The 71,527-nt window shown below is 42.8% G+C and overlaps 6 protein-coding genes and 1 non-coding gene across 7 annotated transcripts in view; 3 read left to right on the top strand and 4 right to left on the bottom strand.

The window, feature by feature from the left end:
- Nucleotides 1-319, bottom strand: part of LOC131333433 (purine permease 3-like) — a 1,924-nt gene extending 1,605 nt beyond the window's left edge. Inside the window, exon 1 of the mRNA XM_058367953.1 lies at nt 1-319. This exon is cut by the window's left edge and continues 420 nt beyond it. Coding sequence (XP_058223936.1) covers nt 1-288 — 288 coding nt within the window. The 5' untranslated portion in view covers nt 289-319.
- A 13,678-nt stretch (nt 320-13,997) lies between these two features.
- On the bottom strand, nt 13,998-21,198 carry LOC131333964 (purine permease 1-like). The gene is made up of 2 exons (XM_058368814.1): nt 20,228-21,198; nt 13,998-14,561 (listed from the first exon to the last, which is right to left on the bottom strand). Exons 1-2 carry the CDS (start codon nt 20,942-20,944, stop codon nt 14,202-14,204), a joined length of 1,077 nt encoding a protein of 358 aa, XP_058224797.1. The 5' UTR covers nt 20,945-21,198; the 3' UTR covers nt 13,998-14,201.
- Nucleotides 21,199-23,739: 2,541 nt separating this feature from the next.
- LOC131332975 (uncharacterized) lies at nt 23,740-24,477 on the top strand. Its single transcript, XM_058367278.1, has one exon. It carries the CDS (start codon nt 23,740-23,742, stop codon nt 24,475-24,477), a length of 738 nt encoding a protein of 245 aa, XP_058223261.1.
- A 310-nt stretch (nt 24,478-24,787) lies between these two features.
- LOC131332974 (uncharacterized) lies at nt 24,788-26,035 on the top strand. The gene has a single exon (XM_058367277.1). It carries the CDS (start codon nt 24,788-24,790, stop codon nt 26,033-26,035), a length of 1,248 nt encoding a protein of 415 aa, XP_058223260.1.
- Nucleotides 26,036-47,586: 21,551 nt separating this feature from the next.
- On the bottom strand, nt 47,587-51,242 carry LOC131333448 (purine permease 3-like). Its single transcript, XM_058367977.1, has 2 exons — nt 49,755-51,242; nt 47,587-48,389 (listed from the first exon to the last, which is right to left on the bottom strand). Exons 1-2 carry the CDS (start codon nt 50,472-50,474, stop codon nt 48,033-48,035), a joined length of 1,077 nt encoding a protein of 358 aa, XP_058223960.1. The 5' UTR covers nt 50,475-51,242; the 3' UTR covers nt 47,587-48,032.
- A 142-nt stretch (nt 51,243-51,384) lies between these two features.
- Nucleotides 51,385-56,090, bottom strand: LOC131333332 (purine permease 3-like). The gene is made up of 2 exons (XM_058367795.1): nt 55,374-56,090; nt 51,385-52,311 (listed from the first exon to the last, which is right to left on the bottom strand). The coding sequence occupies exons 1-2, from the start codon at nt 56,055-56,057 to the stop codon at nt 51,922-51,924; spliced, it is 1,074 nt and encodes a 357-aa protein (XP_058223778.1). The 5' UTR covers nt 56,058-56,090; the 3' UTR covers nt 51,385-51,921.
- On the top strand, nt 52,678-52,785 carry LOC131334948 (small nucleolar RNA snoR100). Its single transcript, XR_009202349.1, has one exon. It is a non-coding gene; the product is annotated as a small nucleolar RNA snoR100 (small nucleolar RNA).
- Nucleotides 56,091-71,527: the final 15,437 nt, after the last annotated feature.

Below are 71,527 nucleotides of genomic sequence, written 5' to 3'. Positions count from 1 at the left end.
GGTGAGGACGCCAATGACGGTGGAGGCGACAAACACCGGGCCTCCAATGAAGTAGAGCTTGGCCGCGGAGCCCTCTTTGCGGCGACGTTGGAGGTAGTTTATGAGAAGAGGGATGAAATAGATGGGCCAGCCGCCCGTTTCCAACCAGCTCGATAGCCATAAACGGTTGCCGCCGTGGATGAAGTAGAGGCGCATGATCATGGGACCACCGCAGCCTCCGATGGCGAGGAAGATGGTGTTTAGTAGGAGAAGAGCCCTCTTCATTTTCTTGTTTGGGTTTTGGTCCATTTCCTCCTTGTTTGGGCTTTAGTTATTTTGTCTAGGAGAGAGAGAGAGAGAGAGAGAGAGAGAGAGAGAGAGAGAGTTAAGTAGTTGTGTTTTCGGTAACAGAGAGAGAGAAAGTTAAGTAGTTGTGTTTTCGGTAACAAGTCTTAATTACCTGATAGTAATATTTATTGAGTTTGTTTTGTTGATTATATATATAGGGATCGGTTTCCCTCACACAAATTTTAACACAATTTTTTTGGGGAATCCATTTTGAAGTTTCACGCCAATGACCGGAGCCGTTCAATTTATTTAAAATATATTTTTAAGAATTTCTGTAAAACATTAACTCATTTGGATATCTGTAAGTGCTTTATCAGTTTATTGTTGGATCCTATCAAATTTTATTCAAATATCAAAATAAATTGATTTTTTACGGAAATTTTTAAAAATCTAATTTAAATGAATTGAACGACTACGATCATCTGCGTAAAACTCCGATTAGTTTTGTGTAAGGAGAACCGGATCTCACACTGTACACGTGGGTAAGCTCGTAATCACCAAAAAAGTATTGTGAGTTTTTCAATAAGTCATGATCAGTTGTGTCCAAATCTTCTAAAGTCCACCTGTGGAATCTAAACATGTGATGATGCCAGAGGCAGAGAGAATCCCAAAAAGGTTTCTCCAATCTGCTTCCATTTTTTAAGTTTCCTTTTGGTGGGTACGAGGAATTTCGTGATTCACGTTGATTTTGTGTGATACGATCATACTAATAATAATCAAAAGCATTGGAAAAGATATTCAAGGGCCGAAATCTCATTACAGGTCCCTTAAAATAATACTACTAATCAGCCGAGATCTAAATTATTGTGATTTCATTTCGATAATTAACAGTTCAGATTCTACATGAGTACATGATAGAGATGAGATTTGAATCGTTGAATTGCCGAACGAACGGTTCGGATGGTGCACAGCATGGTACGGTACACTCCCTGCACAACACCATCCCCGGTTCCTATTTTTAAAGTCAACATATAATTATCGTTGGTCGAAGGTTAAAAGGTAATCACAACTGTTCAATGCCCCTAAAGCCATTATACAAACAAAAGTGCTACACATATAACGGTTGTATAAAACACAACACACAACCAATCTCTAGCCGTTCATTGTTGTAATAAATTGCCAGGATTTGCTCAAACTTTTTCCCATAAAAGTTAAACCGTTGTGTGTGTAGCACTTTTGTGGACGGTCAGAATTACGCACACAACCAACACAACGGTTGTGCAAGTAGCATTTTTGACAAACAAATGGCCGGCCTTTTCTTTTCTTTTTCTCATTTAATCGTTCAAGCCTTACATGCAAGGCTTTCATTTTCACATTTGATCTTTGGTATCACTTCCAATTTAGTAATGGTGCCCTCCTTCTAGCACCAAAATTGTTTACCTCTTTTCTCCCTCAGCCGATTTTGATAGAGTTTGGGAAACAAAGTCAACAACACAAATACGGGTAATGCGGTTTATCTCTAAAGGTGAATCCATGGTTTCACACCGCATTTCAGGACTTTGTCGGATGAAAAGTGGCAATTGAATCAAATGCAAAATTGGCAAGAACAAAATTGATGACTAATGAAAGAGATTCTTCCATTAACCTTTAATGGTGTATCGTACAAAAAAAAAAAAAAAAGGCGATGCAAGGCAAACACCAATCTTTAAGAACGAAATCGACACATGGGATTCTAGCGTAATCTACTCCTAAAACTGGTAATTGAAAGATAGAAATTTAAATGGCAATAAAAGTAAATGACATGGAAAGTAAATCTAACCCAAAAGTTGGGTTAGAAAGACAAAAAAATTTAGGAAAATAATTTTGCCACTCTATTTTTTTTTAACGCCACTCTCATGCAAGTGTATTTTTCACCAAAAATACATTTGCAGGGGAATGTTGTTAACAAAAAAGGGATTGGCAAATCAACGGCCAAAATTTAAGGACAAAGAAATACAAGTTCTTTGATTTGTTTGAGAGACTTTACAATGAAGTGAGGCTATTTATAGAAAACAAATAAGTGTAGGAAATAACTTTTATTAACTACTTTTGAACTTCAATGTGTAGGATGATGCCATGTGTCTTTTCAACTTCCAGGTGAATAGAGAGCTAAGCCAAGTATCTTGCACATGTAATTAAAATACTAATACTAACTATAATTAATATTAATCCGAATACACAATAATAATAAATAAGTAGCATTTTCATAATTGTCACCTTATCGACAAGCGGTAAAACAGAAAGTCTACACACACATACAATCTGTATACAAATTGTGCACATATTTTATTGTGGGGCCCACCACGGGTCCCACACAAAATCATCTGAGCCGTTCATTAAATATAAAACATTTTTTCAAGGGTCTCCGTAAAAAATAATCTCAATCCGATACCTATAGGTGCTCAATCTAATCATATAACTGTTCATTATCCGAAAATCTGAATGAAAAGTTAGATGGTTGGATGAAGCACCTGTAGGTATTGTATTGAGCTTATTTTTTACGGGGACCATTGAAAAAATGTTTTACATTTAATGAACGGCTCGGATGATTTGTGTGAGACCTGTGGTGGGCCCACAACGAAATCTGTGTAGAATCTGTGCACAGATTGCTGTGTGTAGCAAGATTGGTAAAAATATGGTGTGAACACAGAGAAAAAAAAAAGGTTCTCCAATAAGGGAGTTCTGCTTCCATTTTTAAGTTTCCCTTTGGTGGATACGAGGAATTTTGTGATTCATGTTTGCCATTATTTTGTGTGATATGAATAATCAAAAGCATTGAAAAAGATATTGAAGGGCTGAAATCTCGTCACATGTCCCTTAAAATAATAATACTAACAAGCAGAGATCAAAATTCTCGTGATTAGCTATTTTTAAAGTCTATGAAGATCAGTAATTCGGTATTGAGGATTGGTACTATAACGACCCTGATTTTTGGTAAATAAAAATTTCGTTAAATATTTAAATTTTATCTTAATTACTTGGATTTGCTACTAAAAATTTCTTTTTAATTTTTATAATCCGTCATAATTAGATTTGAAACTTATAAAATTATATCTTTCACGCCGAGCAATCTAGTCATTTTCTAAAGACAAGTATGCTTGTAGAAGCACTTGTATTCTTTTCTAGTGAGTTAAATAAAATCTTTAAATTATATTTCTTGGCTAGAAATCCTACTTGGCAAGTAGAATTAGTTTCCAACCAATTCGTTAGAAAACCCTAATTACCGTTTCAATCTAATTACAATTTCCTAACCCTAGATGGACCTTTTTGACCGTCTTTGAGCCTTATGAAACCCTCCGAACCCTATTGAACCATTAGACTATAGGAGTAATCATTTTATTCTTATGTTTAGTCATTTCACTTTACCTAGCATCATTACTTACCCTACCTATTGGATAATAAAGGCAAGGGAAAACTTTAACCTTTGGTCCATAAATGTTAGGGAAAATATTATCCCTTGGACAATAGATTCCCATGACTAGTCATATCAAATTATTACCAATATTCCTTTACCCATTGGTCCATAATTGTTAGGGGAATTTTTGTCCCTTGGTTATTAGACCTTTGACTTGCCTAAATGCATGACAAGACAAGTCATACAAGAATCCCATCATTTTGCTTCAACCTTAGACTTGCCATAATGAGAACCTAGATTTGACTAGTCATTCAAGCTCATACTTACCTTCTTTAACCAATGGTTAATAAATGCTAGGAGAATTTTTGACCATTGGTTAATAGCAATTAAGTTGTCAATAAAGCCTTGATTTGACAATACAAAATCATGGGCTAAGGAATCTCATCATTTTGCTTCCAAGGAAGCAAGGCTAGCTTTGCCATGCATGCACACCTATGTTCTAGTCTTAAAATCCTAGATTTACTTTCCTAGATTTTCTTGGATGTATATAGACACTCATATATATACTGTACACATATATATATAGACCAAGAGAGAGAGAGAGAGAGAACCGTGAGAGAGAGGGAGAGAGAGGCCGAAAGTGAGAGAGTGAGGTGGAGTGTGTGCATGAGTATTGATTACTTACACAAGCAACATTTATAGCCTTAAGCCTATTTTTTTGACTACATGCCAACCCATTTCTAGTCTTTCAAAGTACAAAGTTAGCAAATGATTTCATTCTTTCTTGCAAGCAACCTCCCCATAGACTTGACAAGTCCAAAACCCTTCATGATGACCTAAAGATTTGGCCAACAAATGGAAGTGACAAGTCATGGAAGACTTTGCATGCTTTCAAGCTTGATTGGACATGACAATGGAGCAAATCCATGGGAGGAAGGAGAGAGAGGGGGGCCGGCCATAGAGGAGGAAGGAGAAGCTCAAGTATTGGCTATAAATAGCACCACATGCCTTCCATTCAATTCACACCATCACTTCTTGCTCTCACTTCTCTCTAGAAACCATTTCTGTTTTTCCAGGCAGCTTACTGCCCTCCACGAATCTCTATTTTTCTCTTGCTTAAAGTAGTTTTTAGAACCAACTCCCTTCGAGAAAGTTGTAGAGCACTTCGAAACCTTCAAGTTAGACCCAAGAACCATCCCAATCGGTGAAGAAATGACAAAGATATTGGCATCCGAAGTTCAGTAAAAATCTCGGATTTCCATTTCCTGACAGCATACTGTCTCTGCCTTTATCACCATTTTTCTCCTACCTAAAGTAGTTTCTAGGATCAACTTCCTTCACGAAAGTCGTAGAGCACTTCGAGAGCTTCAACTTTGACCCAAGAACGATCGTATTCGGCCAAATATTGACCGAGTTACGGCCATCCAAAGTTCGGTCCAGATTTGCAAGTTCACCGCCCGTAGAAAATCTTCCAACTAGCTTATTCGGCCCCGACTAGTTTCGGATCAAGGTAGATAAATCTCTACTCATTTTCCCTAGTATAACTTTAGTTATTTTTGTTTATGATAAGGCAAGTTAAAGTATTAGGAATAATTAGCAAGCTCGTTTTACAAAATCTTGAAATGACATTACGATCATGTAGATTTTCTCTACTCACTTCCCTAAGTATAAGTATAACCCCTTGTTCCCTAAACTCTACGTATAGAATCGTACGTTAGAAAGTAGAATGTTCTTGATTCAAAGTATCAATATCTTTATCGTTTTCCTTAAGTAGATAAGGTTATCTATTGTTTGGTTTCAAGTAGATAAGGTTATCTATCATGATTATCTCGCTAATGGAAGTACGAGCATGTTGGATAAATGACTTTGTCTTAAATAAACATATGTTGTATTGAATTTCTCAAAAAGTAAAATAGAACGATTTTCGAAAGATAAAAGTTTAACGCTTGATTTGAAGTATTCATATTTTGATCTTTTCGAGCATGCTTAGTAATATTGAGTTAAATAATCTTGCTAGTATAGTTTCAATGAATGAGTTATGCTTATTTTTGTGAAAAGTCCTACCGCGGAGTCTATGCATGAAAACGTGACACGGAAATCGAGAAAGTTAGAAACGTGACACCTAGGGTGTGGTTAACAAAAAGACGTGTTTTGAAAAGGTGAAATGTTTTGGAAACCGCAATGTGGCCGGACATGGTAGCCCATTGTGTGGTGTGTGTTTTGTGTGCCAATGGGAACCCGGTGCGGCGGAACCATTGTGAGGATACTCGGGAGACCGGAACGGCGGAACCGAGGTTGGGTGTGTGGCTTGGTTATCCGCGTTACGGAGCCAATGCGATTGTGTGCCAATGGGAACCCGGTGCGGCGGAACCATTGTGAGGATACTCGGGAGACCGGAACGGCGGAACCGAGGTTGGGTGTGTAGCTTGGTTATCCGCGGTACGGAGCCAATGCAAATGATTTTGAAAGGTTGGGTGTGTAGCTTGGTTATCCGCGGTACGGAGCCAATACAAATGATTTTGAAAGGTTGAAATGTTGACACGGTCTACGATGAGTCGCGTAGGAGAAACACAGAAATCTTGGACACCAACGATAGATGATTAACGAATGTGGATGTGTCATTGTTAGCTGTATATACATGTATCATGTGGAAATCGATGATTGTATAACCTGTTGTTTGTAAGTTATGGGTTAGCGGGTATGAGTTTGTTCTATTGAGCGTTGTAGCTCACGGTGTTACCTTTTGGTGACCCTGACATATTATATCGGTGGCGACGCGGGTATAATGTGTCAGACTCCTTAGATGAACAGGATAAGATGTACACCGTGGAAGCTTTTGGAGCAGAGGAGCTTGCTAGGATGGAAGAGCAAGCAGAGTAGTGTTAGGAACCCTAGTTTCCTTTCTTGTTGAATAAATGTACCATTTCCTTATGATGTATTTATGATGTAATAATGAGCCAGACTCTCTTTATTATATAATAAATGCCTCATTTAACGTACCCAAAATTGGGGGCGTTACAGGTACAATAAATATATCCTAAATCATTTTTGTTTTTGTTATTTTATCTATTGATGTTTCCGAATTTGTCAAGAAACCTGGTATTCTTCCTATCTTTGTCCAAGACATTAATGGATTCAATCTCTTGGCTTTCCTCCCAAGGCCGATACTCTTCCTTTGAAGTGTATTCAAATCACAGGCTAATATATTATCTCCATCAAGTGTGAGAAGCAAATGGAATAGAAAATTCTTGGTTCGATTCAACTCATTGGCCGGCGCTCGGCAACATGATCTTTCCCCATTTTTCGGATTTTCCAGATGCCTGTGGTTCAACCAAGGGAGTCTTCCTCTTGGCTCACGATCTTGTTAAGTTCCACCTCTGGAATCCAACAACAAAAGCAACCTACGAGATTCCGCTTGCACTGGCATTTGGTCAAAACTTTTTCCTATGCCTTTTGAGATTGAATTCAAAAGAGAATATCGGTCGACTCGGCAATTCAAAAATTCTGATATTGCCCCCGATGCGATCGAACCCAATCTCAAAAGCATAGGAAAAAGTTTTGACCAAATGCCGGAGCCAACGGGATCTCCTGGGTTGCTTTGGTTGGTCGATTCCAGAGGTGGAACATAACAAGATCGTGAGCCAAGAGGAAGACTCCCCTGGTTGAACCACAGGCATCTAGAAATCTGAAAATCGAGATAGGTCATGCTGTCGAATGCCGGCCAACGAGTTGAATCAAATCGAGAATTTTCTATTCTTGCCCTGAAGGAGAACACAACTGTCTCGAGCACGACTTTCGTGTTTTTCTACATATTCTTTATCTTCTATTGCAGCACAAAATTGATGGCTAATGGCAAAGAATCAGAGAAGTGTGTTCGCCGATAGATGAGAGAAAATAGCCAGCCACAAATCTGTTCGCTTTTAGGGAAGTTGGTTGGGCATTTTGTTTTCCAGAAGGTAGTGTAAAAGATCCGACATCTTGACGGGATTTGAGGGTAATGTCGATGGAAGAGATGAAATGAATGAGACGATTTGGATTTGAGGGGAATGTTGGTGGAAGAGATGAAATACAGAGAAGACGACAAGGGCGGAACCAGGAATTGATTCTGCCCTGGGCTAGTTAATCCAAACAAAATTTTGGTGGACAAAAATTTTTCAATTGTATAAATCATATCGGATACGTATGTATCGCGTATCTTAAAATATGTTCAAGATAGATTTTTGGAAGAAGGAGAATACTAAAGACAAGAGTGGGGAAGGAGAGTATTTGTAATTATATTTGAACTCAAAATTATTATTTTTTGGCTTGGTACAAAATTACTAGAACCTCTCCCCAATTATACTACTTCATGGAAAACTTTAGTACAAAGATATTTCCATACAAGAATTACACATGTGATTAATTCTCACAAAAAAACTCTAAATATTTCACAAAGATATTCTAGAGCTTCCAGAGCTAGATATTTTAGAGTTTCTAAAACCAGGAGCGGAGCTATATTGGGGCCCGGAGGGTCCAGACCCAAAGTTTTAAATTTTTATTTTTTATATACTTGATTTTGAATATTATTGATAATTATTCATGTATAGGTACTTATAATCTTAATATTTTGGTTTGATTTAATAAAAAATCGATTATTTTACATTCTCATTTTTTAAATTTTTAATAAATAAAAAATAAACACTTAACTGTTGAAATAGCCTACAGAAAAAAATAAAATGATTGGTATATTTTAACTACATTACGCTAAAATTATTTGATAAGCACCCAATAATGTATATTCTTGGTGCTTAAATTCTTAGTTTTATCGTATTTACGTTTATAAAGTTTGTGTTTTATTAGATATTGCACGTAAGGTGTTCTTAGTGTTTTCAGGTAATTCGAGTGAATAAAGGCGTTTAAACGCCAATGAATGCTCCGGGTGCAACCAAGTACCCAAGGCCACGTGCCACTCCGTTGTGGTACCCGAAAAGTTATGTATGAAAAGATGATTTGGAGGTTGTTCGGGACGCCCAAGGGTCAAGGGAATTGAAGAAGATATGAAGATTTTATCAAAGCTAATCATTTTCTAACCAACTGAGGGAAGAATCGTCATATCCTTTGATGTACAAATCATCTTGGATCCAAACTACTTGGGTTAGAAAGTAGACTCAATAAGCTTTTTAACGGTCTAAAGAATACTTAAATCCGAATTCGGAAGTGTCCGGTACCATGGCAGAGGAGGTATCGGTACCAAGTGGCTTAGAGGGAGCAGCTTAGTGATCTCAGTACCGATACCATATCAAAGGAGGTATCAATATCGAGGGGCCTTCGTAGCTAAATTCTAGGGCATCTTTGGGATATTCTGTGTGCGAAATGAAAGCTCATATAAAAATCTTATTATGTCACAAGTAGGGCATTGAATAGAGTAATTAGATATTATTGCATTTTTTGATCTAGACTAGGATTTTTTTTCTTGTTGCTTACTCTTGTTCTTCATTGTTCTTCATTGTTCTTCATTTTCTTATTTAAAAACTTGCATTTTCTGCTTTAGTTAATTTGAGTTTGTTATTTTCGTCTTTATTAAAGTTATAGCTACACTCCCGATCTATAGTAATCTCTAGTTTATTTCAAGTTTCGTTGATTAAATATGTTTGCTAGATTTTGCATTGCTTCTATCTCTCTAGATATGATTGAGTAATTTATAAGGCTTAGTCATGGGGTGATTAGCACCTCATGGCTTGAGTTAATATTATTTTTCTCATCCCATAAAATTTTAATCTTTGGTTCGGAAATCGAGATTAGTTTGGATTCTTTTGTCAAATTGCTAAGGTGTTAACCTCCTTAATCATGTGTAGTCAAGAGCATGCCACTTGCCGCACATGATACTTAGAGCTCTGTCGCTCGAGGCGTTTGCCAAATGAATTCTATAACTCGCTCGATATTCGAGCCATATTTCTTCTGGGTTGAGAACCTTAGTTGTGTATCTCAAACCGGATATTTAGATGAGAAAAGTGATTTGACTTGAGTTGTGAGTGTTAGGATCCCCTAGACCTAGACCTAGCCTTCCATTTTATTTTAGTTCAATTTAGCCGTTTATTTTTCACCGCTTAAAGTAAAACAAAGTTGGCTATCTAAAGGCCGAAAACCTTGCTTACATCTACAAATACATCCAAGCCGTAACAAATTTTCCCTTGGGTACAATACCTGGTCTTCCGGATTATTATGCTTATTTCGACGTATTAAACCCTACGCTTGGGGTGTTATTCCATTATATCGGAGACGACGAAGCATTATTTCAATGTATAAATTTAATGTGTTGGAAAACAAACACTTTATGATATAATAAGTATCGGGACGGTTCCGGAGACACCTAATTAAAAAATACCTAAAAAAATGCCCCAAATCTTAATCTCATAGTTTTCGATCAAATTTTTATGATCCGAACCGTTTAATATGTTTAAAACATATTTTTAAGGGTACCCGCGATAAATCAGCTCAAAATATGACCAGAAAGTGCTTGATCCAAATTATTTTTCCATAACGCCTATATATATTGTTTTATGAAAAACTGTTTGGATCGAGCACTTCTCATTCATATTTTGAGCTAATTTCACACGGATACCCTTAAAAATATGTTTTAAACACATTGAATGATTTGGATCATCAAATTTTGATCAAAAACTTAAGGGTGATTTTTTAGGTGTCCCAAAACCGCCCCGAATAAGTATATGTTCCGATAAAAAATATATAACTACTAAGCCAGCCACTTCAGATCAAAATCTTGACTCCACTACTAATAAAAAACTAAAAACTAGATAATAATACTCCCTCCGTCCCTTTTTAAGTGTCCTGCTTCGTAACTCCAACTTATTAAAAAGACATCATCATTACACCTTTCACATCAATTTTTTCCTCCACTTTCCCTACTTACCCATTATCATTACACTTTTACTCACTAACTTTTCAAAATAAAATCTACTTTTAGGGACAAAATAGACAATACACTAACTTTTACCCCCCTAACTTTACAAAATAGACACTTATTAAGGGACAGCCCAAAATAGAATACTGGACACAAAAAAAGGGACGGAGGGAGTAATTTCTTTTGGGTTTTGGTGGGGGGGGGGGGGGGGGGGGGGGGGGGGTTGGGTTTCTAAAGCGGATTTGGGCTACAGTCCAATCCATGGTGGGTGTACTTCCGCCCTTGGGAGACGATTTAGAGTTGAGGTGAATGTCGGTATTGGGGCAGAGTTGGATAAACCGACCAGGATTCCTTCTGTGTGTTGATTGGATGCAGTGCACATTGATCGTGTCGTTTTCGTATCAAAAATAATTAATAAAACAAAATAATTACTACTATCTAAAAGATAGCGGTAAGTACTCCGAGTATCGTCCTCAGGGATTACGAAGGCTAAATTGCAATTGTTTCAATTAATTTCTATATTAATCCGAGCAAAAAAGATTGATTGATTGTTGGTTTCTTAAAACTATTGAACTAAAATTAAAGACGATAGAAAAGTAGGAGAAGAATTGATGGGAAAAAGTTCTAGGGTTTCGAATCCACTATTCCCCTTCGTAACCTAAATATGTTTCGATTGTAGGTCATATATTCGAATCAATCCGGATATTGTAGGATTGCAAGCCCTAGCGATATCTCCTAAAAATAATTTATGAATCACCAATCGGCATGGACTATCTCCACTTAGCACGAATCGTCTTATCAGCACGAACCGTCTCTAATCAAGCACAGATCATCTTACCAGCACGACTCGTCTTACATAGTATAATCCATCTAACCAGTTATCATAAAACAATTAAAACCGTTGTATGAACGTGCATATATAAAACCTAGAAATTCATGCACACGATTTGGTGGAAAGAATAATAGTAATAAATTCTGAATAATCATACAACCGCGATTCGAATAATAAAACCCAAATCAAAACATAGATAGTATTACTCAGAGTTCGAGCTTCATCTACACCCTAGAAAGCGGTTTAGCCGCTCATAGGAAAGAGACAACTTAATCTTGATTTAGCCTCCATGACAACAAGAACTTTGCTTGTTCACTGTTGGCTTTCGTACTTCCGTCGCTCCACGGCAATCCACGCCTACAAGCTGCCGACGCCAAGTCAGTAGGTTTCCATTGCTTATAAAGGATTTCAAGCATTAATTACATTCAGCCCCTTGAACTTCATGCTTTAATAAATTAACCATCCAACTTTGAATCATTCTGCGCTTTAACCCCAAACTTCATTAAACTCTTATTTTTATCCATTATTTTGGGCAATGAACTCGATCAACCTATAAATAAAATAAAAGCAAAATAAATATCAGATAACAAATATAAATAACTAACAAGTGTAATTTGGAAAGTCAAAATATCAATATTTCGGTAATTATCACGCCCCCCAACTTACACTTTGCTAGTCCCTAGCAAAGAAAAGAATAGAAAAACTAATGAAGACAAATTAAAATAGATAGTTCTTTTAAACCCTCGGGCAGCCCCGGTAGGACGAGTGAAGTCTCGTGAGGGTTTTCAGTAGTGATCACCCACAAAACACTGTGAATCCTCTTACACGGAACCCACAACGTGCAAGTAACTCATCAGTCTCTCAAGCCAAGGCACAAAGGCATTGCACAAGTATATTAGGCAACATCAGTTCAAAATGCTATGAAGACATGCATATAAACCATGGCACCTAATTTAGCGTGTGTGAACAGTTGGAGTTAGTCACCAATGACATGTCACTAAAAGTTCTCTCCGGACCGAGCTTCGACTTCAATTCTCACAGTGTCATGCACTCACAAATAAAATCGCTCGAAACAAGATGCATTATGAACTCTCAAGTGTGCGGTTTGAAAGTTATGTAATTGAAAGCAAAACACTTCGCACACTATGACACGAAAAGAACGTTTAATATGGTGGACACACGGTCTCATGGACAGAACACCAAGCATTGGAACTCACTCTCACATCCATCAATCCACTTCCCATCACCCCAAGGATCAAATATGACTTTAATTTCGGTAGTAATGTTAGGTAAAGAAAAAAAAAATATTTCAAGGTTAGGGTAAAATATCAAGTGTCCGAAAATAGGCAAACAACTTAAGGCTAATTTAATAATGTGCGCCTATTTTCTTCTCTTTTTTCAACTCCACCTTATCTCTCCTTCTAACCTTTCAACATTCTTCAACCATAAAGCACAATTCCTCCTTTTCAAATATATTGGTGCCCCTTTCTGCTTCTTCTTTTTTCTTTTGTAGTATTTCTTTTTTTTTTTAAAGAGACACCACCAATTCAGGCACAAAAATTCACAAACTACCCAAAAAATTTACCGTTACATTCTTGCCTTTCTCCAAATACAATATGGAGGGTGGAGCTAACCAAGAAAAGGCTAAGAATGAAAGGCTCAAAGTGGCTTGCAAGGAATAAATGTGAAAATAAAGGAACGAACCGGCTCAAATATCAAGAAAATGCTTATAATCCTCTCACAGGGGTGTAACATCCATGTGGCAAACCAAAACCCAAGAGATTTTTTTAATAAATTCCAATGCTTAGCAATCAAGAATAATGAGACCTTTAACAAGTATATTCTTTCTGTTGACATACTAAGAAGTTACGTGACATCACTCCAATAAAAGATAAGGCTTGAAAGCTCACTAGGGCATAAGTCTCCACTAATCTAGCCATTGAGAACGTTCAAACGACACTCACAAGCAAACTAAGCCCAAATAGACGTGAATTGCAGAGGTGCAAGTGCCATAGTTACATGCATTAACAAGCTAGCATAAAGAACTAACAATCCACAAAATACCCAAACAATGCCAACATGCCTCAATTCAAGCAACTAATAAATACCTCGCAAATTCCAAGTCCCATGCAAGAAAGAACCCACTACATTTTTTACTTTTCAATTTTTTTTTAAGCTCTAACTATGCAAAAAGAACAAAGTGATCCCTCCCCCAACTTGAGCATCAGACAATCCAATACCCTTCCTATTTTAAGGATTACCCATCTTGCAACTGTTGTTCATTTTAAACTTAAGAAACTTAAGAACCCTGATATCCTCAAAATATATGTATTTCCAACGAGAGCAAGATGTCTTGTCATTTGTTGGCTAAACCAATCCTTTTAACTTGGGAATTTTGGTCATCTAATTACCTCGTCATTGGGAGGATAATCTATTCACTTACCATTGAGTCCATCTTACTTTCACAACATATATATCAAGTTGCAGCTCCTTCATTTGCGATCATTGCAAGTCATTCAATATAAACCAAGCAAACCCTTTCTCAACAAGCAAAAGAGAGAAAAATTAATGAAATTTCCAAGCACAAGATCATGTAAACAATGTATGTCAAATACTACTTTCTTTCATTCTGCTTCGCTCATAGCATTTTACTTCCAAATTCGATACTGGCTATTTTCACAGGACCCTCTTTGTAATTTTTGAGGTAATTTTTTTTTAATCGGCAAAACAAATTTCATATAAATACGCTAGGCCAAGTTCTACATTGATTTCAAGCACAACATTCAACAATACAGATCTGAAGTCATTCATGGTGAAGTCGTAATACTGATTGCCTGTGGAATTTCTGCTTCTGGAGTTTGAGGTTGATCACTCTTCTCCTTTTCATTTTTTAGCTCACCATAGAAATAGGAAAGAAATCCCCATAGCGAGAGGACGAGACAAACTCCTTTCTCTGCCGTAAACTTTTCCTTGTAGAAAATAACGGCTAGGATTTCGGTCACCGGGAGTAGAGTTGCGATAATGACAGCACAGAGCAGTGATGAGCCAGCGAAGATGACTCCTATTGCACCTAGGTAGAAACCTTGCCAAACTATGCCACTGCAAACCAGCACCACATAATATGTTGTTTCGCCAAGTTCAAAATCTCTTGCCTCCCTCGGGATTGCCTGCAAAACATTATGGTAAAAGTTAGTCGTATTTGTACTTAAGGGCCTTTTTTGGCTTCAAAATGAATCTGGAAATGTCTTTATCTTTATTTTAGTTTTATCGCGTTTTTTCCTTTTGAGTCAATTTTTTGTGGATTTTTAGTTTGTCTCTACGAGTGAAGACAAAAAAATAAAAAAATTAAACCAAATTAATTTTCTTAAATAAGGACAAATATTTCAAATAATATGTCAGTTTTGAATTATTTTTGTCCTTAGTAAATTTTTTAACAATTTTGATAATATGTTTTTACTTCTTAAATTTCTCTCGTTGAGGCAAACAAATAATCCAAGAAAAAATTAATGCAAAACTAGCAAAGCCAAAACCAATTAAACAAATATACAAAAATATAAAATCCCATGGGATTTAATCATAAGGCAAAATGGGCCTCAGCATTGTTGAGTATATATATGGCCTTGGGTTTGGTCACGGGTTTGAAAACCCAGTTCTTGGTAGATGTTACTCTCTCCTTCTCGTGGTAAGTGATGTCTTTTCAGTTGAAAAAAAGTGAAATCAACTTTTGATTTGGGTCAGGATCAAAAAAAAACTTTTGATTTGGGTCCTAGCTTTGGTCAGACCGACAATTTTATGATATGAAAACTCAACTCCGCGTAAAGTACTATTAAGTTCAGAACCGTTCGATACATGCATATTCATTCTATCGAACGGTTGCAGATATATTTGCATTCGGAGTTGTGTTTAAAAGCTATATGTGGAATCTTCAGTAGAAATATGAATGTGATTAGTAGAAATCAAATTCTTAGGAATTTTATTAAGTGGGATTAGAAATATGATTACTAGGAATTAAATACCTACGAATACAATACCTGAAGTAATATTATTCCAGTGTGGAGATTAATTCAGTAATTTTATGCAGGAATCAATTATTTTGGAAATTTATCAAAGTCAGTAATTTCTTTTTTCTTTTTTTTAGCCAAGAATCTAAGATTCCCATGGGGTAAGGAAGGGATCAGATTCCCACTCAATTTGGTACTGTGATTCTTGGTCGGATGTGTCGTCAGGAATCACAATCGTATTCTTGTCTCTCCCAAACATGGAAATCCTGAGAGTATGGCATCACATTCCTAATCTAATTCCTTCCAATCCAAACGTTGGAATCATGGAAGTATGGTGTCACATTTCCATTCATTCTCAAGATTCTTGTCATCCAAACTAAGTCTAAATTATTCCTAGATATTCAGTATCTAAAGTGATTTTAATTCAATTAGCTTAATCAGAAAAAATGTATTTTGAAATTTACTAGAGTCCCAACTTATTAGTATTATTTTAAGGATTGAGCCAAGAATCTAATATTATTGTTAGATAAGCGTGGTATCAAATTTTCACTTACAAGTGTGATTCCTAGTTGTATAAGTTACCAGAAATCACATTCTTATTTCCGTTTGCTCTAAACATAAGAATTATAGGGCCACATCCCTATTTTTTTCTCAAAATTCCCACCATTCAAACCGAGCAGGGCAATGTGGTCCTAGTAATTTGATGGTACCGACTGGATTGCAACAATATGACCAATCAAATACGGGCTTTGTTATTTGGTGGAATATTAGGTTTTGTTTTTCTTGTTGATAATAAGTAACGTAAGTTGGTCCACACCTGTTCAATAATGGTACCAATTTTCGCCCTGTTTCTCCATTTGAGGGTATCAAAATAATGTATTGTATTGATAAATCTAACTCCAAACCTGTACTCTCAAACTTCACCACTTTCCCTTACAAAATTCAAATTCTCATTTTTCTTGCTTGATAAAAAAATACACAATATTGGTCTTTTTTTTTGAAGATATTATAAATATCTTTAGATTGGTACCAATTTTTTATAAAAAAAAATATATGCATCAAAACTTATTTGATGAATAAAATAGGATGGGGAGAGGGTGAATAGTGGAATGGGAAAGATCCTCCATTTTTTGTCCCATCCTTCAAATTTGGAGTACCAAACCTTTTTTATTTTTTGCTAAGCAAAAGAATTTATTAATCTTTATAAAAGATTACAAAGATTAAAAGGAACAAGGGCATATCGGCATAAAGCCACCCAGAGTACCAAACTTGATCCTCTCAAATGAAGGAGGAAATGAAGGATGGGTTGGAATTGTATTTCCTCCAAAAATGATCCTCTCAAATAGAGAAATGGAGGGTGAATTGGAACCTATACTCTATATCTCTAATTCTCAAAAATTTGGTGGAAAAAAACAATTTTAACCCATCTTCCATTTTTTCTTCTATTTTTTTTTTCTAAGCAAAAGAATTTATTAATCTTTATAAAGGATTACAAAGATTAAAAGGAACAATGACACACTAGCATAAAGCCACCCAAGACCTAAAAGAGGGTAAGACGCCAACTGAAAACAAGAAAAAACCTAAATGAAAATAGCCAAGAACCTCTCGAGCCTCAACCCCAAACAAGCAATCGGAGACAAAAACACCGAAACCAAACCAAAGACATCCGCACACCAAGCCTAAACAAAAGAAACAGCCAAAATTACCTAAATTTGAAGGAGAAAATTGAGCACAAATGCAAACCAAGGGAGCAACCAAAAGACAGCAAGACTCGACGTTAAAACTCCAAGAAAAGAGAGGCGCCTTCCTCGATACTATCAAGATCCTCGAAATCAACATCCTCCTCCAAGTTATCAAGAGCATTAATTCTATCCGCTAATTCATTTTCCTACATTTCAACAAATCGCTTCAACAAAAAATTCCTCCCCCCTCTGGGCTTAATGCCTAACTTGAGACCAAAATCCAGAGTCTTCCGAGCCTCCTAGAAAAGAAGCGAAGAGGAAAGGCCATTTTTTCTTCTATTTGGCAGGATGTTCCATACTCCAAAGATGGAGTGTAAACTTATGGAGTATATCCTCTATTTTATTATTGATTCACCTTCTCCATATTTCATTTAATTTATTCGGCAGATGAGTATGTGTACTTTATTTCTCATTATCGACTTTAGTACCATTATATAAATATTCACTCTTCCTTTAAAATGAGACCACTATTAAGTACTATCAATAAAAATCTAGAAATGATGCTTTAAATTTTGTAAGAAAGTGGTCCGAAATGAGTGTTTAAAAATTATTGGCAAAAATAGAGTATTAAGTTGGAGTTGGCAGGAATAATTGAACCTTCCAAAACCCCTTTCATGAATAAAATAGGAAAGATAGGTCAAATAAAGTATTGGATGAGATGGTCACACAAAAAATTCAATATCAGATCTTATCGATCTTCAGGCTTGACCCAAAATCACATGATGTAACATTAATGTTATGTGATGTGACCTGATATTTAACAACCAATTAGATGCTCAAATTACAAACTCTGGTCGTCCCATTTGACTAGGAGTGGGTTCGGCCACATAGGATGGATTTATTCTTTAACTTTCTCTTGCCTAGTGTTCTAAAGAGTTGGCCGACTAATTCTTGTCTAGGCGTTGTGCAGTGGTCCAATGCCTAAATTATTAGGATGTCAGCTAGTCGGCGTCTCGGCAGCCTAGATTCTAAGAGAGCAATTAGTCAGCGCCTAAGCACTAAGCGTCCCTTTCCGTTCGATTTAGCGCCTAGCGGTTTTTACTACATCACTCTTGAGTCTAAGTACAATATTAATTAATTAGTGTTTGTTCATGCCTACGACACTGTGCATTGTGGTTGAAATTGCTCGTGCCTACGGCACTTGCTAAAAAAAATGTGAAAGAGGATGACAGTTGTGTAATTTAGGTGAAAATCATGGGCACTTAATCAAGAAGTGGGAGAATGCATTACAGCTTTTGGATCAAATGAATCTGAACCGTTCCAACAACTTGTCCCCACACCCTTGTATTTTATTATATAAATTAGCTTTGACACTATATATGTCTTGTTAGATGAAATTAACGGTAGAGTGGAATTGTCATCTCCCTGGATTAGTTATAATATTTAAGTCATGCGCAAGTCTGTATCTATGATTGGTTGATGATAATTGATATCAACAAAGGTAAAAAAAAATATTGAGAAAATGTTGCTTTGTCATGTATTGGTTATGTGTTCAAGTTTTTTTATTGAGAAAATGTTGATGATAATTTTTATTGTTACTCCTCCGAGATATGTGTTCAAGTCTTTTTTCGTTCCCAGTTACTTTACCCATATGTTTAGATCATAACTCCTTCGAGATTAATCTGATTGTGGGTGTGTTGTTAATTATGGCTTGCAGGCTTCTTCAGAGGTAACAACTGTGGAGAAAAGAAGGTGGACTCTCAATAACTGACATCGAAAAGCCTCTCAGAAGGTGGACTCTCAATGACTTTGGCAAGGGAAAAGAGGGTTAGTGATCTTGACTTCTTCTATTTTATGTGTTAGATATGCAAAGTTTTAAGGTTGGACCTTTTTCTCATTTGAGTATGTGTTGCTTTGTCATATATCGGTTGGTACATGTTGCTTATCTCCTGAAATTAATTTTCTCGAAAAAATTGTTTGCTAGCTCCTTAGAAATCCTAACGAAAATTGTGATATTTGAACTCTCTTACTATTTAAGGTGTTCAACATGACTGTGCAATTGTATTTGTGTTAATTTTCAGCTGATGAGCAAATTAATCTATTTCATTCTGGACAGAGCAATCACTAAGGTGTTTTTCAAGAGCCAAGGGGTTGCTAGGGAGTTATTGGGTGAACGTAGGAAACCACAACAATATCATATTGTCAGTTCTAATGTATCTATTTCGATCGTTTAGGCGATGGAACCGGGTTTTTTTTTTGTTGTTCATGTCTGAGGTGGCGGGACCATTTTTTTACTTTGCTGTTGTTTGTCTTTGTCAGGCCCATTTGTAATTTTGGATAGTTGCAAACTCGCTATTATGTCGCGTTGTGGCTTTAAGCACGGGGAATTCCTATGAATATGCTTGGGTTTTTTTTCTTTTTTTGCGTAGCTGGGTTCGTTGGGCAAAGGTTGATATATTGCATGTGAGTCCAATGTCTATTTGTGCGTGCGATCGTTTGGGCCGTGACTTTAGGCACAGGCATGAACCTAATTTAAGAAAACAAATCTTCCCGTATAAATCAGTTTCGTTGGCAGGGGTGGTCAATAAGTTTTGTAATTCATTTTAGTTGTATTCAAAAAATGTTGCGCTGCGCCTTTAGGCACGGGCATTCACTAGTATTCCCATATTTTCATTCCCAGAAACCGAAGAGAATAATAAGTCTAAATGGAATCACGATTCCAAATTCGATCCTGGTGTTTCTTGTGTTTCTAAACTGTTTTTTAAGCTCTAGCAACAAAGAGGAATTTTATCAATACTGGAACGAATCGTTTTCGAGAGACTAAAGGGAACTTGAACATAACAGCATATCCCAATCGAGGAGTTTCTTGTGTTTCTGAACTGTTTTTTAAGCTCTAGCAACGAAGAGGAATTTTATCAATACTGGAACGAATCGTTTTCGAGAGACTAAAGGGAACTTGAGCATAACAGCATATCCCAATCGAGGACAAACTTCTCAACAAGGTTCTCACTCAACACTCAGACAATCACAACAAGGTCTGCCACAATTGTTGCCACAGAGAGAGAGAGAGAGAGGGGTTACCTTGAAGTCCTTGATGATAAGCATGCCAATAGAGAGAGAGAGAGAGAGAGAGAGAGAGAGAGGGGTTACCTTGAAGTCCTTGTTGATAAGCATGCCAATGGTGCAGAACAGAGTAGCAAAGAAACACATAACCAACTGAATCTCCAACACCAGGGTATAAGTAATGGCCTGCTTTGCCTTCTTGTACGTCAGCTCCACCAACGGCAACACAAATCCGTACAAAATCGCGGCCGCCAGCGTCATGAAGAACCCCAGAAAATACTCCTTGTTCGACTCCCCCTCGGGCCGGTCGCCGCTCGAGTGAAGAGCCAGAACCCCCGCTCCGACGATTAGCAAAAACACGGCGTTGATCGAATACGGAGTGAACCTCTGCTTCACCAGAATAAACGCGAAGAGCGCGGTGAAAGCCAGGTGGGAGGCGAGCACCAGAGAGACGGTCGATATGGGGAGGCGGTCCACCCCGTAGGAATAGATGTAGTCGTCGAGCCCGGTGAGGAGGCCGATGACGGCGGCCGCCACAAACACCGGTCCTCCCATGAAGTAGAGCTTCGCGGGGGAGCCCTCTTTCCGGCGGCGGCGGAGGTAGGCTATGAGGAGTGGGATGAAAGTGACGGGCCAGCCGCCGGTTTCCAACCAGCTCTCGAGCCATAGCCGGCTGCCGCCGTGGAGGAAGTAGAGGCGCATGACCATGGGGCCGCCGCAGGCTCCGATGGCGAGGAAGATGACGTTTAGTAGGAGTAGAGCCCTCTTCGATTTTTTGTTGGCGTTTTTTTCCATTTCCACCATTGTAGTAGACTGGTAGTATGGACGGAGGAAGAATTGTGCGTATCTGTAGCTCCAAGAGTAGTTGGGGTAGCGCAAGATGGCCCTAAAACGCAGTGTAGAGAGAAGCCCAATTCAAGATATATAGACTAGACACGAAGTTGAGTGCGTGTGTGTGGTTTTTTTTCCCCGCTAAGCGAAGAGAAGATTTTATTGATCTCTAAAAGGATAACGAAGATTAAAGGAGGAGGAAAAAATGGCATCACAACGAAATCCGACAATCTCATATTTATTGAGTTGTGTTATTCTGGAACCGGGGGATTGCAGCACCGTGCCGTGCATCATTCGAGCTGTCCGTTCGGCAACTCCAACAGCCTCAGCAATGAACGGTTCAAATGCTACATGATAGAGATGAAATTTGAACCGTTAACTTGTCGAATGGATCGACAGCTTGGATGGTGCACAACACATGTTGTGCACCACCTGCACAATACCATTCCTGTTCCGTTATTTTAGATAGTTATGACCGAAATTATTACTTGTCCATGAAACACCACGCGGGGATGGTTTAAGAGCACTACCTATAAAAGCTTGTAAGTGTACAACTTAAGGTGTAGCAAAATTGACTATCAGGGGTTCGGACGAAATCTAGTCCAAATGAGGAGTACTCTGTGACAAGTGATGATGCCAGAGAAAATTCATACCCACACTGTATGGATACAGTTATCACCAGCTTTGACGTCCAAATATATATATATTTTTAAATCCGTACGTAAATCACAAGCTGTAACAATTAAAATTCGCAAATTATTTAAATAAAAAGTCGTGATACGAACCCTGAAGAATAATATTTTTGACGTTTGACGGCATGATCCGTAACCTTAAAAATGACATTAGATGTTTATAATTAATCATTTCACATTGTCCGCAGTTGTACTCATTCCGTCTCTTTTTAAGAGTGTGTACAATGTTTGATTTCAATTTGTCTTTTAATGAGTGTTAATTTTATAAAGTTGATAGGTAAAAGTTGATAAATTTTTAATTTTGCGCTTACAAGTAAATTCCGTTTAAAAAGTTAGGATAAATTTGGCTTTAAAAGTTAAATATTAACTTCTTTTTTTTGCCTTTATTCAAAAAAAAATCGCATTTGTTAGCTTAATTTGCATCAATTTTTTGTAATTATTGATTCGTCTCTTATTATATCTCTTTCTCTTCTCCTAAATTTTAACCTCTACCAAACGAGCCGTTAGGGTCATCGCTTGGGTCGGGTCCAATCGAGCTAGAACATTCCAACCTGTGGTGGCTTCGGTACCAAGCTAGGTGATGGTGCCAAATACCGTTAGCCGAGGTCCCGTGGGGTCCGACCCGTAGGTCAGTGCAAATGGACTGTGGTGTATTGGTTTGGTTAAACGTTCGGCAAAGATCCTTCAGTACCAACCTCGGTAAACTGCCAGCAACACGCAATACAATTGCGTAGACGTTCACACGGAGCTCACGCAAGGAGAGTTTGTTATGCCAGAAGGAATCAAAAGAAGATACGTGGCAGATGCGATCATTGTGGTCAGATCTGATCATGTGCTCCGAACCCTTTCCGCTCCTGTCGTCACATATGACGTCACCCGAGACGGTTACCCGGGCGTATCTTCCACGTGCTAGCTTGGAGGGCAAGCAAACCTAGGTCTATAAATACAAAGGGATACTGGCCTTTTAGAGGCATGCCATTCTACCCTAACCCTAGATCCATATTCTCCCTTGAGATCTGACTTGATCATCGGAGGGTCACTGGGCTACTCCAGCCCTAATGACTTATTGCAGGTCCAGAGACGAGAACGAACCAGCGGAAGGAGAACCCTAACCCAGGCCAAGGTCCTGTCAAATCGAACCCTTACAATTGGCGACTCTGCTGGGAACCTAGCCACTTTCTCATTCATTCATCTCTCTCCCTTCCAAAAGCTCTGTTCAAGCTTCCTGAATGAGATATGGTGGAACTTGAAGAAATGCACCGTAGCGACACTACCCTAGGATTCAGTCCTCTCGGAGGCCATGACCTGACCCCTGGCGGAGCCAGCGCCCAGGGAAAAGCTCATTTGTCCATAGGAATCAGAGCCGGAACCTCAACACCAGATGGCACTCCATCCTCTGAGCTCCACTCCTACATCCGACACCTGGAAAGGAAAATCGACGACCAATCAACGGTTGTGGAACAGGACAAGCACGTCCGAGATGAGCTCGCAGAGATAAAACACCTCTTGCAGATCTCTCCATCTCAATCCTCCGGAAGCCACGGCGGGAGAAAACACCATCACAGCCCTTCCCGCAGCCGCGAAGGAGGCCGCCTGGTGGAACACCGGCCCCGACCCTCGGTCAAAGACCGTTTGGAGCCACCAAATGCAGTCGACGGCCGAACCAACTGGGAAGCAAGACATAGAGAGCGTTCTTGTTCTCCTAATCAAACCCGACGGCGATTATCCGCCTTCGAAAGACTCGGAGTAGGAAGCGTCTCTGCCTCTTCCACTCATTCGGTTCGGATCGGCAGGGAACGGCGTGAATCCATCGCAAGCATCACGAGGCCCACTAAGGAAGCTCGAAACAAAAGCCCAGCCACAGAGCGCCTCAAGTCTTCACCCCTTGATAACCAAAAAAACCACGAGCGTTCCCCCCGTAAGTCATCAAGCATCGTTCCGAAGAGAAAGGAGTATGAGAGGCTGGATCAACTTTCACCGAAAAAGCGCACCGCACCCGAGCATCCAGACGGTTTCGACCGTTCGATCTGACCTTACCGCGATGCCAGAGTCGAAAGACTCACGACCTCTCCCTCCATGAGAGAAATTGACTCGATCACACCCCCGAAAGGATTTACCCAGCCCAAGTTTGCCAAGTACGATGGCAAGACCGAGGCATACACTCATCTAGTACAGTACAAGCTCGTCATGTCCCCTTTTCTCCGGAACGAGCCTTCGGACGATACTTTCTTATGTAAGGTTTTCCCTACAAGTCTCGGCAACCTGGGTCTCACATGGTTCAACCAGCTCCCAGCACGGTCGATTTCCTCTTTCGACTCCCTCTGTGATGCCTTCATGGCTCGGTTCGTTATGAGCAACAAACACGAGAAGGAAATCGATTCTCTCCTCGCTCTCCGGAAACGAGACGCCGAAACACTCCGACAGTACGCCGGTCTCTACTGGGAGTTGTTTAACGAAATAGAAGGCTGTGATGGTCTCATCTCGGCCCGAGGATTCAAACTCGGCCTAACCTCCCAAGACGAACAGGTCTACGACGACCTTGCCCGCCACAAGCCCAGCTCCATGAAGGACCTCATGACCCGTATCGACGTCTGGTGCCAACTCATCGAGTCCAAGGCCGAGAGGGGCATCGGGAAGTCCACAAGTTCAAAAATAGCATCTGCTTCGGTCCCCACCCCTGCTTTCATACCCGTCTCGATCTCGAAGAAACAGGTCAACAACATCAAGCAGTCCCCAAGGAAAGGACCGAAGCCAAACGACTTCAACGCCGAAAAAACCGTCTTTACCATTCTTATCTACCGGATCATAGAATAAGTAAAGGATCAGCCTTTTTTCTCCTTCCCAAATCAGAAGCTTGGAACCGAAAATGGGAAGATCAAAAACCCTATCGTTCGGTGCAGTCACCACAATGAACAAGGTCACTTCACCACCACTTGCAAACCCTTTAAGTCTTACTTAGAGCAGCTTATCGCGGAGGGTCACCTTGATAACCTCATTGACCACGAAAAAACCAGGGCCCGAGCACGGCGCGTAGAAGGCAACGCCGAAAAAAAAGTTCAAACGATCCATGTCATTCACGGTCCTTTCAATTCCGAAGCCGCTCGCGTCCTTCGTGCCGAACTAAATGACGCCACTCCCTCCAAGCATAATGGTTGGTCCCGAGACCAAGCGCCCAAAAACAGACGACGGCTCCAAGTGGACCATCACCTTTACCGAAAAGGATCTCAACCGCGTCCAGCTACCTCATAACGACACCCTCGTGATCACGCTGCGTATCGGAACCTTTAACGTCCGACGCATCCTCATTGATCAAGGTAGCTCTGCCGAGGTCATGTACTACTCTCTATTTAAAGACCTGAAACTCTCGGATACCGACCTCCGTCCCTCTGAAGTCCCCCTCATTGGGTTCAGCGGAGCCCCGGTATGGCCCCTTGGTATGATCACTCTCCCCGTTCGTGCCGGTTCGGTAGTCCTCGACATGAAATTTGTGGTGGTAGATGTTCCTAGCCCATACAACGCAATCATCGGGTGTACCTGGCTACACAAGTTAAAGGCCATCGCCTCCATTTATCACCAGGTGGTCCGTTTCATCGGCGCCAATGGGCGACAGGAAGACCTATACGGAGATCAAACTGCGGCCAAAAGATTCTATGTCAACGCAGTCCGAAGCAATAAACAGACCTCCTGGGTCAACCTCATCGAGGTTCCCGAGGCCCCAGTTCTAGAAGACGTCGGCATCCCGGCCGATGAAAAATTTGAAGAGGACCTCGTCACCTTTCCAATCACCGAAGACGGCTCTCGTTTCTTCCTCATCAGTTCCTCACTCAGCGATTCCGACCAGATCGAGACGTTCGATTTCCTTAAAAGGAACATTGAAGTATTCGCATGGACCTTATATGAAATGCCCGGGGTCGACTCCTCATTTATCTGCCATGAGCTCAACATTGACCAAGCCAAACGCCTCGTTGTGCAAAAAGCATGGCGATCCTCCCCGATCCACTCTGAGGCCGTCATAGACGAAGTCAACCAGCTCTTAAATGCAAAGGTTATCCGAGAAGTGCAATACCCCAGATGGTTAGCAAACACCGTCGTGGTAAAAAAGAAGAACGGTAAGTGGCGAGTCTGCGTTGATTATTCCAACCTCAATGATGTCTGCCCAAAAGACTTCTTCCCCCTCCCGCGGATCGACCAGCTCGTCGACGCCACGGCCGGCCACGACCGACTCAGCTTCCTGGATGCCTACCGGGGCTACCATCAGATTGCCATGAGCGAAGGCGACGTTGAAAATACAGCCTTTATCACCCCTCACGGAATCTTTGGGTATCTCGTTATGCTTTTTGGCCTGAAAAATGCCGGTGCCACCTTTCAGTGAATGATAACTAAGATGTTTGAACGTCTGCTCGGTGACACCATGATGGCCTACATTGACGACATGGTCGTCAAAAGCATGGTTGCCAGCGATCACCTATCCCACCTCGCCGAAACCTTCGAAATTCTCAAAAAACACAAACTCCGTCTCAATGCCGAAAAGTGCGCCTTCAGCGTAAGCTCCGGAAAATTTCTTGGCCACATCGTTTCCCGACGCGGTATCGAGGCGGACCCTGCTTAGCTACTTGCCATCGAAAGACTATCGGCTCCACACAATAAGAAAGATGTTCAGCGTTTAATAGGCATGGTCGCCGCCCTAAATCGATTCATTAGTCGCTCCTCCGACAAATGCCAGCCATTTTTCGCCCTCTTGAAGGGTAGCCGACGGAGCTTCAATTGGACAGAAGATTGTGATCGAGCCCTCCAGCAGTTGAAAACTTACCTATCTACAGCCCCCCTCCTCGTCACGCCTCGGGGTTAGGAAGACCTGTCCCTATACTTAGCTGTCTTTCCGCACGCCATAAGCTCGGTGCTCGTCCGGCAGGATGGACGGGAGCACCAACCCATTTACTACTCAAGCAAAACAATGACTCCCGCCGAGACGCGTTATCTACCATTAGAAAAGCTCGTTCTTGCCCTCGTCTCAGCTTCCAGAAAACTCGCTCCTTACTTCCAGTCACACCGCATCATTGTCCTTACCGAATACCGTCTCAAGTCTTTCATCTGTAAGGCAGATCTCTCCAGCCGAATCTCTCAGTGGGCCGTTGAGCTTGCCAATTTTGAAATCCATTTTTAGCCTCGGACAGCAATAAAAGCCCAGGTGCTCGCCGACTTCATCGCCGAGCTTACGCCGCCCAATACACCCGCTTCGGCTCCCACCCGAACACCGAGGCAGTACTCCAGGCCAACCCTAGCACAGCCTGGCAGCTTTTTTCATGGAGATGTTTGGAAAATGTACGTCGATGGTGCCTCCAACAGCCGAGGCGCAGGTGCAGGCGTCGTTCTCCTCTCCCCCTCCGGTGTCCTGCACGAAAGCTCACTCTCCATCAACTTCCCAGCCTCTAACAACGAGGCCGAATATGAAGCACTAATCTTAGGACTCAAGACTGTCGAAGCCATTGGCATCGAAGAACTTGTGGTTTACAGCGATTCCCAATTGGTGGTTAACCAACTCTCCATCTCTGAGGAATATGAAGCTCGGGATGATTGCATGCGTACCTACCTCAGCGCCGCAGTCCAGCTCATTAAACGCTTCAAAGCAGTCAGAGTCGAGCACATCTCCAGGGAACAAAACGCCCACGCCCACGCCCTTATGGGGCTCGCTTCGGCATGCTCATCTATAGGACACCGTTCCATCTCCTTCAATTCCATTGACAAGCCCAGTTTTGAGCTCGAAGCGCTAGGTAAGGAGGTACTTAACATAGAGCTTGGCTCGAGCTGGATGGACAAAATTGTCGTTTACCTGCGAGATGACTCCCTTCCCACTGACAAAAAGGAGGCTCACCGACTCCGAAACAAGGCCGCTCTCTTTTGGCTCAATCCAAACGGGAAGCTTTACCGAAGATCATTTACCGGCCCATATCTACTGGTTGCACACCCACACCAAGTACAAGGCATCATTGAAGAGCTCCATTCCGGTGACAGCGGTTGCCACTCCAGCGGGCGGTCCCTCGCTCACCGAGCCATTTCCCAAGGGTATTGGTGGCTAACAATGAAGAAGGATTCTGAAGAGTTCGTCAAACGCTGCATGAAATGTCAAATGTTAGCCTCTATCATCCACCAGCCAGCCCGGGATCTTAGCCCTCTCACAAGCCTTTGGCCTTTTTCCCAATGGGGCATGGATATCGTCGGTAAGCTCCCCGTTGCCCCAAGAGGATTTAAGTTCCTCCTAACCGCCATACATTATTTCTCAAAGTGGGTCGAGGCCGAACCCTTGATAACTATTGAAAAAACAGACGTCATTCGTTTCGTTTGGCGAAATATCATTTCGCGCTTCGGTGTCCCTTTCGCCATTATTACAGACAACGGACGGCAGTTTATCGAACATAAATACCGAGCCCTATTAGAAGAGTACGGCATCAAATGGGACACATCCACTCCGGCTTACCCCCAGGGCAACGGATAGGCCGAGGCTGCAAACAAGGCAATTTCATCCGGACTTAAGCGACGACTCGAGTCACGCCGAGGCAAGTGGATCGAAGAGCTACCCAGGGTACTCTGGGGCTACCGTACTACACCTCGGCGATCCACTGGTCGCACTCCTTTCTCATTGGCATTTGGAATGAAGGCGGTCATCCCTCTCCAAGTCGGACTCCCGACAATGCGTACAGAAAACTTTGATGAGTCGGTGAACAACGACTGCATTGCTTCGGACCTCGACTTAGCCGAAGAGGAACGTGACAACGCAAGGATCAAGCTCGCGTCGTACCAACAGGAGGTTGCAAAAGGCTACAACCGAAGCGTCCACCTTAGGTCATTTAAGCCTGACGATCTCGTCTGGAAAAAAGTGGTAGAGAAATTCAAAAATCGAAAGCTAATGCCTAACTAGGAGGGCCCCTACCGAGTCCTCAAGCACCTCGGCTCAGGAAACTATAAATTGGAGAAGCTGGATGGTTCTCCCATCGCTAAAACATGGAACGCAAACAACCTAAAGCAGTTCTATGGATAGTACTCGGTTACCGAAGCCCAATTCATTTCTTTTATGTTGCATTTTCTTTAAGTTTCAAAGGCAACTTGCTTATGTAATGACAGCACCCCAACAAGTATGAATGAGAATTTTCTTTTCTTAGCACTACTTGTACTTTTTGCTGTTTAAATTACTTGCACTCGGTCCGTTCTTGCCCGGATCATTTTACACCGACTTCAGGGATATTGTTCTCTCATAGGTGATACCCTCGGACAAAATTCCCACTAAGTTGCCCCGGCCTCTTTGTAGGGGGATGAAAACAATTGATGCTTCGGATCAGCTGGATTGCAACGGCTTATTCGTGCCTCTTCACCGGAACCCTAGCTCGACGTCTGAACCCTAATCTGCAAAATAGATAGGGGGTGAGTGCACCTTTGCCTCTCGTGGCAAAGGCCCTCCGATGCCTTTGTTAGTATCCCGTACTAGCAGTTAAACCCTAATTATCAGTAGGAAAGCAATAAGAATGCAATGTATTGCGTACCTTTTACCTTTAGGTTTACCTCATATTTATAGATTTATGGATGCTTGCTGTCTAAGCATCCTTGTTGCCATAGGATTCCTAACTCGTATAGGAAACCCAGGATATCAAGGAGTCTCGTTTCCTTTATCAGTTTATGGAAAAGAGTCCTTTTTAGGATTCTTTTCCATTAAGAGTCGAACATCCCATACTCGTTGGGTATCTTTATCAGATCCTATATTCTTGGGATCTTTATCCCTTTATGGGACATGACTACTCTGGAACCTTCCAGAGTATTCCCTCTGCTCCTACTCTCGATTGGAGCTCCTTCTTTGTTCGGCTGTCTCATGGCCGAACAGACTATCTGGACCAGGGACTTCACATGTAACTTGGTCTAAACGTAATCAAAATGTCTCCTATCTGCCGAACAGATAGTTTACACCAGTGACTTGTCATGTCATTGGCCTTTATTCAGCCGAACAGATTACATAGACCAAGGACTTCACATGTCATTGTGCCATATCGCTGTTCTTCATACTGCCCAGCGATAAGTCCAGTCGTATTTACCACGTGTTCCCAAACATCACGTGTTCGGTAACTAAATGTATCTGCTCGGGAATACCTCCCTACAATTGCTCCCCAGCTTCATGTATTTACCACTGTTCGGGGGCAATATATGATGCTTAGAAACAGAATTCTATCTAGACCAAACTCTTTTGATCCCGTGCAGTCATAATCTCAATATCTTATTGATGCCTTTTGGCGCCTCTGTCATTATACCATCTTGAGGTAATGACTCCACGTGGCACGTTTCATATGCCTAGCATTAACTTCGAACTGACGTTCTATGAAACGGCATCAGAATGGTTTCTGCTTTCCGTTACTTTTACTTGTAACGGCGTGAGAGGAGACGTTTCATCTCCGTCTCTCACCTTTAAACCGCTGAAAGGGCTCGTTTTGGTTTTTTATCCAAAACATTCGAACTTTCAGTCCTAAGCTTTCCGCCATCGCTGCCACCTGCAAATTCGATTACATTCCAAGAAATCGTCACGGTATCGTTGTAAGACTCTCGTTCTAACTCCATTTCTTCTGCTTAGGTTCTTTATCTGAGATCTCTATTCTCGATTTCGTGAGTCATTTTCTAGGGTTTCAGTTGCACCCTTTTTCAGTCTTTCTTCTTTCCTGAGTATACCCATGGCTGACGATGGTGAGAATCCCTTGAGACCCAGTAAATTTAGGAAATTATGTGAAACCCCTACTGCCATGGCGGCATTTAGGAAGGAATATAACGTTCCAGAGAACGTTGGTCTCGAACTCGCCCCCCTGGGCGCAGATAGAGACGGAGGTTCCTGGGATCGAATGTGTATCCGCATTGTTGCTATCGTCGAAGGCGGAGTTCGATTTCCCCTTCACCCATTACTCCGCCAAATCCTAAACTGGTATCGTCTTACCCCCATGCAAATATCAACAAACGTTTTTAGGTTGATAATGGGTGTAATAGCTTTGAATAGGATTCTGGGGACCCAGTTAGGAATTTGGGATATTCAGTGGTGGTACAGCATTGTACTAAACCCTGAATACAACACCTATTACTTCAAAGTTAGAAGGGCAGACAAGCGTCTCGTGCTAAACCTGCCAGACTCTGCTCGGGATCATGAAATCGATTTCCTTTACGTCACTGGAGCCTTTGAGCCACTAGGAGAGGATGGACAGGTGGTGGGTCTCCACTGCCCCCATATATGGGGATACCCACGTATGCTCCTTATTTTTCATCTTTGCTATTTGTTTATTTGCTGCTTTCTCGTAGCTTTCCATTGTGTCTAATGTTTGATTTAATAACTCTGATTGTGCAGCTGAAAACGTCAACAAACGTCCAAGACGAGAGCCTAGTTACGTCCGAACAGAGGACATCAACAAAATCCTTAAATATAAAGGCGAACCTGGTACCCGAACAGCTGGTCGGGGTCGAGACGCTGATATACTGCTTGGATACGACCCTTCATACAGAGGGGTCATTGACAGAAGACTTGCCCACCCCAGCACTAGTGCCGCGTCTACATCCACTGCTCCCCAACCACACAGTTCAAGGCTTCAAGCTGGTGTAACTCTTGCTGGTCAGTCAGACGATATTGTTATCCCTGACGGTATTCCTCAAACGCGTGTGGTACTTAGGAGATCAGGTCGCAGGCAACTCATTGCCGAACAACAACTCGTTCCTCACCAAATTACCAGTCAGTCGTCCTCATCCGGTTATTCTCGATCACCCCCAACCTCAGGTACGATGACGCACCAACCTATTAACCTCAGTTCTTTACTCACTGTCTCCTCTCGGGGACGTGGTGCTACCAATAGGGTAGCATCAACTGGCGCCCCTCCTCCACGATCTCGTCGTAATAGGGGGGATCTGCACGGTCATCATCTTCTCCTCGGGATGTTGATACCGCTACAGAGGCCATTGACCTTCATCGGGACAAACGCCCAAGAGTGGATAATCAAGATGGTTCTGCCACACAAGCAGATACCGAAACTCAACTCCCTGTGTCACCAACTGCTCAAGTGCTGCCCCAAACATGGACTCCTTCATTCCCTAGGGGTGACCGTCCTGTTCACGTTGGGGACAGTGCTGGTTCATCAGAAACAACACTTGCCCTAGCTCAAGGGTTGCTGCTCCCTGTGGATATGCAGAAGGAATCTGGATCTACACCTGACCGGCTAGTATCCACTGGTCTCGTCAGTGGAATTAAGGTAATGTGACTCAATCTTTTCATATAAGTCTTAATGTATATTTCGTATACCACATATCAAATACTGCTACACTTGTCACTTACCACTCGGTGTTATTGCTAGTTCATTCAAAAAATGGTAACCTTGGGGCAAAAGTACCAAGAAGCTGAGACCGAACAAATCAGATTGCTAAATGACAACACTCGACTTCTTCGGACAGTTGCTCGTCTTGAAAGAGAAAGAGACAAAGCCAAGGCGGATTTTAATGGTGCTAAGGGCAAGCTGCAAATTGCCGAAGAGAGCCTAAACCAGGCCTTATCTGAGATTGACAGCACCAAGAAAGCATCATATGAAGACGGCTACCAGAAGGGCTATGACGCCACAACTGCTAGTTATGTGGAACAGATGCCAGCTATACAGGACCAGGTTTGGATTGCCTGCTGGGAAACCTGTCTGACAAAACTAGGAGTTGCTGAGGATTCACCCTTCTGGGTTGACAACGAGCTGCCTAGCACCCGTATTCAGAACATCGAAGACATTCCAGAGCCAGAAGGACATCCAGAGGAAGACTTTGAACGGCAAATTGAAGAATTTGCCAATGCTGAGGAAGATATCCCCACGGATGTGGACCCCACTGAAGCTCCTGCTCGGGATGTACCTATTGAGCCCATTAACTTGGAAGAGAATGTAGTCGAGGGTGGTGCTGACACTGAGATCAACACTGATACTTCAGAGGTCCAGAATGTGCATTGATTTGGTAAGTACATGAACTGTTTTGATTGCTGGTCCTGCGTGACCATAAGCATATTTTGGCCCTGTGAGGCACCAGTACAGTTAAATACTTTGTTAACACAGGTATTCGGCCCTTCGTGGCATAACTTTAATGTTTTGCTCGACTTCCCTGTTTGCTGCATCTGTTCGGATGCAATTAAGTATTTCGTATTGTTAACCATCATTCGTTTTGCATAAGTATTTCGTACTTACACATGATTTCCTGTTTTGAAGTTTAAGTTTCACGTACTTTAAAAACATTTGTTTCCCAGTATCTCGTACTGTCTTTTTAGTACATACAAGTGTATTCATACTTGTATTCGTTATGTTTCACGTACTCACACAAAAACCTTTAAGTATCACGTACTTAGAACTACTCGTGTGTTGGATAACGTTTAAGTTTTCTCGTACTTTAAAAATCCATACAAGTGTTTCATACTTGTTAAGTATCACGTACTCACATAAAAACGCCTAAGTATCACGTACTTAGAACATCACACAAGTGTTTGTGTTTAAGTTTCACGTACTTAAAGCTTTGAAAATCTTTTACAAGTTTACAAGTGTTTCATACTTGTGCTCAAAATGTATACCCAAGTTTCACATACTTGAAATTCTATACAAGTGTTTCGTACTTGTATTCGTTAAGTATCACGTACTTAAAAATGTATAAAACTTTTAAGTTTCACATACTCAAAAGGTATACCCTGCTCCCCAATACGAATGAGGGAAATTAAATTCGCAGTTCGTATTAAAAACAAATACCACAACAGTTATACTAAGAAGCGATTGTATTCATAATCTGCAAAACTCAAGAGGGCGTTTATTCGTACCCCTTGCAACTAAAATAGTCAAAACTAGAACAAGAGAATTATATTCGTAATTCCCACACAATCACGTAATGCAAATCTAAAACAGATTTTAATACTTCTAAACAAAGAACTTTCGTAGATTATGAATATTCCAAGGCCTTGGAATTAGATCACCATCCAAATCTGCCAATCGATAGGCTCCTATGCCTACAATCTCAGTTACTCTATATGGGCCATCCCAGTTGGCCCCCAGCTTGCCTTCGTTGGCCACCTTGGTGTTGCCAAGCACTTTTCGTAGCACGAGGTCCCCAACACCAAATTCTCGAGGATGAACATGCTTGTTGTAGCTTTTCATCAGCTGTTCTTGGTAGGAAGCAAGATGAACCAAGGCTTTTTCTCTCCTCTCCTCGGCGAGGTCAAGCTCGATTTCAAGAGCCCTATCATTGCCTCCACTTTCAACCAAAACTGTCCTGTTGGTCGGCAGGCCTACCTCCAGAGGTATGACAGCCTCTGTTCCATAAGCCAATGAATAGGGGGTCTTTCCCGTAGACCTCTTAGGCGTTGTTTGATGAGCCCACAAGACCAATGACAACTCGTCTGGCCATTTTCCTTTAGCTTTGTCAAGTCTTTTCTTGATTCCATCAAGGATAGTTTTATTAGACGCCTCTGCTTGCCCATTACTCTGAGGGTAGGCTGGGGTGGAATAAAAATTTTTCTTATTCCGTATTGGGCACAAAAAGCCTTGAATTTCTTCTGGAATTGGGATCCATTGTCTGTAATCAATGAATAAGGGACCCCAAAACGAGTGATGATGCTTTTCCACACGAACCTTTCTATCATAGGTTCAGTGATTTTGGCCAATGGTTCTGTCTCAATCCACTTTGTAAAATAATCAGTTGCTACAAGCAGGAATTTTCGATTCCCAGTTGCTTTGTGCAATGGACCCACGATATCCATCCCCCATTGAGCAAAAGGCCAGGGACTTGTTAAAGGTACCAGATCTTCGGCGGGCGTTCGAATCATTGGTGAGAATTTTTGACACTTCTCACAAATCTTTACATACACTTTTGCATCTTCTTGCATGTGTGGCCACCAGTAGCCTTGAGTAATTGCTCGGTGGGCAATGGATCTCCCTCCAGCATGGCTCCCACATGTTCCCTCATGGATCTCATGAAGGAACTTCTGTACCATCTTAGGATGTACGCATAGCAAATAGGGACCTGTAAAGGATTTTTTATACAACTTACCCTCTGGGGACAGCCAAAACCTAGCAGATTTGACTCTTATTTTGTGGGCCTCCTTTTTATCAGAAGGGAGTATCTCGTCTCGTAAGAACTCCATTATTGGGTCCATCCAACTTGGTCCTTGGTTCACGTCCAAGACCAGGTCTACATTCCTCCCAATGCTCGGCTCATTTAGGTATTCTACTGCCACCCTTCTTTTGAACTCTGTTGGTACTGCTGCAGCTAACCATGCTAAAGAATCTGCATGAGCATTCTGTCCAGAACTTATTTGCTCAATATTTACCCTCTCGAAGGTATCAAGCAAGTCTTTTGCTGCCTGCACGTAGGCTACCATCTTTTCATTCCGAGTCTCGTACTCGCCGGACAGTTGATTCACAACAAGCTGGGAATCACAATACACCCTGACCCGTTCTGCTTTAAGGGTCTTTGCACTTCTTAACCCAGCCAAGAGTGCTTCATATTCAGCCACATTATTCGATGCACTGAATCCAAGCCGAACTGAGAGTTCAATTAGAACTCCTTGAGGAGGAAAGAGGACAACTCCAATTCCGGAACCAGTATTACATGCTGATCCATCAACGAATAACTTCCATTCTTTGGGATCCTGTTCGGCTACGGGTTGATCCTTCAAGGATGATGTTTTAGCTGCCTGTTCCTTTCTCGTAGGAGGCAAGGGAGCAACAGTGGGGGAAAACTCTGCCACAAAATCAGCCAACACTTGGCCTTTAATTGCTGTGCGTGGCTGATACTTGAGATCATATTGACTTAACTCTACGGACCATGTCGAGATCCGTCCCGAGAAATCTGCCTTTCGAAGCAGTGATTTTAATGGATACTCAGTATAAACCACAACCTTATGGCTTTGGAAGTAGTGTGGCAATTTCTTGGTTGCTGTCCTAAGTGCCAGGACAAGTTTTTCTAAAGGCAGATATCTCGTCTCTGCATCCAACAATGTCTTGCTAACATAATAGATGGGGATTTGTTCGATCCCCAAGTCCCTCAACAAGACTGCACTTACTGCATGCTCGGAAACAGCTAAGTACAGAATTAAAGACTCACCAGGCTGTGGAGTTGACAACAGTGGGGGCTCGGCCAGGTACTTCTTCAGGTCCTGGAAAGCTTGTTCACATTCTGCTCCCCATTCAAATCCCTCCCTTTTTTTCAATAACTGAAAAAAGGGTCTGCATTTGTCGCTTGACCTGCTGATGAATCTGTTAAGTGCTGCTGCCATCCCATTCAGCCTCTGGACTTCCTTGGTAGTTTTGGGACTCTGTAGTCTTTGTAAGGCATCAATCTGATCGGGATTTGCTTCTATCCCTCTCAAAGTTACCAAATGGCCCAGGAATTTTCCTGAGCCAACTCCAAACGCACACTTCGAGGCGTTGAGTTTTAATTTATACTTCCTCAGGATTTCGAACACTTCCTTCAGATCAGAAATATGCCCTCCCTTTTCTCGACTCTTACCACCATATCATCTATGTAAACTTCCAAAGTCTTCCCGATGAGCTTCTTGAACATAATGGTTGCAAGTCTTTGGTATGTAGCCCCAGCATTCCTCAGTCCAAAAGGCATAACACTGTAACAGTATAACCCTCGTGGTGTGATGAACGAAGTCTTCTCTTGATCAGGTTCAAACATAGCAATCTGATGATATCCTCGATATGCATCGAGAAAACTCATTCGCTCGTAACCAGAGGTTGCATCAACCAATTGGTCGATCCTAGGCAAAGGAAAACTGTCCTTAGGACATGCTTTGTTCAGGTCTGTGAAGTCCACACAGACACGCCACTTCCCATTCTTCTTCTTTACCACAACAGTGTTGGATAACCACTCTGGGTAATAGACTTCATGTATTGCCTTGGCCTCCAATAAACGATCGACCTCTTCGATCACAGCATCTACATGCTGTACGGCTGCCCTTCGTTTCTTCTGAATGATCGGCTTATGCAGAGGATCAATGTTTAAATGGTGACAGATCACATCTGCATCCACCCCAGGCATTTCCTCAGGTACCCATGCAAAAACATTAATATATTCTTTCAGAAATCTTATCGACTCAGCCTTTTCGTTTGCTGGTAATGATTCCCCAATCAAAAAATATCTTTCAGGATCAATCTCGTTGATCTGAATCTTCTCCAGGCCCTCAACCACTTTTTCAGCCGGGCTTCTTCCAACATCCTCGATGGTTGGTTGGTCTGGTACTTCTAATGTGTGAACATGGTGGACCTTTGGGGCTTTTTTGATGATGGAGATCAAACACTGTTGAGCCACTTTCTGATTGCCTTTAAGGACTTCAATCCCATTTAAACCTGGAAATTTTACCATCTGGTGATAAGTCGAGGAGACTGCTCTCATTTTGTGTAACCACGTCCTCCCTATAATCGCGTTATAGGAAGATTGGACATCGACTACCAAAAAGTCCGTTCTCAACACTACTGATCCGGCCCGAACAGGTAACGTCACCTTTCCAAGGGGCCAGACTGCTCCTGCACCGAACCCAATAAGAGGTGTTGTAGACTGTTCTAAGTCTGATTGGGCCAGCCCCATCTTTTTGAATGCATCATAGTACAATACCTCTGTACAACTGCCCGAGTCCACTAGAATTCTTTCGATGTCGTATTCCCCAACTCGTAGGGTTACGACCAATGCATCATTGTGGGGTATTTGGACCTCCCCCAAATCATCATCACTGAATGCCATGCTCTCTTTGCATACATCAGTCTCTCTCCCCCTCTTGTTTCCCAATCGCATCACGTGCTGATCGTGTTTGACCTGTCTTTGCAACAGCCTCACCTCACTCCTCGTATAAGGTGCAGCCAACCCATGTATCATATGGATCACGCCTTTAGGGTGCTGCTCGTATCCCAGCTCCATAGCCTTCCCTTTCTCTTTAGGGTCCTCCTGGATAAACTCCTTGAGATAGCCCCGAGAGACCAAATCATCAAGGTGCCTCTTGTATACCTCACAATCCTCGGTCATATGGCCCCAATCTTTGTGATAACTGCAGTGCTGATTCGTAGCACGTTTTGCATCTTTGTCGCCGCCTAGACTTGGGGGCCATTTAAAATATGGCTGATTCTTTATTCGATAAAGAATCCTGTATATTGGCTCCTTCCAAACCGTAGTGATAGAAAAGAAGGACTTGGGGTCAGGAGCTTGCTTGTCCTTGTATGGCTCTTTCTTAGCCTGCCCATACTCCCTTCTGTCTTTGTAAGACTTGGGTTCTGGCTTATCCACTTTTTTGGCAGGTGCCTTCGGCTGTTCGGCAACTGCCCTGCCATCCTCACGGAGTATGTCATCCTCCATTCTGGCGTGTTGCTCTATCCGTTCCATCAATTTAGCCAAGGTGGCTACTGGATGTTTATTCAATGAACGTCGCAGCTCTCCCCGAACAGGCAAACCAGTTTTGAACGTAGCAATTGCGTACTCCTCACTGCAACTTTCAATCTCGTTGAAAGTTTCCCAGTACTTCTTTGCATAATCTCTAATTTGCTCGTTCTCCTCCTGCTTCATGGTGGAAAGACTCTCAAAAGTCTTTGGGGCCTTTCTGCTCGTTAAGAACCGAGCAGTAAATTCCTCTGCTAGCTGCCTCCATCCTCGTATGGATCGTGAGGCCAACTTATGAAACCAGGATAAAGCTACCTTGCCAAGACTGGAGGGAAACATCTTGCACAATATGGAATCATCCCCCTCATGCATAAACATGGCCTGTTGATAATGTTGTATGTGAGCTACGGGATCCGTATTTGTCTCGTAAAGTACGAATGCACCGTGCTTCACTCTGCTCGGCAACCTTGCTTCTTGTAGCCTCTTTGTAAAGGGGGAGGCTGCAATATTACTTAGGGCCTTGCGTGCTGCTTCTCGTGCAGTCACTGTCCCATCCTCTTGCTCCTTTGACTTGTGGGCCGAAGCCTTGACCCAGTCAGCATCAGGCCTCTCGTACCTGTCTCGATGATGCTTTCTCGTATCCTCTTCCTCGGGGGTAAAACTTCGGTCTCTGCTCCTCCTTTTTCATGAAGAAGTCATTCTCTCTGGTGTTCGGTTTCTACTTTTTCTTCCCCTTTTTCGTAGAGAAGCCTCATGATGCCCTGTAACAGGACTTCTGCTCTTGCTTCTGCTCCTTCTTCCTCGTGAAGGAGCTTTTCTGTATTGTACCATAGCATACCTACTGCCTCTAGAATTTCTTCGAGATAGTCCAGAATCCTCCAGATGCTCCCTAATTCTTTCCAATTCTCTGATCTCATGCTCTCGTTTTTTAATCAGACGAGCATACTCCTCGACTTCTTGCCTCTTCCTATCAAGAACGTCGTCACTATGGTGCACACTCCTGGAGTGCGCGATCGATTCATCCCTGTGATGGGATTTACTCCTTCTCGTGGATCTCGAAGACGTCTCTCCATCCCCTCTATTTTTGGAGTTATGATGCACGGTAAGGGGGCGGTCCTTACTTGTGTTCCTCCTGTGCCCACCCTGGGGCTTTCTCGGAGCCCCAGGTGGAGATTTGTCCCTCCCCTCATCTAACACATCTTTTGGTTCATGCGGTGTTGCTGGAGTTACTTCCACCATGGTCGTATTTCAAAAGGGAATTCTTTCGTTTCCCACAGACGGCGCCAATTGTAGGGGGATGAAAACAATTGATGCTTCGGATCAGCTGGATTGCAACGGCTTATTCGTGCCTCTTCACCGGAACCCTAGCTCGACGTCTGAACCCTAATCTGCAAAATAGATAGGGGGTGAGTGCACCTTTGCCTCTCGTGGCAAAGGCCCTCCGATGCCTTTGTTAGTATCCCGTACTAGCAGTTAAACCCTAATTATTAGTAGGAAAGCAATAAGAATGCAATGTATTGCGTGCCTTTTACCTCTAGGTTTACCTCATATTTATAGATTTATGGATGCTTGCTGTCTAAGCATCCTTGTTGCCATAGGATTCCTAACTCGTATAGGAAACCCAGGATATCAAGGAGTCTCGTTTCCTTTATCAGTTTATGGAAAAGAGTCCTTTTAGGATTCTTTTCCATTAAGAGTCGAACATCCCATACTCGTTGGGTATCTTTATCAGATCCTATATTCTTGGGATCTTTATCCCTTTATGGGACATGACTACTCTGGAACCTTCCAGAGTATTCCCTCTGCTCCTACTCTCGATTGGAGCTCCTTCTTTGTTCGGCTGTCTCATGGCCGAACAGACTATCTGGACCAGGGACTTCACATGTAACTTGGTCTAAACGTAATCAAAATGTCTCATATCTGCCGAACAGATAGTTTACACCAGTGACTTGTCATGTCATTGGCCTTTATTCAGCCGAACAGATTACATAGACCAAGGACTTCACATGTCATTGTGCCATATCGCTGTTCTTCATACTGCCCAGCGATAAGTCCAGTCGTATTTACCACGTGTTCCCAAACATCACGTGTTCGGTAACTAAATGTATCTGCTCGGGAATACCTCCCTACACTCTTCGGTCGTTTGGACTTCTGGTCACTCGGTTTAAGGATACTCGGCTTCCTCCGAGCCCCTTATACCGACCCACCAAAGTCTCTCACTGCTCGGACTCGCTGCGTCCCGAACTTGTGGCCGAAGCCATATCCCTTCTGGACTCCAGCCTACGTCCCCAAGCAGTACCACCATCTCACGCGTTTACCCCTCGCTAGGCTTATTTTCGTTAACAAGCAGGGGCATGGATTGTTCAAAATTGCTCCTCACTTGCTTCGGACTAGGTCACCTGGCCCTCCTAGGTCTTGCTACTGATTGGGGCTTCGATTTTTGCCTCCCCTTCTTTTTTCGGGATTCAAATTTGCTTCGGATCATGCTTTAGATAATTCTTCGATAAAATTGCTCAAGAAGCATAACCGAAGCAGGGGGATCATCACCCATGCAACAAGCATAAATTCATACAAGTATTACAAAGATAACATTCAGGAAAAAGAAAGCATTAAAGCTTCGGCCAACTGTTCAGCTCCTATTACAATATCAAATATTTAGCCTCTTCGGTCGTTTGGATTTCTGATCACTCGCTTTAAGGATACTCGGCTTCCTCCCGAGCCCCTTATACCGACCCACCAAAGTCTCTCACTGCTCGGACTCGCTGCGTCCCGAACTTGTGGCCGAAGCCATATCCCTTCGCGACTCCAGCCTACATCCCCAAGCAGTACCACCATTTCACGCGTTTACCCCTCGCTAGGCTTATTTTCGTTAACAAGCAGGGGCATGGATTGTTCAAAATTGCTCCTCACTTGCTTCAGACTAGGTCACCTGGCCCTCCTTGGTCTTGCTACTGACTGGGGCTTCGATTTTTGCCCCCCATTCTTTTTTCGGGATTCAAATTTGCTCCGGATCATGCTTTAGATAATTCTTCGATAAAATTGCTCAAGAAGCATAACCGAAGCAGGGGGGTCATCACCCATGCAACATCACCCATGCAACAAGCATAAATTCATACAAGTATTACAAAGATAGCATTCAGGAAAAAGAAAGCATTAAAGCTTCGACCAACTGTTCGGCTCCTATTACAATATCAAATGTTTACAAACACTGGAACGGCAAACTCCAAACGTTCGGAGTCGTCCAGTCAAATCACAAATAAAAAAGATTGAAGTATCTACAGAGATAAGGATGGAGGCTACACATCAACAGGAGCGGTGGCACTGGGATCAACTTGTTTCTCGAGCACTTGCAACTCTTTCGAGATCGGCACTTGCTCATCCTCTTCTTCGGGTAGCACGAGCTCTTCGGGAGGAGGCTGGGGCACGGCTCGCAGCTCGGAGTCTTCCCGCAGATTAAGCTTGTTTGCCAAGGCTTCATGACCGTACCGAAGTCCATCCAAGAATCGATCTCTAAAGAGCTCTGCCTCAATCTCTCGGACTTGCTTCTTATACTCTACTCCGGTTGCATCCCAACCTTCGTCGTAGCCTTTGCTCCTCGCGAACTCAACCTCTCGCGCCCCAGTAACCCTTAGGGTATTAGCATCCTCATTGGCTTTTGCTACTCGTCCCTCAGCAGCTATCCGTTCCCTGTCGCACCTCTGGAAATCCGTCAAGTAAAGGTCGCAAGTCTCCCGGGCTATCTTCAGATCGTCCTCCCTCTACCTGAGAGCCCTCTTCAGCTCCCCAATCTCCCTCTCTTGCGCCTTATACCTGTCGTGCACTACCAACGCCCGGGCACTGGCCTACCAACACAATTAAAAATGATCAAACTCCAACATTCAATCAAGGGATCAAAGAAGAGTAACTTACTTTCAAAAGCGCCTGTGCTATCTCTCCTGTCAGATCCTCGATACATCCCTCGATAGCTCGGGCGTCCTTCGGAAGAATACACGAACGAAGCAGCCCAAACGCCGTCCCAATGTTGGCAGATGCACTATCGGCGTGATGAATTAGGCGCCCCGCGTAGTGACGAACCTCGGGGGCCCAAGGGACCTCCCTTACCGGAACACGGGTCCCCGTGTCGGTTTCCCCCCTGCTCTCCACATCTCCCTCGTCTCCTCGGGCTCTTCTTTCCTCTATCAAGATCGGCTCTCCGCTTCTCCCTTGGCCGAAGCCCTCTCCCTCGGTCCGAGCCCTCTTCTCCGAAGGCTCTTGCGGAGAAACTGGGATGACCCTCGAGGTTCCGGCCCCCGGTGAGCCAATCGCGACGCCTGCGCCCCATCCTCGTGGCCTCTGGCGCCGTAGGTTGAGAACCTCCCTTCCACGACCGCTCATCTCGTCGCTGAGTCCCGTTCTCTCTGGGGTCTCCCGATCGATTTCCTCTCGGATTGTGCCTAGGGGACCAGAATCACTCACTTCGTCTTCTGGCGCCCCAGCTCCTCCGCCTCCCCTCCCTTCTCATTTTCCTCGGCTTCTCCTTCGGCCACGTCCTCGTCCCGCTCGAGGAACACCTTACTGCCTCGGCCTCTTCTTCAAATAGTTGGTATAAATCGATTTGTACCCAAGCAGGTCAGGAGCATACCGACTCGTGATAGGAATGGCATAGGCAGCTACTATCCGTGCTCGAACAATCCTTTCCCGAAGCTCTGTAACAATGCCCACGGCTGAAAGAGAAGTAATGGAAGAATCAGTGTACGATGAGGTGGGAAAGAACATGCAACATATGTACTAAAAATAAAAGAGATTTCTACCGACCAGGAGCCCCGGTCTCGAATTGAACCGTGGTGGCGGTGTCCACGCTCTCCCCGGGCCCAAACATAAAATTCCCGGTAGCCGATACGTAAATGCTCGTCCATTCTTCTGAGTCAGGAAGATGGTCAATAAGGAATGTGTCATATCCCGTCCTACAGGAAAGGTAATATCATCGCTCTCCCGGTTAACTCCAACCAAGTACACACCGAAGAGTTCCTCGAGTCCAAAGGTAAGGTTGTATTGCCTCCTCAGCTCTATGATGCTAGTAATGATCCAGTAGGAGTTCACCGGGAGTTGAGAAGAGGTGAGAGAGAGGGCTCGGAGAACCCTTCGGACGAACTGATGGAGGGGGAACCTAACACCCCCCTCGGTGATAGCCATTAAAGGGAAAATCAGTGCCCCTTCCCGATGAGGAAGATCCTTGGGGTCGCTATTCGGTAGAAGCCGGACGTCAACATCATGAGGAATGCTGTAAACCCTTTTGAATTCAGCATAAGAAGCCGAGGAACCGGCAAAATATTGGTTCCGATATGGGTATGGCCTCATCGCCCTCCTGCGTCCTCGAACTTCCTCGAGGGCACCCGCGAATGGACCCGGACCTTGATTTGAGGTACTTGGGGCTTCCATCTCTTGGGGGTCGAATGTCGTCACCTCACGAGGAGCTCTCAAGGTTTCAAGTGGTTCAATACAGTCAATTAGAGTCCGAAAAAATGCTCGGATCCGAAGTGTCTGGCGAATATCCTCGGGAATTTCAACGGGAGAAGAGCCTGAACTACTGGAACTATCCGAGGAGAGCTCGATGACTATTCGCCCCTACCTAACCAAGGAAAAGAATGCAAAAACCCGTTAGCTATATGCTCAGGGAAAATCAAGGTCTAATGCTCGGGACGGAATGGTCGTCACTCCTCAGGATCTTCGGGTATCGGTTCCTACAAGAGCACTTCCCTTTCGGGAAGAATCCTTGGGGTCTAGAAACCTATTCTTATGGTCTCGGGATGAAGTTTGGTCTCGGGATGAATTTAGGTCTCGGGAAAAACATGAACAACGTCGAAAAAACCCAGTGCCGCCCTAAGCCAGACAGCGGCGAGCGGTTGCTCAGCCAAAATGCACACAAAAAATGACGAGAAACTTGGAAAAAATGGTCAAAACATGTAGATTAAAGCAAGGAGATCGATATACCTCAAATTCGTATGAAAGCCCTCAACCAAAACGCTTAAAATCTCGATCGAAAGGCAGAAGGCGACGGCGGCGACAGTTCGACTTCAAAATCAGGAGAGTTTTCTCATTCTCTCTCTCCCTTTTCTTTTATATACTCGGGCGGTTTAAGGGGGCGCGCGGGAAACGAAGCGTCGCGCATCGAGTCGATGGATCTCTGACGCGTGGCACCATCTGACGGACAAGATCGAAAGTTCTGCACCGAGGTCAGAACGCCGAATCACCGAGCCATTATGTTTTTGACGCGTGTCACTGAAAGGACGTTCTGTACCAATCAACTGGTATTACACGTGCCGAGACAGCTATTGACTCCATGTACCTCGGTGATGATCAACACGTGGCATCAAAAGCTGGGGGTGGCATTCCAATAATTTCCGATGTCGCTTTTCTCTTTGGCGATTTATGTATTGGAAGTCAAAGCATGATGGTTCACGGAAAAGATTAACTCCCTGAAGCAAAGAGTCGATGCATCAGAGAGTTAAGGGGCTATTGTGGTGGCTTCGGTACCAAGCTAGGTGATGGTGCCAAATACCGTTAGCCGAGGTCCCGTGAGGGTCTGACCCGTAGGTCAGTGCAAATGGACTGTGGTGTATTGGTTCGGTTAAACGTTCGGCAAAGATCCTTCAGTACTAACCTCGGTAAACTGCCAGCAACACGCAATACAATTGCGTAGACGTTCACACAGAGCTCACGCAAGGAGAGTTTGTTATGCCAGAAGGAATCAAAAGAAGATACGTGGTAGACGCGATCATTGTGGTCAGATCTGATCATGTGCTCCGTAACCGTTTCCGCTCTTGTCGTCACATATGACGTCACCCGAGGCGATTACCCGGGCGTATCTTCCACGCGCTAGCTTGGAGGGCAAGCAAACCTAGGTCTATAAATACAAAGGGATACTAGCCTTTTAAAGGTATGTCATTCTACCCTAACCCTAGATCCATATTCTCCCCTGAGATCTGACTTGATCGTCGGAGGGTCACTGGACTACTCCAGCCCTAGTGACTTATTGCAGGTCCAGAGACGGGAACGAACCAGCGGAAGGAGAACCCTAACCCAGGCCAAGGTCCTGTCAAATCGAACCCTTACACAACCCGAACCCGACTAAAATGTTAAAAAAAATATTTGAACAGGATCCGAAACCTGGGGAAGAAAAGGGAAAGGAAGGGAAAATTACAAAAAAAAAAAATCTCCTCTCTTATTTGGATTCCTATAGAAAGGGAAAAGAAAACAACAAAATGAATACAATTTTCTCTCTAATTTTTCCTTTACTTTCTCTCTTAATTATTTCTCTTCCTTTCCCTTCTCTTCCACAAGTTTCAAACAAAGCTTTAGGGAGCTGCTCCCTGGCCTATCTATTGATCCAATTCAATTAATGCATAAGAGCATCCACTATGGACATGGTAACTTTTTACATGTTAAAGTGTCAAAATGACTTAATTTAAAGATCATTTGATTTAGTTGAGGTATATAAGTTAGGTAATGAATTAATGTGAAGTTAAAAGGGTTCATTACTTAAAGTATTCTACCTCTAATTAAATGCCAGATTGCCTCTCTTTTTTCCTTATATCATCCCAATGACTAATTTCTTTTTACCCAACGTCTCTACATTTGAACAGCACAACTCTATCGTTTACTTTTGTTCCCAACGGCTAGAAGACAACCACTAAAGTGTACCAAATTAATCATTTTTTAATCAAATTCTATTGCAGTTTTCATAGTTGAATAAACTTGTTGCAGATGTATACGCTTTTGATAAACCAAATCGAATCTTATTTCCCAATCACTTGGGGTCGGGTGCATAAATTCTTTTCCTTCATGAGCTCTGTCAAGGGTCACTTGTTTACACATACCCATTATATGCTTTGATATTGGTAGAAATTGGTAGAAGTTTGCATACATAGTTGAATAAGTTAAATTTTCGTTTGACCAAAAAAAAGAACAAGTTAATAAAAAAGATGCTGAAATTGGTAGCACAGAAGCACCATTTCCGTGGTAAGTATAATCTTGTAGATTGGCCAAAAATAGCCAACACTTTATAACTTGCTCGATTTAACACTCATACTAACCTATCCAATGCATGCTAGAAAAGTCCAATGTCCTAGCAAAAAATTTAACTTATCCCTCTAACTCCTAACCTACTACTTAACCCATCAATGGTGGATGCCCTAAGTAGACACTACTATGCTCATAGCGGGCAATGATGTCGTCGTCCTTCCGTTCTCAGAGGTGGTTCCCTTGCTGAAACAGATTCCTCTCCTCGTAGCCGTTTCAGCGTCGTCTCCTCCTCTCCTGGGCTCCGCCCTCTTTCTGCCTTTGTCGACCTCCGATTTGCTTGTTGGAGCTTTTCGGTTTTGCCTAACGGCTAGGCTCGGCTTGACGGGTCGAGGGTGTTTGTTCCAGGTTACTCGTCTCCATCGGTTGATTTCCTGAGATCGACCAGTCCTTTGGCCTAACGGCTCCGTGAGACGGCGGTGTGGCTCTGTCCATTACGGTGGTCTACTGTGTTTTTGGGTGGCTGTTTGTGGAGGTGGGAGGTGTTGTTGGGCGGCAGTGGTGATGTGTTTTGTTTTGCTAGGGTTTGTGTTGGGCTAATTTGTGGGCTTGTTCCTTGTATTCTGGTCTTCTAAGCCTCTTAGGTGTTTTGGGTTGCATCCCATCTGGATTAATTGTTGGGCATGTCCCATGTGTTCGGGCTTTATGCCTTTTAGGTGTTTACTTGGTTGGTATCTTGCTAATCAATGGATTGGGTCTCAGGTTGAACACTTTGGTCCAGGTTACTCGTCTCCATCGGTTGATTTCCTGAGATCGACCAGTCCTTTGGCCTAACGGCTCCGTGAGACGGCGGTGTGGCTCTGTCCATTACAGTGGTCTACCGTGTTTTTGGGTGGCTGTTTGTGGAGGTGGGAGGTGTTGTTGGGCGGCAGTGGTGATGTGTTTTGTTTTGCTAGGGTTTGTGTTGGGCTAATTTGTGGGCTTGTTCCTTGTATTCTGGTCTTCTAAGCCTCTTAGGTGTTTTGGGTTGCGTCCCATCTGGATTAATTGTTGGGCATGTCCCATGTGTTCGGGCTTTATGCCTTTTAGGTGTTTACTTGGTTGGTATCTTGCTAATCAATGGATTGGGTCTCAGGTTGGACATTTTGTTGTCACTACCCTTGTCCTATTAATCCTTGTAACAATTTCAAAGGTTAATAAAATTTATTTTTTGCTGTTCACAAAATATATATTATCATTATTGGCTGTAGATTAGCTTAGCCAAAAAGACTTAGGTTCTGTTTTGCTAAGGTTTTTAAGTATTTTAAGTACTTAGTTTCGTTTTACGAAACAAGTCATTCTCTTATAATACATCTCATTTAATTCAAAAAATAAATACTTTATCCCTTAGCGGAATAGGGCGGAGATTAGAGAACCGAAGGACCAGATCAATTGCCGTCGGAATTCTCGAGGATAGACACAAAACAGAGAACAGGGGAAGCGCTGATCTTTCTTGTTTTCTCTTAATTAATAATTCTTGATAGTTCTTAACATGGATATTTATTTATGCAAACAACATTGGACCTTCGGCTAATTTTACAATAATAAGACCCATCTAGACAACACACGACCAAAAGGCCCAAACTAGACTTTTGACCCAATTACAATTTACAAACAAACCATTTTAGCCCACATACAACATAAAACACTAACAGCACATGGAGTGGAGTGCAGTTGGCCTCCCTTACATATTCTCATGTACATGGACAACGTTCGATTCCCGTAAGCCTCGCCCCCTCCCCAAAGTCTCTCCTATAGGATAATGTAGATTAAGATTAACGAATGGCCAAAAAAAATAAAAAAAATACATAAAACAGTAAGAAGAAATAACTTTTGGGGTATACAGAGGCTAGTCCCTTTGCAATGTGCATAGCCTTTGTCCCTAGGCCGGTCCTATGCATCCGTTTGAAAGAGTACATTCAATAACATATACTATGTACAATCATTCATGATGGAGTGGCAACGGTAATAGGCAGCGGCGTATCCTTTTCTGGAGCTTGAATTTCACTCTTCTCCTTGCTGTGTTTTCGCTCACCATAGAAGTAGGAAACAAATCCCCATAATGCGAGAAAAAGAGAAACCCCTTTCTCTGCTGTAAATTTTTCCTTGTACAAAATAACACCTAGAATTTCTGTCACTTGGAGTACAACTGTGATGATGATAGCAGAGAGTAGAGATGAACCGACGAAGGTGACCCCTATCGAGCCTAGGAAGCAGCACTGCCAAACTATGGCACTGGAAACCAGCACCACATAATACATTGTTTCGCCGAGTCCAAAATCTCTGGCCTCCCTTGGAATTGCCTGCAAAATAGTAAGGTGAAAGTTGGTTTTCTTTTATAAATGCCTAGCTAGTCAGGTATACATATAATGTTGCTTAGACTTTTTATGTACACAGTTTTTAAAACCTTGGTTTAGTTTGTGTTCTTCATTGTCTGAGTAGGTTTCAAGAACTTTGAAGAAATCTGCAGGGCCTGCATGTTTGTTTCAAGAACTTTTTAGGTTTTCCTTCTCAGGTCAATATATATTGGCAAGGAAAAATCGTGCTTTCCAAATGTGACTTCTGCAGGGCGTGTTTGATTGCAATAAGAACTATGGGTACATCATTTGATGTACACCAAATACGCATCGCATTACGTGGGATCCATCTCGGGGTCTCACGCAAATGATCGGAGTCGTTTAATTTGTTTAAAATGTATTTTTAAGAAAATCAGCCCAATTGGATATCAGTAGAAGTGTGAGTTTATTTTAAACAAATTGAACGGTTCCAATCTTTTGTGTGGGGCCCAAGTGGGTCCTACACAATACGCGTGCAAATGGTATACCTGATATCGAAGGACTCGTTTAATTGGCCGGAATACTCTCGTTTAATTGGCCGGAATACTCGTGTGAATTGATTCCGAATCTTTGGAGAGGTCAGCAAAGATTGGTAGGCAAGTCAACCATAATTGGGCAAATCAAAATTTACGACCCTTTGTCAATAATTGTCATGTCACCCTTGTTTATTTGTTTATTTATTTATTTTTGTTTCTTTCCTTTTTGTTTATTTGGATACAGGAGAACAGAAACTAAAACACGAGACAGGGTTTTCTGTGCTGAAAATTCCTGTGCTTCTGTGCCAAAGAATTTTTCGATCGTTGAATTTAAAACATGAGAAAATAATTACACAATCCAACGGCTGAAAAACCTCTTGACACAGAGAATCGTACTCCCGAATCCAGAGGCATCACCAGCGACGCCATGGTCTTCCTTGTCTGCTCCCAAATTTGCCAATTTGTTAGCAACTTGATTTTCCTGTCTCAAAACGTATGCCGCACACGGCAATTGCATTCCACAGCAGAGCTTTACAATCCCCAACTAAAGTTTTGGTTAGGGGAATTCTAGGTGAATGGAGCTGGGTGTTATTGATTGAAAATAGAGGTCTAGATTGTCCCCATTGAGAATACATTGGGTTCGATCTCAAGGGTACATTTCCCATCACTTTTTCTTTGGTGGCCTGATCGATACTTTACCACTACGGCCAATTTAAGCGCTCTGGCCTCATACATAATTTTTAAAATATCACAACCATGAAAACCATTTTTACATATTATTCGATACTCCCGCTACTGTAACATTGCTACGTGGTCCATCGCCGTTATTCAAAACTTAAGAGAGAGAGAAGGATACCTTGAAGTCATTGTTGACTATCATGCCAATAGTGCAAACTAGAGTAGAAACGAAAGACATAACCAACTGAAACTCCAGCACCAGAGTATACGTAACGTCCTGTCTTGCCTTCTTATAGGTCAGCTCCATAAACGGCAACATAAACCCGAACAAAACCGCGGCCGCTACCGTCATGAAGAACCCCGAGTAATACTCCTTCCTGGACTCATCCTCCGGCCGATCGGTACTCGTGTGAAGCGCCAAAACTCCGGCTGCTACGGTGAGCAACACCACCGCATTGATCGAATACGGAGTGAACTTCTGCTTCACCAGAACAAATGCGAAAAGCGCAAGGAAAGTCAGATGGGACGCGGCTACTAGAGAGGAGGTCGATATTGGGAGGCGGGCCACCCCATAGGCGTAGAGGTAGTTGTCGACTCCGGACAGGACGCCGGTAACGGAAGAGCCGATGAACAACCGACCTCCCATGAATACTAGCTTGGCGGCAGGACCCTCTTTGCGACGGCGGTTGAGGTAGGTTACGAGAAGGAGAATGAAATTGATGGGCCATCCGCCGGTTTCCAGCCAGCTCGATAGCCATACTCGGTGGCCGCCATGGAGGAAGTAGAGGCGCATGACCATGGGGCCGCCGCACCTTCCAATGGCGAGGAGTGTGACGTTTACTAGAAGGAGAAGGCCCATCTTCATTTTTTGGTTGGCGGTTTGATCCAGTTCTCCCATTATTTCTTATCAATACTAATTTGCGATATCTGGGTCCGTTTACGCTTTGTTCTCTCTCGGATTGAGAAGGAGAGAGAGTAGAGAGAGGAAAGCAGAAGTCAGCATATTGAACAGGCTGTTGATTTATTTTGTTTAAGATATTTGATATGATATTTACAAGTACATAGAGTGTTCAAACGGGTACCTCTTAAGTTAATGTAGAAGTGTAGCAAATTAGCCTATATTAAGGGTTCAGACCAAATCTAGTCAACACGTGCGATCCATGACCCGTGATCGATGATGCCAGAGAGAAGGACGTAGATTCTAGCTTACATTTTTAATTTGTTTTCGGGTATACGAGGAATTTGGTAATCTGCGACAAGACCCGACATAGCATACTCAGTAATAACTAAGCTAAGCAGACTTATGAGCAATCTTGGAGTTGATCATTGGAAGACAATGAGAATGAAGTTGATGGGCTAGCCGCGGGTTTCCAACCAGCTCGATAGCCATACTCGGTTGCCACCGTGGATGAAGTAGATGCGCACGACCATGGAGCCGCCGCAGAGTCCGACCGCGAGGAGTGTGACGTTTACTAGAAGGAGAACCCTCTTCATTTTCTTGTTTGCCTTTCCTTCCATTTTTCCTATTGAGCTGTGGAGGGAGGGAATAGTAGGATAGCAAGAATTTCGAGATTCAAATATAGCTCAATGGGGATATCCAATCAACCTGGAATGGATGGATAGATCAAAGCGGAATTTTTAGTATGGATGCTCGTACCATCAAGATAAACCTCGCCTGGTACCATCAAGATGCCTCCGGTTTCTTTTGTATATCTAAGTACATCCACGGCTCAAAACAAATTCCACGATGTATCGAAGATTTGAAATGTAGAAAAATACTGATCACATCTGTTTTTTCACTCAACACAAAAGAAAATGACTTTCTTAATCTTCGAAAGATGGGTACAAATACCACAAGGATAATGGGCACGACGGCATCATTACCAAACATCCCAAGGAGGTTGACACCTTTAACACAGACAATCATGTGCCACCAAGAACCCAAAAAAGAAAAGGCTAGGCTGACAAGGAGCCAACTAATTCAGATATATAAGGCCATACCATAAGGTTACATCTTGTTCATTAAAATCATCAAAGCACCTAGACTCTAAGCTTTAAAAATCAACTTCAAAATGTAGCAACAGCAGTACCAGTGCCAATGGCGGTAACCGGAAGCACCACCCATCCACCCTTGCCTCAAAACCAATACACTAGCTGCAGGATCATACAGCTTCAAAATGAGACTGCAGTTCCAAAAAATACACTACTTATGACTTTATTTCCAAGAAAATTGATCGCGCGTGCTCTATTACCGTGATACGAAATTGTAGTCATTGAATTGAAGGCTCTTGTAGATGTTAGTAGCTGTGTATGAATATGCCAGACTAATTTTCAGTACACCTATTTCAAGCACAACATTCAGTCGAGGCATCCGCAATCATTCCTGTAATTATATCACTACTAGCTCGTGGCGTCTCCGCTTCTGGAGTTTGAGCTTCACTCTTCGCCTTGTCATCCTTTAGCTCGCCGTAGAAATATGAGATGAATCCCAAAAGCGAGAGAACAAGACAAACTTCTTTCTCTGGGGTAAACTTTTCCTTGTAGAAAATAACGGCTAGGATTTCAGTCATCGGAAGTATAACAGCGATGATGATACCACAGAGAAGAGATGAACCAGCAAAAATGACTCCTATTGCCCCTAGGAAGAAACCTTGCCAAGCTATGCCACTGCAAACCAGCACCACATAATATTTTGTTTCGCCAAGTCCAAAATCTCTTGCCTCCCTTGGAATAGCCTGCAAAATGTTGAAGTGCAACTTAGTTTGGCAAGAAAATAATTTACGTGTATATATTGTTGTCTAAGACTTTTCACGGATAGGGCTTTTGAAAACCTTGGTTTAGTTTGTGTTTTGCATTTGTGGTTTTACTAGTTGTGGTCTCACATGGTCCATCTTTAATTTGGCACTCTCCAGCATTGATTTCTAGGCTAGATAGTCACTCAGTAGCACAGTATTTGGGTAAATTCATAATTGTCATAGTTATTTGTATGACTTTTTACTTCACCTACAACATGTTTGATTGATTGCAATAAGAATTTTGATTTGATTGGAAATCCACAATTCAGTCTTTGAACTATTGTGTATACCGATGCTCTGGACTATCAATGAAAGAAGCCTGGTAATGTGCATAGAAATTGAATTGGGTCTTTAGGCTTGCCCTCTCTAATGTCATTTGGTTTTGATTTGTGAGCATGGTTCAACAGCAAAACAAGTATGGGGGGCCATTGTTTTAGTGGTATTTTCTGAGAGCAGCCACTTTGTGCAAATTGCCAAAGGTTATGTATGTCTCCAATCTTTCCCCGTCCATACCTCCAATGATAGGAGACTACATGGGTTCTATTGTTGTTGTTGAGTCTTTGAACTCTAAAATTAGTGTATCGCCGTGTAAGTTGCAAATTTTTGCAATATATGTGAAGTAAATTGGTATATGGCAGTAAATGGTGCTCTTTTATCCCTTAATGCTTGTTATTAGAATTTATCTCTGTTTTAGTTAAGGGCTCAGCATCTATGGAGTTTCAGTCATAGAAAGGGCTTAGGCAAGGGATCCTGTATTCTCCTTCCTATTCAACGAGATGGTGGAAACTCTGAATAACCACTTGGAGAGAGCAATGAACCGACGAATGATAAGGTAGTAAAGTAGGGCGTAATGGAAATGTTGTGTCTCATTTGCAATTTGCAGATGATAAAATGGTTTTTATTCGACAATGAGCGGGAGGATCCGAGGAAGTGATGATCATCAAGAGGATCCTTATATGCTTTCAATTTATCTCTGTACTGCAAATGAACTTCTTTGAAAGTGTGATATGGGGAGTTGGAACTCAGGAACAATATGTGATTGAAATGGCTAGAGTGAAGAAGAAATTAGCAATATGGAAGAAGATACTTGTTGGTCATGTCTACCCGTCTCACGTATTTGTGTCCAACACGTGTTGATCACAGACACAACAAGACACTATCTGAATACTTGTCGGACATGCCCAAAGACTTGTCCAATTTCTTTATTATATTCTTTTACTCAAGTATATGTGGATACTCTAGGATACATTGGCGACACTCTTGGAACATGCTAGTAAGGATGTATTAAAAAGTTACAATGTAATCTTTAAAACTCGGTCTAGAGTGAATTTCCACAGATGTATAGTTCATGTATACTTATAGGCAGAACGTTGATTTGTATGTTCATAGTATTGTTCTTGATTTAACTGAAATAATGTTCTCGGCTGTTATACGGAATCATAACATACCCCTATAATACAAATATATATATATATTATAATCGAGGTGTACCTACCGTATCCTAGTTTTCGAAGAAATGAGGTGTATGTGCCGTATCGTGTCATGTTCATATCCTGTATTCGCATCCTTGGCTTCTTAGTCTTATGTATGTAGGTGATCCTAATACCGGTTGTGGAACAAAAATTCAGCAAAGTTATCTGGGAATCAAACCAAGTTTTCACCCATACATGGTGGGATGCTGCAATTTAAAACTAGAGCTTGGTAGACTCTATATTGAATCAATTTCTTATGTTTACTGAAGGAAGGTCTTCATCACATAATTGGTTGGGGAAACTTATTTGGAGGAGGAACTTGCATTCTTGAATAGCTGTGTTTGCTTGAGAGCACGATCAACTCGAGATCTTTCAATAGAGGTTGGATGGTGATTGCACTGCACAATGACGGGGGAGTTTCCTTACAGTAGGTTCGACTCGTCTGAAGCGCCAGAATTCCCTTAGTTTAGTGAATGACGGGGGAGTTTCCTTACAGTAGGTTTGACTCGTCTGAAACGCCAGAATTCCCTTAAGTTTAGTGTCAAATTTTGTCGAACGTAATATTCATTTCGACGAGAAAAATCTGGAGTACTGCTATGGGTACCGACGGTACCCATAGGGAAAATGCACCGACGGCCACCGGACGGCCGATCCGAGCCGTCCAAAAATTTTAAAAAATAAAACCGAGGGGCCCTCGCGAGAATCAATGGCATCTGAGGTGTGTAGGGTACTTGATCCGAGCACCCATTTTTCGTGTATATTTGTATATACGTGTATATACACGAAAAAGGGGTACTCGGATCAAGTACCCTACACACCTCGGATGCCATTGATTCTAGCTTAAGCCCACTCGGTTTTATTTTTTAAAATTTTTGGACGGCTTGGATCGGCCGTCCGGTGACCGGAGACGGCCGTCCGGTGGCCGTCGGTGCATTTTTCCTATGGGTACCGTCGGTACCAATAGGATTTCTGAAAAATCTGGATGGTAAATACTATATTGCGGACTACACCATGGAGGCTGTAAAAAACTACTTGGATGGTATTCATGTGAAGATTTTAAGGCAGCTTCTGAGATTGGGAGCTTTTTTTGGTCATTCAATACTCTAACTAGATGTATTTTCTTTTCTGGATCGATTTGACACCAGATTAACTAGAATATGGGTTCAATGGAAAATTATTGGATGGTCTTGGAGTACCGGATGTCCCAACATTCCTGTTTTACAACATATTTTTGTGATGTACATCACTTGGTGTATGGATCACATAGAAATGTGTAGCGTTGAGAGGTGTTACAGGTGTCTCAAGATCACTGAATTATTACTCGATCAGTTCAAATATAGTACGTAAGAATGTTGATTTACTTCTAACTAAGATATATTAATATAATCCTAACGTCGATGTACCCTTATTATGTTTCTTATTAAAACTTTTCTATGCTGAGGCAAAAAAATATGGTTGGTTTGTTTTCCTAGATGATACTATACGCTCAGACGGCAAGAGAGAGAGAGAGAGAGAGAGAGAGAGAGGGACCTTGAAATCCTTGTTGATAACCATGCCAACAGTGCAGAATACAGTAGCTACGAAACCCATCACCAGCTGAATCTCTAACACCAGCGTATAAGTAATAGCCTGTCTTGCCTTCTTATATGTCAACTCAATCAACGGCAACACAAACCCGTACAAGACCGAGGCCGCGACCGTCATGATAAATCCCATGTAATACTCCTTGCTGGACTCTCCCTCAGGCCGATCACTGCTCGTGTGAATCGCCAGAGTTCCCGCTCCAACGGTGAGCAACACTATTGCGATAATCGAATACGGAGTGAACTTCTGCTTCACCAGAATAAATGCGAAAAGCGCGGTGAAAGCGAGTTGGGACGCGATCACAAGGGCAGAGGTCGATACTGGGAGGCGGTCTAGCCCGTAGGCATAGAGGTAGTCGTCGAGTCCGGTGAGGACACCGATGAGAATGGAGGCGAAAAACAGCCGACCTCGCATGAAGATGAACTTGGCGGCGGGACCCTCTTTGTGACGGCGGTTGAGGTAGGTTACGAGAAGAGGGATGAAACTGATGGGCCATCCGCCGGTTTCCAACCAGCTGGAGAGCCATACTCTGTTGCCGCCGTGGAGGAAGTAGAGGCGCATGACCATGGGGCCGCCGCAGCCTCCAACGGTGAGGAAGATGGCGTTTAGTAGGAGAAGACCCCTCTTCATTTTTTGGTTAATTGGCAGTTTGATCCATTTCTCCCATTATAGTATGGACGAAGGAAGAAGTTCGTTTACGCGCTGTTTCTCTCGATCGGATTGAGAAGGAGAGAGAGTAGAGGGAGGAAAGCAGAAGTCAGCATTAATTTTGTTTTAAGATATGTGATGTGATATTTGTAAGTACATAGAGTGTTCGAACGGGTACCTCTTAAGTTAATGGAGAATTGTAGCAAATTAGCCTATAATAATAAGGGGGTTCAGAGTCAGACCAAATCTAGTCAACCCTGTGGGATCCATGACGTGTGATCCGATGATGCCAGAGAGAAGGACATCGATTCTAGCTTGCATTTTTTATTTGTTTTCGGAGGGAAAGACTACAATACACACACTTTATTTGGATGTGTATCATATGTACCTCCTAAAATGTTATGAATTATAGAAAAAATGTTACGAATCGTATTGCTAAAAAGTTACGAATCGTATAAAGGTTACGAGATACACCAAAATGTTATGAATCATAATGAAAATGTTACGAATCGAACTGCTGAAAGGTTATGAATTTTACAACAAAAGTTACGAAACACACAAAAATATTATGAATGAACCATAAAATAGGTGCATATGGTATATCTTTTTAAAAGGTGTATATTATAGACTTTTTCGTTTTCGGGTAATACGAGGAATTTGGTAACCTAAGACAAGACCAGACATAGCATACTCAGCAATAACCAAGCTTAAGCGGACTTATGAGCAATCTTGGAGTTGATCAATGGAAGCCACCCGTATGGATGGAGTTTTTCATCTCACCAGTATAATAAGTTTAACGGTATTAGTCTATCAGAAGGCTCAAAAACCGTTAGGAATCTTCCGATGGCATACGTTGTAACGACCAATATTTAGAACATTGGGAGGGCCTATATATGTAGTTAAACGTCAACTTCAAGACTTGGGTATGGCAATGCTTAAGGGTACCGCTATTCGCAGCCCTTTATTTTCTCCCGTAGCCCATTACATTTCGGTAAATGGTTGTTGAAAATCATAAATAGCATTTCGGTAAATTGCTGTTGAAAACAATATTATATTTCGGTAACTACATGTCGAAAATATGTTCAACTTTCGGTAAACAACTGCCGAACATGCATTTTCAGTAAACATCTGTTGAAAAAAATATTATATTTCGGTAATTGGATGCTGAAAATATATTTCAATTTCGATAATTAACTGTCGAGTATAATTGAAAATTTTTAACGGGCTATGGGAGTAAATAGAGGGCTGCAAATAGCAGCGCCCATGCTTAATTAGATATTGGGATTACAATTATTATATAACCACACACTCATACAAACACTTTACACATACATTCACAACTTTTGGTAGATTCCACACACACTATATATAAGTATAGTATATATGGGTCCCAATATGAATATGAGTGAATTTGTATAAATATTGTGTAAGTATTTGTGGTGTGATTATAGAATGATTGTTGTCATTATTGGGGGAGATTATGTGCATTGTAGATTGCGTAGATTGATGGGCAGGTCAACAGTAAACCACAAATGGGTAAATCAAAATTTGGGACCCTTTGTCATTTCACTCAGAAGGATAGCCTCCACCGAAACAAAAAGTCTACGTCTACTGTTCCTTTTCACCCCGTCTGTTTGTCTATTTTTACTTGCAGTCGACGAATCGACTAAGAGTTGTTGAGCGTGCTGGAAATGTGGGTGTTTGTGGTGGTGGTGGAGTTTAGTTCCTTGCCGTATTTCAGGACTTCTCTGGAAGCAAACTTAATGAAGTGAATGAAAATGGAAGAAGAACAACAAAATGGACTTTATTATTCCTCGAGGTAGAAGTCAATCGACTATGAGAACGCAATCGAATGGATAGTTACGTTACAAGTTACTCCTAGAGCAAGAAATGTAAAGTACAGATAAAAGTAGAAGCCTTTGGGCGATTGAGTGGGGGTTCTAAATATCTTCTATTCTTGTATTTATAGGTTGTCTTCAACTAGAAATTCAAATCGGATGGAATTTCCTCCTTTGATTTGAATTGAGTGGTTACTTCCATGCTTCCTATTCTTGCTCAACTACGAGGCGGTTGCTTCTCCATGATCTCACATGTTCCCAACGTTGTAATTACTTAAACTGCCTGCCTGCATTAATTGTCCTGTCCACGATCCGTATGTAACTCATGCTCTAAAACTTGTTCTGGAGTTGAATATTAACCGTCGATCAGTTCACTTGATTTTCCTTAATAGGCTTCACATTGCATTTTCATTAATTAGTCTAAAACGTGCTAACACGTGTAATATTTTGACCCAATTGATCACATTAGACTAAACTACTAAATTATAGTGTAAACAATGTCCCCCTATTTACCTGAGTTCAAAATTAACTTGGGTAAATAATCCCTCAGTAACTCACTGCCTATATAAAGCAGAGTACTTTAAATTCTAGGGCACGAATTTGAATTCCTTCTCACACCAAAACTCTGAAACAACTCTCAAACCCAAATGGCATCGAAATCCAAAATGAAGGTTTCTAGCGATCCAATTGATGATCCGACTACCGAGTCGGCAATGGAGGACTCCTTCCGATTCCCCGAGTCGTACCGAAATGGGGTTAACCAGAACACCCAAGTCCTCATTCCCGACGATAACGTCAGTTCGCACTGTGTATTGGGTCCAGCCTTTTCGTCGGCTCTTCCGAATGGCCTTCCAGAGGTTTACCCTGTGGGGGAACGTGATCCACTCCTCCTACAGCTTCCGTCGCTTGAATGGTCAAACTGGGGTAAGAACACTTGCCTTCGTTCCTGGCCTTATACTGTTGAAATGGGATGGGTGGACTGGGTAAGGCGTATGATGAAGTTCCTTTTTAAAGATTGGAAGACGATGGGAATTCGTGAGACAATCGAACTCTCACAATTTCCCTTAGAAATGAACTCTGAACTCCTAGCCGCCGCAGCTTGTTTCTGGTCCAAATCATCCAATGCCCTAGTTTTGCATTGTGGTTTATTATCTCCAACGGTCTTGGATATTTCTCATTTGACTGGTCTTCCTTCCTTAGGCTGTGAGGTAAATGCCCTACTCTCTCCTGATTCATATGATCCCCCATTTATTATTCCATCATCCGAGGTTAGTTACTCGAAATGGCTAAAGACTCACTTCAAAGCCAAAGCATCTACCCTGCTTTCATGAGAAAGTTGCATTTTATCTATTCTGGATCTGTAGATTTCTTATGGCAGTTCCCGGGCTTAGGGTTACCAAAGAATATCTCAATTTGGCCGTTTGTATGGCCCAAGTAAAAAGGTTGGCCCTTGCCCCATTTGTTTTAGGATCCTTGTATAAGGGTCTTTTTACCTTTGTTGACAAAAAGATAGCAGATTCTTGTGGTGGCCCCTTTTGGATTTTCCAAGCTTGGTTACATGCATACTTTCCTCAGCTGAAACCTAAGCTGAATAATCCCCTTCGATCAGATGAAACCTTGCAAACGTGCCGTAGCTATGCTGAACACCTCTTAGGTTTTCTGACTCAAACAGAGGAATCATCCTTCCAAAGGTACTTCACTTTCTTCTATGAAGAAAACAAAAGGAATTGGCCTGTTTTCTATCCCTTCGATAAATTCGAATATGCATCTGAAAGATTAAGGCCGTGTTTTGAGGGCATTCCACCAGCCTCTCCTCAACTCGTAGAGAAAATGACTCAATCGAAACAGTTATTCTGGGCCAGCATCCTCCTTCCAAGGCTTATTCCAGTTGGCTTTGCCCTAATTAACACTCATTTTGGAAATTGTAGTTTCGAGAATTACTCTCCCTGTCAATTTGCTCGACAATTTGGCCTTTCACAAGGCATTCCAATGCCTTTTGTTCACCCAGACATTGTTGAGATGGCTTCAAGTAGGCCAACGATTAAGGCCAAGGACTCGCAAATGATATCCTTGATGGTTAACAATTTTCATCATCGTGTGAAAGCTTTTCAGCTTATTGACTTCAAGACCAATGGTGTGACCTTGCCTGCTTTTGACGAATGGTGGTCAACTATGAGAGCTCTATATTTCAGTGCTCCACTTTTAGATTGCTTGTACAGGCTTGACCCAGAATACAAATATCTTCAAGACAAGGCAGGTAAGCAAGGCTATTCATTGGTTTTTAATTCAATTAGTTATGCTTCTACTAATCATTATGATATTGTTTCCTTGACAGAGGTAACAGCTCGACTGCCTGATGAACCTTCCAAGGCCGTTGTGCCTCATGCAGGAGCAGTTCCATATCATCTATGCCAAGTGGGAATACCAGGAAGAGGAAAGCCGAATCAATCAAGGACTCTGAAACTAGGCCACGAACGCAAACTCTTAGAATCAAGTCAGGTGTGAGCCAGAAAGTGTCTAAAAGTCCTTCCATTGGTAGATCCAAAAGACAGGTTGATGAAGTATCTACCCCCACGAAGCAAGCAACCAGAAAGCACACCAGAAACAGAGTGTGAGCGATAAAGGATTGACTTCAAGGGTACACTCTCACCTTCTTCTTTCCCCTATTGATTCATATTCTTCATAAGTCTATGTATTCTCACTTTCTTTCTTTTACAGAAAGGCAAGGGAACTAAAATTGTAGACGCTTTTGAAGAAACGGAGGAAGATGAAAATTCTTCAAAATCCTCACAAATTCAGCTTCCTTTTCAGCAGGAGAGACAGTTGACACTGAATTGGCGATCGACCAATATGAGTCCTTTGACACCGCGGTATTGGACCCTTTGGATCAAGTCGACTGGTTACCAGACTTGCAAGAAGGGCTACTACATCAAGAAAATCCTTTGTTACAGGATGACATTTCCTTTCTACAAATTGGTGAGGGCACGGCTGAGCTTGGTGCACATTCCACCTAACAATGCATTGTTACAACTAGGGCTGCAAACGAGCCGAGCCGAGCCGAGTTTTAGAGTGTTCGAGCTCGGCTCGGCAAAAATTTAGTTGGCTCGAGCTCGGCTCGAGCTCGTGACGAGCTGCAGGACTCGAGCTCGAGCTCGGCTCGATATGTATTTACGGAGCTCGAGCTTGGCTCGTTCGGCTCGTTTATGAAACAAATATATATAAATATATATATAAATAAATATAAATATGTAAATATATATATAAATATATCATATAATCGAGCTCACGAGCCAATTCGAGCCGAGTTTCGACTAGCTCGAGCTCAGCTCGTTTATGAAACGAGCCCAGGACTCGAGCTCGAGCTCGGCTCGTTTTTGTCTTGAACCGAGCCGAGCCGAGCCGTTATCGAGCCGAGCTCCGAGCCGCTCGCGAGCGGCTCGGATCGTTTGCAGCCCTAGTTACAACAAATCAACCTGCATCAGACTCAGCCAATGCTGTACCAGGGAGGAACGCCACTGTTGACCCAACTCCTCAACGAACTCAGAAGATTGATCTGAATCAACAGGGTGACAGTAGGGAGGAAATGGCTGTAGGGGGATGAAAACAATTGACGCTTCGGATCAACTGGATTGCAACGGCTTATTCGTGCCTCTTCACCGGAACCCTAGCTCGACGTCTGAACCCTAATCTGCAAAATAGACAGGGGGTGAGTGCACCTTTGCCTCTCGTGGCAAAGGCCCTCCGATGCCTTTGTTAGTATCACGTACTAGCAGTTAAACCCTAATTATCAGTAGGAAAGCAATAATAATGCAACGTATTGCGTACCTTTTACCTCTAGGTTTTCCTCATATTTATAGATTTATGGATGCTTGCTGTCCAAGCATCCTTATTGCCATAGGATTCCTAACTCGTATAGGAAACCCAGGATATCAAGGAGTCTCGTTTCCTTTATCAGTTTATGGAAAAGAGTCCTTTTAGGATTCTTTTCCTTTAAGAGCCGAACATCCCATACTCGTTGGGTATCTTTCTCAGATCCTATATTCTTGGGATCTTTATCCCTATATGAGACATGACTATTCTGGAATCTTCCAGAGTATTCTCTCTGCTCCTACTCTCGATTGGAGTTCCATCTTTGTTCGGCCGTCTCATAGCCGAACAGACGGCTTGGACCAGTTAACTCACATGTAACTGGTCCTTGAGCCCGTACAACCTCCCTGGACTATTGACTTCTCATGTCACTGGTCCATATTGCCGAACACTTGTTTAGCATGATGACTGTCCTGTCTATATTCAAACTATGGTCCCACGTACCATTTATTCAGATATCGATTGCATTGCTTTCAACCCGTGATTACTCGTATCACATGCTAGGTTCTTTACATCATCTGTTCGGCTGTATCATAACCGAACAGTCTATTTATAGCCATGACTTCTCATATCACTGGTCCATAGCGCTGTTCACCGAACTGCCCGGCGATAAGTCCAGTCGTATTTACCTCGTGTTCCCAAACATCACGTGTTTGGTAACTAAATGTATCTGCTCGGGAATACCTCCCTACAATTGCTCCCCAGCTTCATGTATTTACCACTGTTCGGGGGTAATATATGACGCTTAGAAACAGAATTCTATCTAGACCAAACTCTTTTGATCCCGTGCAGTCATGATTTCAATACTTCATTGATGCCTTTTGGCGCCTATGTCATTATACCATTTCGGGGTAAATGACTCCACGTGGCACGTTTTCGTGTGCCTAGCATTAACTTCGAACTGACGTTCTATGAAACGGCGTCAGAACGGTTTCTGCTTTCCGTTACTTTTTCCTGTAACGGTGTGAGAGGAGACGTTTCGTCTCCGTCTCTCACCCCTTAACCCCTGAAAGAGCTCTCTTTGGGTTTTTACCAAAGATTTACACGCACTCCTTCTCTTTCTAGAAATCAGGCGAAAGCATCCCGCTATCCGCCATTGCCGCCACCTGCAAATTCAATTGCATTCAAGGGAATCGTCACATTTATTCTTGTAAGATTCTCGTTCTTACTCCATTTCGTCTTCTTAGGCTTCCCTCTGAGATCTCACTCTCAGATTCGTGGGTCGTTTTTCTAGGGTTTCAATTACACCCTTTTTCAGTCTTTCTTCTTTCCTGGGTATACCCATGGCTGACGATGGTGAGAATCCTTTGAGACCCAGTAAATTTAGGAAATTATGTGAGACCCCTACTGCCATGGCGGCATTTAGGAGGGAATATAACGTTCCAGAGAACGTTGGTCTCGAACTCGCCCCCCTGGGCGCAGATAGAGACGGAGGTTCCTGGGATCGAATGTGTATCCCCATTGTTGCCATCGTCGAAGGTGGAGTTCGATTTCCTCTTCACCCACTACTCCGTCAGATCCTAAACTGGTATCGTCTCACCCCCATGCAAGTATCAACAAACGTCTTTAGGTTGATAATGGGTGTAATAGCTTTGAATAGGATTCTGGGGACCCAGTTAGGAATTTGGGATATTCAGTGGTGGTACAGTATTGTACTAAACCCTGACTATAATACCTACTATTTCAAAGTTAGAAGGGCAGAAAAGCGCTTCGTGCTCAATCTGCCAGATTCTGCTCGTGACCACGAGATCGACTTCCTCTATGTGACTGGAGCATTCGAGCCCTTAGGGGAAGATGGCCAGGTGATAGGGCTCCATTGCCCCCACATATGGGGTTATCCACGTATGCTCTTGCTTTTTATCTTTTGCAATTTCTTCATTTACTGCTTTCTCGTAGCTTTCTCATGAACTAAATTGGTTTTTCAATTTGAAACTTGCAGCTGAAAACGTTAACAAACGTCCTAGACGTGAGCCGAGCTACATCCGAGCAGGGGACATTAACAGGATACTAAAGTATACAGGAGAACCAGGAACCCGAACAGCTGGTCGGGGTCGAGACGCTGATATACTGCTGGGATACGATCCTTCGTACAGAGGGGTCATTGATAGAAGACTTGCTCATCCTAGTACCAGTGCTGCATCCACCTCAACTGCCCCTCAAGAACGTATCTCAAGACTTCAAACTGGGGTTACTGTTGCTGGCCTACCTGGTGAAGTTCCCATTTCAGAAGGCGTGCCACTTCCTCGTTTGAGACTCAGAAGATCTTCTCGTGGATCAGTCTCTAATCAACAACAATCCGAGCAGCTGATTGCATATCGTGATACCAGCCAGTCTTCTTCTTCTGGTTATTCTCGATCCCCTTGTAACCCAGGTACAATGACCCGTCAACCTCTTAATCTCAGCTCCTTACTTACTGTGCCCGCACGAGGACGAGGTGCTACCAACAGGGTAGCATCATCTGGCGCTCCGCCCCCACAACCTCGTCGCAATAGGGGGGATCAGCAAGATCATCATCTTCTCCTCGGGGGGAGGAAGGTTCCCTTGATGCTGCTAACGCACATCGGGACAAACGGCCGAGGTCTGATGACCCAGCTGATTCTGTCCCACAGGCTGATACAGAAACCCATCTCCCTGTGTCACCAACTGCTCAAGTGCTCCCCCAGACATGGACTCCTTCTTTTACTAGGGGAGACCGTCTTGTCCATGTTGGGGATAGTGCTAGTTCATCTGAGACTGCTCTAGCCTTGGCCCAAGGTTTGATGCTCCCTGTTGATTCGCAAAAGGAGTCTCTGTCGTCTCCTGATCGGCTGGTGTCTACTGGTCTTGTTAATGGAATTAAGGTAATGTGACTCAATCTTTTCATATAAGTCTTCATGTATATTTCGTATACCATATATCATATACTGCTACGCTTGTCACTCACCACTCGCTGTTTTTGCCAGTTTATTCAAAAAATGGTAACCATGGGGCAAAAGTACCAAGAAGCTGAGGCCGAACAAATCAGGTTGCTAAATGACAACACTCGACTTCTTCGGACAGTTGCTCGGCTTGAAAGAGAAAGAGACAAAGCCAAGGCAGATTTTAATGGTGCTAAAGGCAAGCTGCAAGTTGCCGAAGAGAGCCTAAATCAAGCTTTGTCTGAAATAGACAGCACCAAGAAGGCTTCATTTGAAGATGGCTACCAGAAGGGTTATGATGCCACAACCGCCAGTTACGTGGAACAGATGCCAGCTTTACAGGACCAGGTCTGGATTGCCAGCTGGGAAACCTGTCTTACAAAACTAGGGGTTGCTGAGGATTCACCTTTCTGGGTTGAGAACGAGCTGCCTAGCACCCGTGTTCAGAACATCGAGGATATTCCAGAGCCAACAGAACATCCAGAGGAAGACTTTGAACAGCAAATTGAAGAATTTGCTAATGCTGAGGAAGATATCCCCACGGATGTGGTCCCTACTGAAGCTCCTGCTCGGGATGTACCTGTTGAGCCCATTAACCTGGAAGAAAATGTAGTCGAAGATGGTGCCAATACTGACATCAACACTAACACTCCTGAGGTCCAGAATGTGGATTGATTTGGTAAGTATAAGAATTGTTTTGGTTGCTGGTCCTGCGTGACCATAAGCATACTTTGGCCCTGTGAGGCACCTGTTCAGTTTGAATACTTTGTTAACACAGGTATTTGGCCCTTCGTGGCATAACCTTATGTTTTGCTCGGCATCCTTTGTTGTTGCAGCTGCAATGTTTCAATCTAAGTATGTCGTATCATTTGTTTGCATAAGTATTTCGTACTTTTTAGCAAATCTTTCACGCCTGTCAAGTTTCACATACTTAAATTTGTTTAAGTGTCACGTACTTCAAAACATTTGTTTCCCAGTGTCTCGTACTGTTTTAAGTACTTTACAAGTGTATTCATACTTGTTAAGTATCACGTATTTAGAACATCACACAAGTGTCTCGTACTTGTGTTTCAGTTTCACGTACTGAACTAAATGTGGCTTACATTTAAGTCAAGCCAATATAGGTTCTCAAGTATCACGTACTTAAAACACCATATAAGTATCTCGTACTTTGAACGTCCATACAAGTGTTTCATACTTGTTAAGTATCACGTACTCACACAAAAACGCCTAAGTATCACGTACTTAGAACATCACACAAGTGTTTGGGGGAGTAATTGCTCGGTGGGCAATAGATCTGCCCCCAGCATGGCTCCCACATGTTCCCTCGTGGATTTCATGAAGGAACTTCTGTACCATCTCAGGATGTACGCATAGCAAATAGGGACCTGTAAAGGATTTCCTATACAACTTACCCTCTGGGGACAGCCAAAACCTAGCAGATTTGACTCTTATCTTGTGGGCCTCCTTTTTATCAGAAGGGAGTATCTCGTCTCGTAAGAACTCCATTATTGGGTCCATCCAACTTGGTCCTTGGTTCACGTCCAAGACCAAGTCTACACTCTTCCCAATGCTCGGCTCATTGAGGTATTCTACTGCCACCCTTCTTTTAAACTCTGTTGGTACTGCTGCAGCCAACCAAGCTAAAGAATCTGCATGAGCATTCTGTCCAGAACTTATTTGCTCAATATATACCCTCTCGAAAGTATCAAGCAAGTCTTTTGCTGCCTGCACGTAGGCTACCATCTTTTCATTCCGAGTCTCGTACTCGCCGGACAGTTGATTCACAACAAGCTGGGAATCACAATACACCCTGACCCGTTCTGCTTTAAGGGTCTTCGCACTTCTCAATCCTGCCAAGAGTGCTTCATATTCAGCCACATTATTCGATGCACTGAATCCAAGCCGAACAGAGAGTTCAATCAGAACTCCTTGAGGAGGAAAGAGGACAACTCCAATTCCAGAACCAGTACTACACGCTGATCCATCAATGAATAACTTCCATTCTTTTGGATCCTGTTCGGCTACGGGTTGATCCTTCAAGGATGATGTCTTAACTGCCTGTTCCTTTCTCGTAGGAGGCAAGGGAGCAACAGTGGGGGAAAACTCTGCCACAAAATCAGCCAACACCTGGCCTTTAATTGCTATGCGTGGCTGATACTCGAGATCATACTGACTTAACTCCACGGACCACGTCGAGATCCTTCCCGAAAAATCTGCCTTTCGAAGCAGTGACTTTAACGGATACTCAGTATAAACCACAACCTTATGGCTTTGGAAGTAGTGTGGCAATTTCCTGGTTGCTGTCCTAAGTGCCAGGACAAGTTTTTCTAAAGGCAGATATCTCGTCTCTGCGTCCAACAATGTCTTGCTAACATAATAAATGGGGATTTGCTCGGTCCCCAAATCCCTCAACAAGACTGCACTTACTGCATGCTCGGAAACAGCTAAGTACAGAATTAAAGACTCACCAGGCTGTGGAGTTGACAACAGTGGGGGCTCGGCCAGGTACTTCTTCAGGTTCTGGAAAGCTTGTTCACATTCTGCTCCCCATTCAAATCCCTCCCTCTTTTTCAATAGCTGAAAAAAGGGTCTGCATTTATCGCTTGACCTGCTGATGAATCTGTTAAGTGCTGCTGCCATTCCAGCCAGCCTTTGGACTTCCTTGGTAGTTTTGGGACTCTGTAGTCTTTGTAAGGCATCAATCTGATCGGGATTTGCCTCTATCCCTCTCAAAGTTACCAAATGGCCCAGGAATTTTCCTGAACCAACTCCAAATGCACACTTCGAGGCGTTGAGTTTCAGCTTATACTTCCTCAGGATTTCGAACACTTCCCTTAGATCAGAAATATGCCCTCCCTTTTCTCGACTCTTTACCACCATATCATCTATGTAAACTTCCAAAGTCTTCCCGATGAGTTTCTTGAACATAATGGTTGCAAGTCTTTGGTATGTAGCCCCAGCATTCCTTAGTCCAAAGGGCATAACACTGTAACAGTATAACCCTCGTGGTGTGATGAACGAAGTCTTCTCTTGATCAGGTTCAAACATAGCAATCTGATGATATCCTCGATATGCATCGAGAAAACTCATTCGCTCGTAGCCAGAGGTTGCATCAACCAATTGGTCAATCCTAGGCAAAGGAAAACTGTCCTTAGGACATGCCTTGTTCAGGTCTGTGAAGTCCACGCAGACACGCCACTTTCCGTTCTTCTTCTTTACCACAACAGTGTTGGATAACCATTCTGGGTAATAGACTTCACGTATTGCCTTGGCCTCCAATAAACGATCGACCTCTTCGATCACAGCATTTACATGCTGTACGGCTGCCCTTCGTTTCTTCTGAATGATCGGCTTATGCAGAGGATCAATGTTTAAATGGTGACAGATCACATCTGCATCCACCCCAGGCATTTCCTCAGGTACCCATGCAAAGACATCAATATACTCTTTCAGAAATCGTATCGACTCAGCCTTTTCGTTTGCTGGTAATGATTCCCCAATCAAAAAATATCTTTCAGGATCAGTCTCGTTGATCTGAATCTTCTCCAGGCCCTCAAGCACTTTTTCAGCCGGGCTTCTTCCAACATCCTCGATGGTTGGTTGGTCTGGTACTTCTAATGTGTGAACATGGTGGACCTTCGGGGCAGTTTTAATGATGGAAATCAAGCATTGCTGTGCCACTTTCTGGTTTCCTTTAAGGATTTCAATCCCATTTGATCCTGGGAACTTCACCATCTGGTGATAAGTCGAGGAGACTGCTCTCATTTTGTGCAACCAAGTCCTCCCTATAATCGCGTTATAGGAAGATGGGACATCGACCACCAAAAAGTCCGTTCTTAACACCACTGATCCGGCCCGAACAGGTAACGTTACCTTTCCTAGGGGCCAGACTGCTCCTGCACCGAACCCAATTAGAGGTGTTGTTGATTGTTCTAAGTCTGGTTGGGCCAGGCCCAGCTTCTTGAATGCATCATAGTACAACACCTCTGTACAGCTCCCCGAGTCCACTAGAATTCTTTCGATGTCGTATTCCCCAACTCGTAGGGTTACGACCAATGCATCATTGTGGGGTATTTGGACCTCCGCTAAATCATCGTCACTAAATGCCATGCTCTCGTTGCATGCATTAGTCTCTCGCCCTCTCTTGTTTCCCAACCGCATCACGTGCTGATCATGCTTGACCTGTCTTTGCAACAGCCTCACCTCACTCCTCGTATAAGGTGCAGCCAACCCATGTATCATATGGATCACGCCTTTAGGGTGTTGCTCGTAACCCAGTTCCATGGCCTTCCCTTTCTCTTTAGGGTCCTCCTGGATAAACTCTTTGAGATAGCCCCGAGAGACCAAATCATCAAGGTGCCTCTTGTATACCTCACAATCCTCGGTCATATGGCCCCAATCTTTGTGATAACTGCAGTGCTGATTCGTAGCACGTTTTGCATCTTTGTCTCCACCTAGACTTGGGGGCCATTTAAAATATGGCTGATTCTTTATTCGATAAAGAATCCTGTATATTGGTTCTTTCCAAACCGTAGTGATAGAAAAGAAGGACTTGGGGTCAGGAGCTTGCTTGTCCTTGTATGCCTCCTTCTTAGCCTGCCCGTACTCCCTTCTGTCTTTGTAAGACTTGGGTTCTGGCTTATCCACCTTTTTGGCAGGTGCCTTCTGCTGTTCGGCAACCGTCCTGCCATCCTCACGGAGTATGTCATCCTCCATTCTGGCGTGTTGCTCTATCCGTTCCATCAATTTAGCCAAGGTGGCTACTGGATGTTTATTCAATGAACGGCGCAGCTCCCCCCGAACAGGCAAACCAGTTTTGAACGTAGCAATTGCATACTCTTCACTGCAACTTTCAATCTCGTTGAAAGTTTCCCAGTACTTCTTTGCATAATCCCTGATCTGCTCGTTCTCCTCCTGCTTCATGGTGGAAAGACTCTCAAAAGTCTTTGGGGCCTTTCTGCTCGTTAAGAACCGAGCAGTGAATTCCTCTGCCAACTGCCTCCATCCTCGTATGGATCGTGGGGCCAACTTATGAAACCAGGATAAAGCCACCTTGCCAAGACTGGAGGGAAACATCTTGCACAAGATGGAATCATCCCCCTCATGCATAAACATGGCCTGTTGGTAATGCTGTATGTGAGCTACGGGATCCGTATTTGTCTCGTAAAGTACGAATGCACCGTGCTTCACTCTGCTCGGCAACCTTGCTTCTTGTAGCCTCTTTGTAAAGGGAGAGGCTGCAATATTACTCAGGGCCTTGCGTGCTGCTTCTCGTGCAGTCACTGTCCCATCCTCTTCCTCCTTTGACTTGTGGGCCGTAGCCTTGACCCAATCAGCATCAGGTCTCTCGTACCTGTCTCGATGATGCTTTCTTGTGTCCTCTTCCTCGGGGGTAGAACTTCGGTCTCTGCTCCTCTTTTTTCGTGAAGAAGTCTTTCTCTCCGGTGTTCGGCTTCTACTTGTTCTTCCCCTTTTTCGTGGAGAAGCTTCGTGACGCCCTCTAACAGGACTTCTGCTCCTTCTTCCTCGTGAAGGATCTTTTCTGTATTGTACCATAGCATACCTACTGCCTCTAGAATTTCCTCGAGACAGGCCAGAATCCTCCGGATGCTCCCTAATTCTTTCCAATTCTCTGATCTCATGCTCTCGTTTTTTAATCAGACGAGCATACTCCTCGACTTCTTGCCTCTTCCTATCAAGAACGTCGTCACTATGGTGCACACTCCTGGAGTGCGCGATTAATTCATCCCTTTGATGGGATTTACTCCTTCTCGTGGATCTTGAAGCCGTCTCTCCATCTCCTCTATTTTTGGAGTTATGATGCACGGTAAGGGGGCGGTCCTTACTCGTGTTCCTTCTGTGCCCACCCTGGGGCTTTCTCGGAGCCCCGGGTGGTAATTTGTCCCTTCCCTCGTCTAACACATCTTTTGGTTCATGCGGCGTTGCTGGAGTTACTTCCACCATGGTCGTATTTCAAAAGGGAATTCTTTCGTTTCCCACAGACGGCGCCAATTGTAGGGGGATGAAAACAATTGACGCTTCGGATCAACTGGATTGCAACGGCTTATTCGTGCCTCTTCACCGGAACCCTAGCTCGACGTCTGAACCCTAATCTGCAAAATAGACAGGGGGTGAGTGCACCTTTGCCTCTCGTGGCAAAGGCCCTCCGATGCCTTTGTTAGTATCACGTACTAGCAGTTAAACCCTAATTATCAGTAGGAAAGCAATAATAATGCAACGTATTGCGTACCTTTTACCTCTAGGTTTTCCTCATATTTATAGATTTATGGATGCTTGCTGTCCAAGCATCCTTATTGCCATAGGATTCCTAACTCGTATAGGAAACCCAGGATATCAAGGAGTCTCGTTTCCTTTATCAGTTTATGGAAAAGAGTCCTTTTAGGATTCTTTTCCTTTAAGAGCCGAACATCCCATACTCGTTGGGTATCTTTCTCAGATCCTATATTCTTGGGATCTTTATCCCTATATGAGACATGACTATTCTGGAATCTTCCAGAGTATTCTCTCTGCTCCTACTCTCGATTGGAGTTCCATCTTTGTTCGGCCGTCTCATAGCCGAACAGACGGCTTGGACCAGTTAACTCACATGTAACTGGTCCTTGAGCCCGTACAACCTCCCTGGACTATTGACTTCTCATGTCACTGGTCCATATTGCCGAACACTTGTTTAGCATGATGACTGTCCTGTCTATATTCAAACTATGGTCCCACGTACCATTTATTCAGATATCGATTGCATTGCTTTCAACCCGTGATTACTCGTATCACATGCTAGGTTCTTTACATCATCTGTTCGGCTGTATCATAACCGAACAGTCTATTTATA

This window comes from Rhododendron vialii, chromosome 7a (assembly GCF_030253575.1).
Source record: "Rhododendron vialii isolate Sample 1 chromosome 7a, ASM3025357v1".
Taxonomy (NCBI): Eukaryota; Viridiplantae; Streptophyta; class Magnoliopsida; order Ericales; family Ericaceae; genus Rhododendron; species Rhododendron vialii.
The sequence above is the reverse complement of the archived record's forward strand: the minus strand, read 5'-3'. Positions and strand labels throughout refer to the sequence as shown.

Excerpts from the sequence above, each read along its gene's own strand:
- LOC131333964 (XM_058368814.1), bottom strand. The coding sequence starts at position 20,944 with ATGGTGGAAATGGAAAAAAACGCCAACAAAAAATCGAAGAGGGCTCTA. Across the intron at positions 14,562-20,227 it reads TTATCAACAAGGACTTCAAG|GCAATCCCGAGGGAGGCAAG; the intron begins GTAACCCCTCTC and ends AATGTTTTGCAG.
- LOC131332975 (XM_058367278.1), top strand. The coding sequence starts at position 23,740 with ATGAGAGAAATTGACTCGATCACACCCCCGAAAGGATTTACCCAGCCC.
- LOC131332974 (XM_058367277.1), top strand. The coding sequence starts at position 24,788 with ATGACGCCACTCCCTCCAAGCATAATGGTTGGTCCCGAGACCAAGCGC.
- LOC131333448 (XM_058367977.1), bottom strand. The coding sequence starts at position 50,474 with ATGGGAGAACTGGATCAAACCGCCAACCAAAAAATGAAGATGGGCCTT. Across the intron at positions 48,390-49,754 it reads TAGTCAACAATGACTTCAAG|GCAATTCCAAGGGAGGCCAG; the intron begins GTATCCTTCTCT and ends ACTATTTTGCAG.
- LOC131333332 (XM_058367795.1), bottom strand. The coding sequence starts at position 56,057 with ATGAAGAGGGGTCTTCTCCTACTAAACGCCATCTTCCTCACCGTTGGA. Across the intron at positions 52,312-55,373 it reads TTATCAACAAGGATTTCAAG|GCTATTCCAAGGGAGGCAAG; the intron begins GTCCCTCTCTCT and ends AACATTTTGCAG.